This window comes from Echiichthys vipera (genome assembly GCF_963691815.1).
Source record: "Echiichthys vipera genome assembly, chromosome: 12".
In the NCBI taxonomy this organism is placed as follows: domain Eukaryota; kingdom Metazoa; phylum Chordata; class Actinopteri; order Perciformes; family Trachinidae; genus Echiichthys; species Echiichthys vipera.
In genome coordinates, this window is record NC_139837.1 from 9,007,668 (window position 1) to 9,079,756 (window position 72,089).

A 72,089-nucleotide genomic window follows, 5' to 3' on the forward strand; every position below is an offset into this window, starting at 1 on the left:
ATAGTGGATTTTAACCATTTTGGAAATGATGTACATACTGTATATCCACATTGCAGTGTCTAAAAATCTGTGCAATCCTTCCTACAGGGGGCACTACCGGCTGTTGCCATGCATCATATAACACAAAAACCACAATGTGTGGTAATTTTAGCGTTGTACATGTATTTATGTTGTGTGTATTCAAGGAATTAAAAGCAGGGGGCTTGTGCAGAGCTTTCCATACAATATCCTACCTGTTTACGAGAATAGGTACAGCAGTTAGCAACTACAGCAAATATTCTAATCTAGTTGTAACTGTTCCTTTAGTGTTGCTGTTGGATGTGCCATCCTTTTCCTCCTGATGTCTCCGCTCGTTAAGATAGATCACACATAAAGTACCAGTTCAATCTGGTCTACATTAAAGGGAATATATTATGCTAACTTTCAGGTCCATACTTGAATTTTTTTTCGTTTTTTACCCATTAAAGAAGAGGACATTCAGAGTCACACATGGTTTAAATACTCAAGGCGAGATGATTCTGAGTAATAAATATGATTCTGTCTTATATGCACCTTAACAACCTCCTCCTTTGCAGTAAAGGTTTTCTTCTCCCATTCCATTTCTTCCATTTTCTACTTTCCATGTGGTGCATGAATGTTTCTTTCATCTGGTGAAGATGAGACGCTTAGATGAAACGCGTAAAGGCTTTGGTCATATTAAGTCCTTGAAAGTAAATGATGTGGGATCCATTTAAACAACCATTTAACGCGCTTCATCTCAAGCACCTGAGGGTGATTTAGTTGTTACTTCCCTCTGTCATGGAATACACTTCAAAATGTAAAGAAAAACATATAAATAATGTCTTTTTTATGATGTTTAAAGAAAAAAGAATACACTGCAAAGTTTCTGCAAATGTCTAATCCAAATGTGTGAAGTTTTACAGCGTTACTCGCTGACAGTCCTGAAATGATGAATCGGCAAGCTATTTTCCTGCATAGCCTGAACTTCATGCCCTCAACCGGTAACTTTCCAGAGCCTGCCCCGAGGAAAACAAAATGTTGAGCCTCATTTGTTCCCTGCGCGGTCCATTTGCTTAATACAAAATGATGTTGCTAACTTGACACTTTGCACTTATTTAATAGGATGCTGTTCAAAAAACGGATCTCATTATTTTGCTTTGAGGTGATGTCGAGGTGATGTTTGCCTCACTCACTACACATTGACACAGACATTCCAACTAAATCACACACACACTCGCACACTTCCTGCGTCGCGTACATGCTGACACTCTCTTTCTCTCGTACACAAACAAATCACACTGACACACTCATTAAGCATTCCTTCTGGCTTGATGAGCAAAGAAAAAGGGGCAGAATAATTTCATTATTACGCGCGCGCACATGTTTGTGGCATTCTACTCCCTAGAATGATGCATTTATTTACATCATGTCTTTTATTCTAACCTCCCTTTCGATCCCTTTTAAAGTTTGATCCGACAGAAGTAAAGCAAAGACACTGATAAACACACACACACACACACACACACACGCACACACACACACACACACATAGAAGAATAATTAGTGTTCAGCTCATTATACAAGACATTCCCTTAAGGCAAAGCGGATTCAGAATGGAATAAAATAAAAATACCTGTCTCAGAACAATTTCTCAATGTTACTTCTAATTAGTTTAAGTCGCTTTTTCTTTCTAATATGTTATTAGGAAACAACAGGGCCTGAAAACAACAGAGCATTACCCACGCTTTCAAATTTGCTTTCAAATCCCCTCAGGAAGGTTAGACTGGCTTTTGAGCCTTGATAAATCTCCTGTAAATGTCCATACTCTGAGCCCGATCCACTGTTCACTTAACAGTTTGACAAGTTTCCTTGTTCTATTTTCACAGGTGAAGTTTGCCACAGAAAACCCCATTGTGAAAGAATACTTATTTTTCCAATTCCATTAAATTACATCTCTTGTGGGTAGAGCGTGGATACAGGCTGAGTCCTTTCTGCAGCAGCCTGGGTTTGACTCTGAAACACAGCCCCTTGCTGAATGTTGTTTCCTCTCTCTTTTCCCCCACTACCCTGTCGAATAACGGCAAAAATGCCCCCCCTAACCTTTTTTTAAAACTGAAATTCTAATAACATTCCTTCCCCGCAGTCTCAGCTGATGTATCAAGCCAAAAGTCATCTCTCAGCTCCTACCTGGAATTTGGCAATGAGGGATGCTGCTTAGTTTCAGTTCCTTTTCTTTTCCATGATTTCTTTTTTTCAAATGAAAATGATAAGATAACCAATGCCACTTTGGCCTTTACGGAAGCCCTGAAAGGCAAGGTGAATAGGAGATAGTATCTAGTACGTACAAGATGCTTTTACACATCATTTCGCTGTGTGTTCCTCACAAATTGAAGGCAGTTTGAGAGTCTCTTAAGATCTAAAGATATGATATGCTTTTAGTTTTTGGGCAGCAAGCACTGGTTGTCTCAACAGGGAGTAGATTCACAACACTGTTGCCAGTAGGTGTCACACACCAGAGAGCAGCCCAATGAGGTTGGAACACACAGTCTCCTCACAATAGGATTTTATCAGACCATATATATACATATATATGTATATATATATGTATATATACATATATATGTACTGTTTAACTCGAGTGGGCGCCTATACACAACAACTTTCAATTCCCTTTGTAAAGTGCACCAAGCACTTCAGTACAGCCTTTTCCTTACCTCAAAACAGCCTACTTGAGCCTTAAAGTTTATCTCCTACATATGAAATACTATCTTGTCGTGGGAGATACACTTAGGTTGAGCCAAAAATGCCCTAAAAAAGTTATTTTCACCTTGCCTTTCAGGGCTTCTGTAGGCCTTGGCTCTTTGCTTTGTGAATCCAGTGCCATTCAGGAGACAATTCATTCTTAAATGCAAATGTGGTGAGAAAGACAGTGACATGAGAAGTTGAGTAGCCATGGCAAAGAGAGTATTTCCGTAAGCATTCTTTTTGTCATAGTAGTACTGTTTGTCCTAAAGGCTTTTGATCAGACAATTTCTCATATTTCTTCATTTTGTTCCCCATGCTGTGGATGTTTTGTGCTGCATTTCCTTGAGATACGTTGTCAATCAAAGGCTTGGGATTGGACTGTGTCGCCTTGGCTTTTTCTCTGAGTTAGAGTTATGGTCATTGTCATTCTTGTCTTGTGTTCCCAGGTAATGAGACACATCACTTTTTGTGGGTTGGAGCTTTCTATTTTTCGGGGGCGGTCTTACCAAACAATGTATATTTAGAACAGCAACAAGTGTAAAGCTATCTTTAGCAGGATGACCAAGAAATTTGAAGAACAACAGGAATTTATTTATTCAGAAATTGCTGAGCCCACAGTTTGCACTATTCACTCCAGCTTAGCTTCTTCACTATCCTTAACCCTGTGAGGGGCATTTGGAAAATTACATACATCATTTGTAGCTATAGCTGCATGTTGCAGGTATATATATATATATATATATATATATATATATATATATTGTTGTAAGTGGCCTCAAATGATATTGTGGCGGGGAAATAAACACACATCTGCTTTGTGACGTGTTGAAATGAAAAGTTCCTGTATATGGCTGTTAAAATACTCATCCAAATCATTCAAATTAAAACATGACATGGTAAATTAGTTAGATGGCAGACATTGAGAAAGTCTAATACAATTTCTGCTTCACAGTTAGATCCAGGGACTTATGCTAAATGTTCTGTAATCATCTAATTAAAAGTAATTTAACAGTTATCACACTGTTTCCCCTGCCAAAGCACAGGCCTGGTGAGGTTTTCTATACCTGCTTTATATCAGCGATTTTTTATACATTCTGTAATAATATTTTGCTATGATATCTATATATATATCTATATATATATAGATTGTAAATATATTGTAAAGATCCTTGTGACGGCCGATAATGCTGTATTGTTCAATTTGGGATCCAGTGCCTTACTTTATTTTTTATTGTTCATTAATGTTTTCAATCTTAACTTGTGCATTAACTTTCTTCTCATAAACATAAAGTTGTTCTCATGGAACATAAAGCACTATACTGGTACTGGTAAGGCTAAACGCATTTTCGCTCAGAGCCAACGTGACTGTGGAAGACTGGAGAAGGAGCTGGAAATGGAAGGGTCAGGGGAGGGCTATTTAGTTGGTGGTAATCTCTAACTCAACATTAGATGATGCTAAATCCTAGTCATTGTTTTACTGCTAAACTCTAATTGAGCAGATAGAGGAGAGATGAGTAAATATTACGTGTAATTCAATTAAATTTTATTTATAGTGCCAAATCATAACAAAAGTTATCTCAGGACACTTTACAGAGTAGGTAGAGACCACACTCTATGACTTATTTATGATTTACATAGACCCAACAATTCCCCCGTAGTGGCAACAAAAACCTTCCCTATAACAGGCAGGAACGTCGGACAGACCCAGCTCTATGGAGGACGGACATCTGTAAAATACCATGCAAATTTTTCTTCCTCCCCAATTTTCACCAGCCTTCACTGCTGCAAACTATTCTTTGTGGAGCAGTTTTGTATCAGACGGATTGAGGCAAGTTAGATAAAAGTGGTTACACACCTTACAAATAAAGTTAAGTTAAGAGTTAATTAACATGTTCAAGTTCACCAGATAAACTTGGGGAAAAAAAATCATGCATTTGTTCCAGAGAGCACATCAACAGACTGCAACAACTCCATTGAAATTAATTGATTTCACCGTTGTAAATGCTGGTGTGTGACTGTTCCTTAACAGATGGTGACTTCTTCTGGAGCCAAAGACCAGCCAAGAGCAGATGGCCTGTTTCTCACCATTAGATGTCAGGCTTCACACATTCTCAGGTTTAAGCTTTTATTAACTCTTTAACACATTTCTGGATCACGTAGCAAAATCTTTAATTAGCAACATTAAAACTGGAGTTCTGTCAAAAGGCTCACTTCATTCTCGGGCAGTCCTACCAACAGTTTCTCACATTCGTGCAATAAACCGTTTCAGGTTTGGTCTCACTGAGGCACCCCTACCACCCACCACCTGCTTCCACCAGATGACTCAAGCTTCTGCTGGGGCTTCATCCGGTGGCTTCCATTTGAGCGCTCTGCCAGGTTCAACTCCCCAGTCATGGATCATGTGACTCTGAAGTCCTTAACAAAACTTACCAAATTCATTCTACCTGATTCAGAATGTGGCGGAGGGTTTATTAGTTGAAAGGCACTGTAAAGTATCACTCACTGCACAAAAGCTTCTGCTAAATATGCAGAAAATATAAAAATGACAGATGAGAGAAACTGAGAGATGGCAGGAGGGAGAAAGAAAGGGGGGTTGTAAGGGAGGGGAAATAAGGAAGAAGGATATAGAGAGGGATTGTCTCCTCCAAAGCCTCTTACCATTAAGCATTTGCAGCTTAAGACACACATTGGAAGGTCAGTGAAGGAGGCGTGATCCAGGACATTAGTGACACACTTTTAAAGAGAATGCAGATGTGTGAGCTCCCCTCTGCTGCTGTTATTGCACAGCTGTGCAGCAGAGGCATGAGCTTTTAACACAAATGAAAAAAGGACAATTGTTTCCCCTCTTATCCTATCGTATGACTCTCAAGCAGCTCCGGTACCTGTTTAAATATTCACCCGATGTCTGTCGGAGTCATCAACTATTGTAATTTAAAACCAGGGAGAGAACCTGAACGCGATAGGAGTGCGGCAGTGGGGCTAATATTGGTTTTAATCCCACAGGAGTTCGAGTTTGTATCTCACTCTCTTTAATGAAATAACTTTGTCAGGATTAGGCATTGCAGTTGTACTGACTTGATTATTAATACTTTAACCAAAAGGACTAACAGTGAGGGCCCACTACTGCAGAAAAAACCCCACTCAGAACTAAACACTCAGAAATGCTCAGTAATGTTTCACCATCAGTTCAGTCACTTCAATTGATTTCATGAAAACAGCAATGTCTGATGACTGAAGTGATAACATCTATTTGCAATTGCCTGTCAGAAGTGTTTAATGTCAAACAATTTCCAATTATTTAATTGCAAATTGAATCAATTTCCTAAATTGATGCTAACTGATAGTGACTTCACCCATACTGGTAATGCCCCCAGGTCGCCTTGCTACTGTAGGTCTTATTGGTCCGTCGGAACTTGAACATTTCCGACCTCCTACTAGAAAATGTACAATGGAACGCCACTCAGAGCTGAAGTTCCTACTTATGCATCTATCAGACTTCATGAAGAAGCGGCATAGACTTGGTCTGTTTAATTACAAAAATACAGTAAAACCTGTCATGGTGAATTGGGGTTTTATTTGGTTATGTTAAAGGCCCAGTTCGGTGCAGATGTGTGGCAGACATCTGTAGAACATGAACAATGGTATCCAACGGGAAAGCTGGTCCAGAACAAGGTAGTAGGTGTGAATCCCCATGTGGCCACCCTCATAATAAACCTCATGGACTTTGAATTGGGCTTAATGTAGACCGCAAGACATCTCCCCACAGGAACCATCACGAAGGTTTACCCTACAGTCTGGGTTTCTACACATTTTCCATTTCAAAATTTCATATTTTTCAGACTCAAATTTCCAGACTTCTCTGAGGATTTTTCGGTCAATATTAAACATCTGAATACCTACTGTTAAATGCTTATTATTTAAATAAATTGTTTTAAAATCTATTGTCTGTGTGAATGGGTGAATGTGACAAGTAGTGTGAAAGTGCCTTGAGTAGTCAGACAGGAAGGCGTAGTACATTTACCATTACCACTACCGTACATAACATTCCTGACAGCTTGTGGAAAGACACAGTTTCTGAATATGGGCTGGGTGCATTCCTCTGTGGATTGAGTATTTTGACACTTTAACAGTATTCATATAGCACCTCCAAATGTTTTGGTTGCACTTTTTCACAATATGGGACCTTTGGATGGCATGGGTAGCAGCTCTTGTGTTACAGCGAATGCATGTTGTATAAGAGAGTGAACGCATCAGCAACAGAGACAGGGTCCTGCCCCCTCTTATGTCTAGTCTCTATTCCACTTGCACAACTCTGTTACTCCGGACATTAACATTTTAAACAAAAAATGTGTACAGTAAGCACTCAACAAAGCTTTATCCCAAGGCCTCATGGGAGCACATGTGTGTGTGTGTGAGTGTCTAGGGTTTCTAGCAAAACGCTGATGCATTACACCAGAAAAAGATGAATGAAAATGTGACATTTTAAATGTTTTAATTAAAAACTACACACATCTGTTCTGATTTGCAGTGGGCAATTGGTTCCAGATGAAATGATGCAATAATGGAAAGAACAATTGTTGCCACAAACATTGCTGGATGTGAAACGGCCGTGACCTCCCTTTAATATTGTCTAGAAAGCAGCGATGTCAGCAGAGACGGATGCTAGAGACATAAGCTAAATGAGCAAAGATCAAGTGAAGAACATTTCATTAGAATTACAGGACCAAAGTCAAAAGGTTGGATACACTATCTCATACTTTTTACTGGTACTGTATATTTCTATCTTAAAGTGCCATCATATGGTTCCATAAAACACACCTCTCACATTTCCACTTTTCATTTTATCCCTTTTATTTTACACAACATAACAACACAGTACATGTTGTCTTTTTCTGTACAGAAGCTTTCCGGGAGCTTTCGACCAACACAGGCTATAGTATACCAATGTCAGTGAAAAGCTCACAGGGTTTTTATGTTCTTTTTTTTTCTTCTTCCTTTAAAAAATATCAATTTCATAAGACCTCCATTAAAGTCTTGGATGTTTGTTACTTGTTCTCTCAGTTTGTGTCTATATGTCAAGAAACATCTGTACTCCTCAGCAGGTAAGAAAGGCTATGTGTGAAATCTCTCTCTTCCTTTTTGTTTGTCCCCTCCGTCCTAATCCCTCGTTCAGGGAGCGTGGTGGAGTCCTAAATCCTGTTGTCTGGTCTGTCAGAGGGTCTGTTAGTGCAAAAGAAGGCACCGACTGCTATTCTCTTGCTGCGGTATGGACGCACACTTCCTGTGACCGCGTGAAGGTAAGAATGGTGTGCTTTGCAGTCTTTGTATTCTTGTATTGTTTTTTATTCCTCTTTTTTTCCTGTAATAATTCCCTTTTCGTGGTATTTTCAGATAAGGTGAGCGTGAATCGGGATATGACTTGGCGAGCCCATTGTCTTGTTTTATTTTGTGCTATAAAGTGGAACCAACGAGACAACTGGAGGACGCTACGAGACAAGAAGAGTTATCCACTCGCTGAATGGGCGACTGAAACACAGATAGGAAACTGTCAGAGTGAAAAAACTGTAAACTGAATACAAAGTTTGGAGAAAAAATTATGAAAATAAAAAAAAAAACAGGCCGAAAAAGAAAAAGTATGTTCACACTTTCACTCAGAAAACACACAAGCAACCTCACACATCTAGAAACAAAAGTTCTGACTTGAACGCGCACACACACTGTACACACAGAAAATGCACATCCTAAATGGCAAAAACAAAATACACACACACACACACACACACACACACACACACACACACACACACACACACACACACACACACACACACACACACACACACACACACACACACACACACACACACACACACACACACACACACATACAAAAGATAATCAACAATGGATAAACCAAATTTTATTTCATGGTTTCTGTCTCGTTCCAGTTCAAACCGTGCTTTCTAAGATCCAGTCCGAATCGCACCGCCCTTTGTCCGAATCTCCATCCCCGTCTTTCGGGAGTAGCATCCCGCTCATTGACTGGCTCCTTTTGTTCCGCAGTACGCGCCCTATTTTGGGTGCTCCTCCTGCTCCCTGATGGGACGAGTGAGTCTTTGAACCTCCTTCACTGAGCGAGTACCTCCTCCTCGCCCTGCTCCTCCCTACCTCCTCCACAGGGAGAGTCTGGTACTTGGCGGAGGAAGAGGTGGCTGCTCGAGGAGCCCTGCGCAGGATGGGCGTCTCTCTGAATCGGATGGAGGGCACAGGGCTCGGGGTGGCAAGCTGGCTGGAAAAAGAGGAAGGGGCGTAGGGAGGCGGGGTTTGGTTGAGAGAGGTGGAGTTGTTGCGGTTGGTGTTTAGGTTCTCTAGAGGGGTGGAGGGGAGGGGAGCAGAGGAAGCGGTGGAGAAGGAGGAAGGAGGGCGAGGGGATGGGAGGTTTTCAGGAGTGGCCGAGGTGTTGGAGCAAGCTGAGCCTGGTTTACTTGGAGCGGGCTTCCGCTTTGGCTTGGTAAGTGTACCGGCGGTTCCAGTGGGCGACGAGACACCAGCTTGACCTCTCTCTTCCCCCGCTTTCTCCCATTCCTCGCCTACAGCTGTTGGGCTTCTGGCTGCCCAAGGCTGGCTGAGAACTGATGTAGTCGTGGAGCAGTCAGGCAGGGAAGAGTCGGACGACTGAGTAATCGTATCCTTGCCCCCCACTCCTCCTCCTCCTCCGCCGCTCCTTTTCTTTGTGCCTCCTGAAAGGTCGTCTAATCCGATTGAGCCATGTTTAGAGGAGCTGGGAGTCACAGTGCATCCCTGTGACTGCTGCCCATTGGTCTGCGAGTGAACATTGGTCATTGACAATGAAACGCCTTTACCACCATCACCAGGGTTACACACCTGTGGGAAAAAACAGATGGAAACAATGAGGTGTTGATTCTTTTTTGCTTCATACTTGCATATGAACTCTATCACTTATGGCTTGGAATTGAAAAACAACCCCCCACAATTAAGTTAATCATGAAGCTTAAAATGTTTACGTACGTATGTCATTTGTCATAACATTGACCTTAAGTACGATTGGTTACAATTAGCTTTGTTTCTGTGATATTATTGGTTGCTCAACACAGTTAAGTATAAGTGTAAATTATTGACAGTTTCCTTTCCATCCAAACACGTCAGATTATGAACGTGAACGAACACATTATTTTAATTGCCTTTAGGGAAGAAAGCAGGCATAGATTGAACCCTTTCAGTGCATATTAATATGTTCATTATTTTCACGTTATGTTCATTATTTCAATGTTCATTTGTTTTATTTCTAGTTTATCTCTATTGTTTAGAGGATACTTGTTTTAATCTTAATATCCTGATTGTTAATGTTCATGCTTTGTGCCGTGGGGCCCCGTAGAAAACAGGACCGTGCATCTCAAGGGGTTTGTCCTCTAATTAAATATATGAAAGTCTGCGTTAAATCTTATTTAGTTTAAAAAAAACATCCTTTTTTTCTTACGTGTCCAATTAGTTTGGAATAAAAGCAATTCCCGAGAAGCTGAGAACATCTCAACCCCCCTCTGTCATTGTAAATTGATAATGAGACCGTGCAGAGGCTTTAACTTCTTTTAACTGACCATATTTTTACATTTACTCTTTACTATTGTTTCAGCAATCACTTTTTTTTTAGTATGAGATATCTCCTGAAACGTTTGTTGTATTATGTTAGAGGGTGTAGGAGCCCATCGCCACAGGAAAATAAATGAATTAATAAATGAATTAATCATTTTAAGGGTAAAGTATTCCTTTAAGAGAAGACACGGCAGAGAAAAAAAAGGTTTTAAAATGCATCGGTCAAAATTGTGATTTTGCGCTTTTTTGCTCCCTTAACATGTGTACTAGTGGAAAGAAAACCACCAAAACCACATTTAGGTGTTTATTTTACCACGCGCAATTCCCTCTGTAAAAACCTTTAACACGAAATGGATTCATACGATAACTCATTTTCACATTTATTAGAACATTTTGAAAAAACGTGTAATACCAAAAATAATGCTCTTAACGTAAGTAATCAGCTGGGGACGTTTCATCGTTACTTCTTCTTCTGTATTAGGTAAAAATGTTACCCTGACTCTCCCCTTATTCCACATATATATGTTGGAGATGGGCTTCCATAGAAAAATCAGTGAGACATTAAAATGATGTAGAAATAAATATACCCAATGGGATTCAGTTGCTTAAATGGTCTAACATGTCTTGTGAGTTCTTGTCACTTAACCAGAAGTAGACCAGGCTGACATGGGCCATCATGTGAATGCTAATCTTCCCACGTAATGAAAAACTCTCTCCTCTTTTTCTCTCTCCTTTCTGGCCAGAGTGGATTAAGCGAGGCAGACAGAGACCCACCTTGTACCGTATCATCAGGATGATGATGAAAACGAGCACCGAAGCCACTATTATCCCTCCGATGATGATGATCATAGTCCCGCCGAGGAACTGGGACTGCATAAAATGACACCTCATATACTCTGACTCGGTGCTGAACTGCACACAGCCGACGACACGTGTTGCTGTCAGAGATGTGATGACATCATCGTAGATGGCCAGCACGCAGAGGTCGTACTGGGTCCCTGCTGCCAGGTTGTTGACCAGGAAGTTCTTGCTTGATGGGGGGATCATTCTGGGTGGGGGGGGCAGAGAGGGAGGGATAGACAGGAAATACAAATATTTAATCTTTAAGAGCTTCAACAGATGCACTTTGAGGAAGAACAATGATGAGTAGAGGAATGCACTGCCTTACTCATTTATACAGTCTGACATAAGGCATTTCAGTAGAGCTGGTGTCAAGAATGTGCACTTGTGCCGGTCATTATGTTCTTGGAAATTTCCATGGTTTGACAAAGGTCCAAAGAAACTTCAGTGCCTGGAACAGCCAATGTGGTGTCCCTCAACAGATGTCTGACATCCTGCCTTCTCATTCACTGCAATTTGCCCTTTACAAATATTAAACCTGCAAAAACCTTTCTTTTGGCATCTTGGGGCTCAACACTGAAAGAGTATGACCTTTTCAGTTGATAGCAGCTGTTATGGTAAATGGTTGCTTATTCACACACCCAACTAGGATATGTAGCAATACATTAGAGACATGTTTGTATGTTTGTTTTCCCAATAAATGTAAGTCCAATATTCACTCGCCTTTTAGCTCTGTTTTGGTCTCCACCAACTCCTGAGGGAAATATCTAGCTTATTAGCTGGATTCTCCAAAGTTACACAGTAGCACAAACAAATTAAATGATCGACGCAGCGGTAGACCAACAACTCCCCTGTTCTGCGAGGTAAAATTACTGGTTTTGTCAAAGGAATCTGGTGGCTTTGAGGAGAGCATAGAGCAGTTCCCTGTTGGACAGGGCTGTCTAATAACAAGGTAAAGGTAAAGCTGGTAATATATTCTAAATATAGCATAAACTGATATTAACTGCATTGCTCTGTCCACACCTCCATAGTTGGGCCACCCAGGAGGTCGAAGGTAACATTAAATGTTCCCATTCATTTCCATTTTGTATCAGGTTTTAGCTAGCTAACTTTGTTAGACTACCAGTTTGTTAGTCTTAGACTTCATAGACATTGTATGTGGTTATAATATGATGGCTATTAACCAATCACATTGCTTGATTTGAGCTACCCGTTTTAGAATAGCAACCATTTATGCTTTCTGAATGTTTTTCTGTACAACCTACATAATAATTGCACCCTGCTTTGTTTCTAAAGGCCTATAACAACTCCCTCCAGAAAAACATAAGGCTACAGTATATTGTTGAAAGAAAATTAATGCAGAAAAAAAAAATAACATAGTCAACAGGGAAGGAAGAATGGAAATGATAGATTTAATGCTCTCAGCTCCACTGTGTATAGCGAGGTGCTGAATCCTCAAAAAAGGAAAACCCAAAAGTCATCAGCAGAACAGGAGACCAATTACATGATTTATTATTGCACGGATCGGCAGAGATGACCTTCCTTTCCAAAATCTTTCATCCCAAAGTTTTACAGTAAAACAAGGGAAATAGTTTTCAGCTTACAGCGGACAAATCCAGACACTCTTTTTGACAAATACAAAGGTACTTTATCACTTTGGGTGAAGTTGGTAATTCTTCACTGGACACTTGTCACATTGACTAGAGGATTTGCACATTTGTCCTTCAGTTTCCCTTAAAGGCCTTGTCAGCTTTCCTGGATTTCCTCATTAAAATGCTAATGAAATTCCTCATTAAAACCAAAGAGGGTGGCTAGTTCACAGCTCACGGCCTTGTGGGCACTGAAAGAAGCAAAGGGCTGTTTCGGCCAGGTTAAGCATCTGGTTTTAAGCTCCAGTTAAGTGAAGGCTAGGAGACATGGTGAGGTTTAATGGTTAGTATTAAGAGCTAGGGAACGAATGCAGTGGTAGGTCATTAGTGTGCCCTCAGTGGAATAACAGCACAAGGCTGTGTGTGTGTGTGTGAGCATCTATATGACCCGATGAATACTAATAGGACCATCTGAGCACTGGCTGACCGTGAGTGTTCTCCTCTTTGCGTCTCTTGATGTGTTCATCTCTGGGGTGGTGAACCTTGCCACCCCCACACACACACACCCCCAAAACACACACACGCTCAGATTCATAATTCCATTAGTTCTGTGTTGGGACACATAAAGTGACATTGAAGTGCGCAGGTTAATGATAGGAGCGAATGTCGCTGGCACCTACAAGCTCAGATACAAGCGGATAAATTTGTATACATACATACACAGACAGAGATTAATTTCCCTATTATGACTGTGGCCTTGGGCTTCATTTGTGTGTATACATGTGCGTTTGTTTGGTTGCGTTTCACAACCAGCAAAGCATTGCTATCTTTGTGTAAAATAATGTGTTTGTTTTATAACTCTGCGTGGCCTGCATGTTCTAGGTTCTTCTTTTTTCTTGCATGCTTAAACACTGCGGCGTTCTCTAAAACAGAGAACACTGTTTAAAAGCTCATAAATACTGTATGTCTCTGAAATATGTATTTATATATGTGCGAAGAACAGAGAGAGTAAACAGTTATAAATATTTAGTGGATATCTGGAACATTTCTTGACCCTGAGTACCTGGACCTTTTGGATCTTAGTGATTTTGACAGTTTTGGAGTGAGATCTAAGCCACTAAACACACTCATGCACTAGGACTAGGGAAAATTCATATAACACATATAGGATCGAATATATTCTAATATCGATTTTGGTGCTTTATGTCCATAAGATAGCAAACTAATACAATGGGTGAGATAACTACTTGCATACTTTAGTAGTATTTAGTATTTATTTCAACATAAACATGGTCTGTTTAATTTCCCATACCTTAAAATTAATTTAAAGGCCGCAAACATCTCTCCCTGCACTGTAGTTGGGGTGAAAACCTAGCTTCAACCGTACAAAGCTAGCTACTGTGGAAGAAAACATGATTGAGAAACTGAATAACAGGACGAGGTCACCGTGTACTGGGGACATAGGCCTGATAAGCACACATTCTGTTTAGAAAATAATAGAACTGTATTTGGGCATGATGACGTCTGGACACAAAGTAGACCCTACTGATTGTAAATGTATGAGTGTGTATTGGGAAGACATGGTGGGGCATGTAAACGTTGTCAGCACACGGACATCAGTATAAGACGGGAAGCTCTGTTAAGAGAGACTTGTAATTTAGGATTTGGGATTGAGGATCTTGGAACTCTGTGATGAGTTTGTTAAAACTTGATTCAATAAATTCCCTTCGATGGCTGTGAGACTTCTCTGCTGACTCCTTCTTGTAGACCTTTCTATTTTTATACTACATTGTTCTACCATACTACATATACAATATACAGTATATGTATATACATTACATAATAATGACATATAATATATATTTTTTTACTTAACATTACAAAACAGGCATTTCTGCTGTCTGCAAGTGTGTCTACCGCAGTTGCTTCATTGTTCCACGCATCAGCCTTCTCATGGTATCAATTCTCAGTGTTTTAACATTAATTCATTTTTATCTGTGCCCAGACTTTGCTGTGTTGGACTCCTTGGATTAAGGGAATTAGTAAATTTAAAAAAATTAAAAATGAAATATATTCTTGGAGAAAATAAATTCAAGCATTCTCAATGATCCATGTCTATTTTCAAAAAAACGTTTTTCTCTCAAATTCACAAACTCTTGATGTTGGGGCTCATTATTACTTTCTTTTAAATAATACTAATTTTATTATAATACATATAAACCAGCTTGATTGCGATTGAAAAGTGGTCTTGTTCAAGAGGAAACATGCAGTAAATTCCAGGTAAAAAGCTTTTTTTTTCTGGGTGAAAAATGTAAATTTGGACAACAAGATGCAGTCTCTCCGCAGCAACACATTGTTTCACACAAAGCTATATATAAGAGCTATACAAAATTGTTGTTGACAAAGATGTGGAAAGCAACACAGATGTAAAGTGGCAGTACTGTTGCCACGGTGCTGGATGTCCTGATGTCTGTGTCTAAGGCAATCCTGTTATTAATTCTCTGTCTACTCTGTCCATATTTGACTGCTGCAGTCGCACCTTTGACAAACATTTAGCAGACAATTCTCTCCTCACTATCTGGAGAGCCTCTGTGGCTGCACCGATATGAAACAAATATCATTAAGTTACTGTCACAACAAAACATATTATTTACTGCTATTGAAAACTGAGAAGCATCGTAACATCATCTCCAAAACATCAACTTTTTATGAGCTTAGAAAAAACAAAAAACAAATCTCTTCAGCTCTGTGACAATGCCTCACTCAATGCTAACCCGATGGGTTTTTAAATGTGGCTTATTCTTAAAAGGTAGAATCATTTTCATCTCATCACATCTTTAACTGCTTATCCGGGGTCGGGTCACGGGGGCAGCAGCTTTAGCAGGGAACCCCAAACTTCCCTTTCCCGGGCCACATTAACCAGCTCTAACTGGGGGAACCCGAGACGTTCCCAGGCCAGTGTGGAGATATAATCTCTCCACCTGGTCCTGGGTCTTCCCCGAGGCCTCCTCCCAGCTGGACGTGCCTGGAACACCTCCCTAGGGATGCGCCCAGGGGCCATCCTTACTAGATGCCCGAACCACCTCAACTGGCTCCTTTCAACGTGAAATCAAAATTGCTTGGAAATAAAAAAAATGTTTATACAGTAATGATAACCTACCCTAATATTATAACATGTTTTAAATATCACACTGAAATACGTACGTTAAGTAAGTAAGTTAAATATATTAATGCCATACATATATTTGGCACACCAACAACAAATGACATGTTTAGGCTTGTGTTTTGTGTGAAAAGCTTGATAACATGAGATCACAAGAATGTATAGTCTACTGAAGGAGTGGGACATCATTCCTCCAAAGAATATTCCTTCAGTTGATGTTTTGTTGACTGAGGGTGCCGTCTAACATGTCTTTACTTTCTCTATATTGCAAAGAAACATACAGTTCATGGAAATATAACTATGCTGTATTGGTAAGGAAACAAACTACTCCTCCCAGATCATTGAAATAACATATATTGTCTTATGATCAATATGTAGCTCCATAAGTGGAATGATACATTATATGGATATCCAATAGTGTGTTTTGTTTCCAATATAGGCTGCCAACTGTGATTTAAAACACTTACAAGGCAACTAAAGAATTGTTGCGACAGTGTTGAATTTCAAAAACAGTGAAGGTCTTTTTGTTAAAAATGTATGACTGGGCAAGTAATTACATGCCTTGCTCGAGGGTTTGTTTGCTGCTTCACCATGTACCCACATGAGTACATGACATTCTCTCTTGTCTCCACCTGAGAAACCTTCACTTCCAAGAACCCATTAGCTACATGACTCCTCCTGGACAACGGCCCAAATGAGCTTCTAGACAAAATCCATCCCATCGGACACTCAGGCCGATGACACTCACATTTCACGCTTGCATTTTCATTGTAGATGTGTAAGCTGAGCTGTCATCATTTATAATTCATAGATACACGGGAACAATAGAGATATTGATAATGCGGGACCCTGTTCCGCTGCATGCTGAGTTCACAAAATACATTTTCATGCAAATCGGTGGATTTTCTTTTTGTCTTGCATGCAATTATTTCTTGACTGTGTGAGCCGTTAGCATTGTGAACTCATCCAAACTGACTCATTCATTGTGGCTAATTTCTTTGTGTCTGAGCTGGATCTTGCTGCCAGTATCTGAAGCCCTACAGTGGGCAGATGATTGCCTTGGCCGAGACTATTACACTAATCTATCTACTCTGCTCTGCCAAGCCCTCAGCCCAGAGCGCCTGTGTATGTATGTGTGTGTGTGTGTGTGTGTTTCTGGGTTTCATTACGCTTTCATTACATGAAAAAAAGTGTCTGCGTGCATGCTCCTCTATGAGTATGCATTTGTGTACTTATGTCTACATGTCTGCGGTATATATTTATATATATATGTGTGTGTCTGTGTGTGTGTGTGTCTGTGTGTGTGTACATGCATGTATGTGAGTTCCATTACAGTAATCTTCTCCTCCCGGTGCAGCCTCTTCTTCCCAGTGGCTGTCACTGTGTCTGGCTCTCTGCCAACATTCGTCACTGATACAGCGCTACATGCTGGCAAACCTTACCGTCTATGCACGAGCACAGATGTCAGCGTGCATGTGTTTGTGCATGGGTTAATCAACTTACTATTTTCTCACTCCAGCCGGGACAAAGCCATGAGGACAATACGATCTCCATTAGTCGCTCTCATCTTTTTGACTCAAGACAAATGATTGCCTCCATGCACAGAACAGTGGACTATGATACCAGATTGTTATTTTACAGGCCGCTTCACTTGATTAAATACTGGACAAAGCCTACAGGCCACAAACTTGCATTATTCCAGGAGGGGGGGTAAAAGAAGGCATTCAAAGCAATGATTAAACACACAAGATGAGGGCTTTCACTTCGAGCTGGAGCCGCGCGATAAGGAGCCAGGGCTTCTAATAACTCAGCTGCAGTCAGTGGCTCCCTTGGCAGCACAGCCCAGTCAGACCATGTGTGACAGCAACTTCCAATGTTTTTCAATGATATTCAGTGCTCTGGGCAAGCTCATTAATGGTTTCATTTAGCTGCAGGGGGGTATTGTTTTTGCATTTCAAAAGGGTTGGGTGATGTCCAGTTTTGAAGGAAAATGTTGGTGATTTGACTTTAATGACGACTGTGTAACTAGTATTACATTTGGCGTCCCTTGTGAACTTTGTGTCCTGTCCAAGATTTACCGTAGATTCACAGTCTGCTTTTGACTGACTTAACGGAATAGTTCATGATCGTGGGAATCACCTGTATCTGCTTTCTTGCAGAGTAAGCTGAGAGGATCTATACCTCTCATGTCAAAGCAGTAAAAATGAAGCTTGGTAGGTTAGGTTAGCTTAGCATAAAGACTAAACACAAGGGAAAACAGCTAGCCTGGCTCGGTTGCCGGGTAACAAAATACACCTTATAACTGACACTGTATATCTCATTTGTTGTAAAACATTTTTATCTGGAGAAATGTCCCAGACTATTTCTTGGCTTGGCAGATTTAGTTTCTAGATTCTAAATCCAGGCTATGCTAAGATAAGCATTGTTAAGAGTTAGACAAGTGTTATCTCCTGACGGGATAGCAAATACATGTATTTTCCAAAATCTCAAACTATTCTAAGTTAAAACAAAGCAACAATAAAATATTGTCCGTGATGAAGTTGTTTAGTTGTGCGACTGAAACTGGGCTTTTTATTGGGAAATGCTCCTTATGTTTGGATCCTTCCTGGTAATGTCGCACACGCACGCACGCGCGCGCGCGCGCACACACACACACACACACACACACACACACACACACACACACACACACACACACACACACACACACACACACACACACACACACACACACACACTCCTTTCGTTGCTTTAAGTTAAGATATTTAGTTGGATTACATGTTGTGTGTTTTACTTGTGACTTTGTAAATGAAGGCTTTTGAAGATATATGTCGCCTATTTAATGTCGTAAAAGAGTGACTGATGCTGCCAACCTCAAGTATGTCAAAACAAACAAATCCATCAAACTTTATTACCTAACAAAATGCATTTGGTTGTAGTTAAATAACTTAATTATTAACCATAGTTCATAATAGTTTAGTATGTTTTTAAGACTAAGCTCATTGGCTGAATTTTTACCAGTGCCCGGAAATATATGATTTAATGTTATTTAAATCACATACATTATAATCATAACTTCAATGATCCACAATGCCATGGCAGCTAGACAAACTCCAATGGAGATCATGTGATGTGACCGAACAGCTGTTCATTTGTGGTGAGATTGTTTTGTCAACTGCTGTTTACAAGATTGAGACTGAGCTTCCAACTTTAGCTTTTAAGCCAACATAGATGAGAAATCCCTAACATGCTCAGAAAAAAAAGAAATTTAAACATCTTCATTTTCATGACAACTGAGCAACTCATGTGGTGTGGCTGAAAGCAAGAGAGCAGCTTTAAAATGTTGGTGAGATCCCCCCCCCCCCCCCCAAATAAAATTGTAGAAAAGGTTTAACATTAGCAATTTCCTTATATTCTAACATTTGCTAATGTTATAAAACAACACCAAACCCCTGCCAATAACACTGCTCCAGCTGTTAAATGTTCTTGGTTAAAAGTAAAAGAGGAAAGTAAAAGGGTGCAAATATCAGTGGGCTCCTGTAAGATTTTTAAAAAGGGAAATAAAGTCAGCACACCAGAAGCTGCTCCTTGACAAATTTATTATAAGTGACGTTTCGTTTCTTTGGAAAAGGTTTTTCACTTTAAGTCTAAGGAAGGGCAGGTGCCCGTAACGTCAGTTATAATAAATTTGTCAAGGAGCAGCTTCTGGTGTGCTGACTTTATTTCCCTTTCATACTTACCTTTCGGTCCAGCACCCAGCTTTATTTTTTGGGCTTTGCATGCTTTTCTTACCCGTCTTTGCATGAACTCCTATAATATTTTACCACTACCACTCTCATTAGGTATGTATGAACAAAAAACGATGGTAAGATTCTCCAAACAGGGATGGAACCAAAATGTGGGTCACATATATCTAAAAGTAGGCTGTTCAATTATTTCAGAAAATGGTATTCAATGCTTCTGGCTAAAGCCTCCCATGCTACTGCAATGCAAGCTGGTCTAAATTAAATAGCCTGAAACTTGGAAAACTTTTGCAGATAAGCCAACAAAATAGCATGCAGAAGCAGTTATGGGTTTTAAAAAACTTTTCTTTGCACTACACTTTAAACACCCGCTATACTCTCATATGCTTCTTTTCATCTCATTATTTGTAGCATAATAGTTTCGTATGATGTACTCCTCGTCACTAATGGCACAATATAAAGATTGACTGGCACATATTTATTTAACTATCTTATATAGGTAAAAAAATGGGTACTATCTAATTGTAGTACTGAATGCAGCACATTAACACATTTGTTCAGCCCGTCTTTGCACCCTGCGGTCCACTTCCCCCCACTAAGAGACTGGGAGTAGAGCGGCAGGTCGCTCCAGACACAGAGCTTCACTTCAGCAGCTGTAGCAACTTGAACCAGAACCAGCAGTAACAGGATGTTTGCTAATCTGACAGAGAATTTAGGTGGTGAAGGATCAGGCCCCTGGCTGATTCTGAGATGCTACAGATGCTAACTGAAGGTATGTGTCCCCCCCTTGTAAGCTACCACCACAAATATGATCTCATTCTTTTGTGAGCAGTACTGAGTGCTGTAAAAACCATCTGACCACCACAGTGTAGCTGCTGACAGTAGCCAAATTTAATTCATTTTTTAGAACACCAACTAGCACTAGAACTATGTGAACCGCAGGGACTAATATATATTGATTTAGTTGCTATTAAACATTTTTTCCCATGTTGATTTTCTCAATGGAAACAAAAAATCACACACTTTAATCAACATGCGTACAGTCAAACCAGTTAAGAATAACTGGTTTCTAAGCACAAAGAGAAGAGGATTAATGGTAGTTTAACTCCTGCCCCATTACTGTTGACCTCAAAGCTAATGTGGCTTACACAGCAGATGGCATACTGCCATGCTAATAGGTCTGAGTCTCTCAGGCAGACAGAAACATTGCAGAAGATAGCTTCTTATCTCTGTTTTACCATGCATAATGCCCCTGATGCCAGAGCTCATAGTTAACAAGCACCCACCCAGCTTGTAGTGAGGTGGAACAGGGGGTTTTGAGCCCAGGCCAGGTAGGCTTTGCTAACACCTCCCCGTCCATTTTTATTCATTAAACCCTGTTCAGAGTCAGACTCAGAACAGTTCAATCTTAGCCATCTAGGTGGTGATCTAGCAATAATTCCACAGTTTTATTAATGCAGCAATGGGGTGGAACAGTTCACTGGTGGCAACAATTTACTCAAGATGAATACAATAGTTCCTCACCAATTAAGAGTTAAAGGAATTCATATTTGAATTAGTCATAATATTACAGCTCCCAATCCAATGCACTTTATTTCAGTGCCAAAGTGGAGAAAAATAATCTAAAGACAATAATTATCACTATTCTGTAATTTGCTATCCTGATAACTTTTAATCACACTAAATTAACTGAGAAGGAGCTTGAAAGCCTAGCTCCTTTATGTGGAGATATTATAACAATATTGTGAGCATACTAGATGGCAGGGATTTTTGTTTTCCATTATCAGTTCATATTTGCGTCATATAGGTGCAAAACAAATAATGAGCCTGAAACTAGTTCAAAGAATATATCAATTAAAATACCAAATGCAAAGAGAATTTTTAGAAAATCGTGCCTGGCAATGCAAAATCCACACCTCCGCGCAAGCTAGAATTTTTCAACTCAGGTGAGAAATTCACATGCTGTGAAAGCCTGTCAGTGTTGAGATTGCCCTGCATAACCCTGATCGATCCAAATTCCATTTCATTCAATTCAATTCAATTCAATTTTATTTATAGTGCCAAATCATAACAAAAGTTATCTCAGGACACTTTACAAACTAGGTAAAGACCACACTCTATAACTTATATATGATAAACATAGACCCAATTTAGACAACAAGCGTTTTAAAAGTTGTCTGCGGCCAGCCCTGACGAAGCATTAATTCTGATTTTTTTTCAAATTAGCATCATGATGTGGTGTGTCATAATTTCCATCCATTTATTGCAATCGGCAAACTCAATTTATTTTATGCTCATACTGCTGTATTAGTAGCTACAACTGGGCACAGTTCCAGGAAAAAGGCGGTGAAATTCCTTGAACTGTGTGCCCACCTGGTGTTATGAATCCTGACATGAAAGCACCCCCCCCCCCCCCCCCCCCCGACATATCTGGGACTTCCACCAAGCAGCAATCGTGTATATTTTGGAAAGACATGTCGGAAAGACATTAGGTTGGTATTTACACCGATGCGTTTCATTGCAAGTAACACAAATGAATACAAATAAACCTGCGGTCAAACCTGTACGAGTAATGCACAGTTACTAAGTAACGAGTAACGCTCACTTTGCACTGTGATTTTCTCCTGAATAAACACAACCAGCTTTTCACCTTTGCCAGTTCCTAATTCTCATCACTGACAATGTCACCGCGCCGTGCAACGTCAGCTTGTTCCAGATGTGGGCAAGATGTTTCAGCACCATCTGTACCTCGGCTCCAATACTCCAGTTTAGCTGAGTCATCTACATTTCTATTTAATGCTTTAGGTGGCTCCTTCCACACTTTCTTTCCCATACTGCCTTTTCTTCCCTTGTCTGTTCTTACTTAGTTTAAAGTCTGTTGTTTTTAATCACATACATTATTGTTATTATTCCACCGTGCTCTCTTCTACTGGCATTGGGCCATCATATTTTGTCCTGTCATTCTCTCTCTTTATATTACCATTATTCTGTCTCCAAAACTTTCTGCACACTATCTTATGTCCCTTTTACTCCTCTGCTCCATTCTTTCTTCCTTTCTTGAGACGTATTTTTCCTCCTTTTGCTTATTATCCATTAAATCTCCTCCTTTGGTTCTTTTTCCAGTACTTCCAAGCCAGTGGCATTATTCCCTTTATCCCTTCTTCTTTCTGCTATATGTTCTTCCCTTGTTTTCCACTTTTTGTCATCCCGTCCTCTTCGTCCCTTCTTTCCCTTCATTACACATCTCCATTCTTTCACTTTCCGTCATCTGATTGGACAGTCCCAAATCTTTTTTATGTTGTGTTTGTCTTTCCTTCATTGGCTACCCTTTACCGTTCAACCTTCACTTCAGAATCCCCCTTACTGCTGTGGTACTTTTCTCTATCCTACTTGTCCCTGTTTAAAAGCCTTCAGACTACTTACAACAATAACACTGTTACGTTCGGCCTGCAATATGTTTATGGTGCTATAAAATCAGAATTGGAACATTACGGCAGGATAAAGGCGGATGTTTTTTTCACGCCTTAAGCACAGCTGAGCAAGGTGTTATACCTGGGCCTCAGGGACCATGGGCAAGGATAAACTACCTCATACTAGTGAGAGGGGAGAGTATGCCTTTTTAAAAGCCTGGATTCATCCCCACTCCCCTGTTGTGTAGCCTCATAAAAAAAAGCTTGCCACACAATTTGCTTGATATGTAGTTTTCTTGGCAAATGGCAACCAGCCCCTAGCTCGATGGATCTGTTGAAGTGGAAAACAACCGTTGAATGAACATAACATAAAAAAAAAAAAAACAACAGGCAGAGTAGATGAGGTCTAGGATAGAGGGAGAATGGGTTTTGTGTGTGTGTGTTCTTAAGTCACTTACATAGTGACTTAGGGAGTGAATGTCAAAGTGGAGTTTTTGTCCTATAAAAGACTATACAGCCGGAGTTTTGGCAGACATTTTGAGGCTTCTATGTCTGCAGGCTTGGAGTGGATAAGCTATAGTCTACTTAAACTTTAAATTAACTATTGGTCTAAGACTTGTGTTCATGAATGGCAAACCACATTTTTAACGATTCATTTTCAAAGCTCAGCCCACTTTAGCTCCTAGCAATGCTGCCAACTTTCTCATTTCTTATAAAAGTCTGCTCCCTGAGGTCCTCATCTCTACACTTTTAGTTGCGTAGAGGTGGAAGATGACCTCCAAAGTTGTTTTTTCCATTGTCACCTGGGCTGATCCCAAGACCAAGAGACAACAGGGAGCAGGGTTTGGTGGATAGGCTGGCTGGTGTGGGATGGTGTGAAAACTCATTAGAACTCCGGTGCAGACCAAACAACCAAACCTGGTCTGCCTGAAAACGTGGGTCTCTGTTTGCTTTCAATTGCAATTGAGTTTGAGCCAAGTCAGGTTTATTTATATAGAACATTTCATATGACATGTGTACCCTCAATGTGCTTCAAAATCAAAATTGAAAAAGGGCACAGATCAAACATGACGAGACATGAATTGTATGTAGTATTTCTGAGACCGTGAAGTGCCGTGGAATTTGATATTTGTCCGATAGATGCACATTTTGCATCCATTTTGGCGTTTAGGGTTAGGTATGAAAACAACTTGGTAAGGATTAGAAAAAGTTTGTGGTTTGGCTAAGTACTTCAGGGACATGAACAGCCCGACTGGCCTCGCTATGCAGAGTCTAGCATTCATTACATTATTTCACACAAAAAGTCTGCTTTCCTCTTGTGATATACAGTACTGTATAGTTCTACCTCCCCTGGTAAAAGTATCTGAGAAGCGAACATGACTCTTCAATTGAACTGCCAACTCACAGGCAGCCTGTGATAAGGTATCACATGGCTACTGGTTTGTTTGTAGGTGTCAAAACAATACATTTTTTTATTTGAGACCACAAAGTCTGTATAGTATAATTCTTTATATCGTTATTTCTCTTTTCGAGGCATATATCTTTAACAACCTTAACCATCTATTCATCAACTAAACAATACAGCTATTGTTCCTATTGTTTGTGACTTAATTCCTTACATAATCCCAATGGCTTGCATTCATCCAAAATTAAGTGCAATAATTGGCTCTACATCTGAATAGGAGCACATTATACTTTGTGACAGTTTTATGGTTATCATTGTTGATGGTGGCTGTGAGTCTTATAATCAGCTGTGATGTGTTCAATAAAACTAGCGAGGTGTAAAGACAGTAGACTGTATGTTGAGCTGCTGCCGTGATAGGTCATGTGTGAAAGGTCAACACATTAACATCAGCCTTCCCATGACCTGATCCTGAAATAAGGGGCTAACAGCTGAGGCTTATATAAATGTCGTGTGGATGACTTGATTTAGTTCCTTAGTGTTTGCATTCAAGAAGGAAAAGAAAAAAGACAAAAAGACACCCAAGGTTTTAAAATTGCTCCGTTGACAGATGAGGTGCCAAAAAAAACATGTTTCTTTTGGGTGCCAAAGCCTATTGGTCCCTTCAATGTAAGGTAGAATGAATACAAAATTAAAGTGCTCTGGATTAGTGCCTTGAGGACAATACAAACAAACAAAAAATGCTAATTTAACTCAAATATGGCTTGACGGAAAGGTTATCTTGAGTCCCCAGAACAAAAGTCTTGAAACTGAAATTAAACCTTTCCTTTGACCACTGAATTCTGTGAAAGAAAGATAAAAACTAATTTCATATTTCCCTTGTTAAAATATCATCAACATGATGGAGAAAAACTAACACTATAACTTAGCCTAAGGATCGGCTGAATATTTTAGTGAACCCGGAGTTTATATGGTGAGTTTCATTTTTTTCCTCCACCAAATAGATTATGTTTGTTGGTGTGTTTGTTTATCAGCAGGATTATAGAAAAAAATACAACCCTGATCTCCATAAAACTCGGGGGGTGTAGCATGGGCCAAAGAAGAACCCATTACATTTTGGAGCAGATTTGATCACTTGTTGATCAGAAGCATCGCTGTGAGTTTGGGAAAAGGTGTTGCCTAGTTTCCGACTGGGCACTAGGCCTGCTTCCAGAATGAACATACAATACTTAAGCAGGATTACTGGCGTTAAAACACCAGTACTGTATCAGTAAACAGCTGCTTGTCTCAAGTGTCCTTGAGCAAGACACTGAATCCCTATCAGCTCCAGGAGTGCTGTTCTGCAGCTGACCCTGACCTCCCAGAGGAAGGCGTTGTGGGTGGGGTTTCCCTGCAGGGATCAATACAGAAGTGTTCCAACTATTAGATTTCGGATGGGCAGCATAACCAGGAGGTTAACATTACAGGGCAGATGTGCCTTTGAAAGCTTTACAATATCACTCACTTATTCATCCGTTTAAAGCAGAGAGATGAACTCACAGCATGAAGGAAACATAAAGCTACACCCAAAAGCATAATGTGGATCAGGTGGGGAGTAAAGCGCAGAAATGTCAATGTGTGGCATATCAATAAGCTGTGAGAAGTTAGTGTCCTGTCTGTGACAACAGGACCAGTCTTTGGCTGGTCCATTAACACTCAACATCTCTTCCTTATGTCATTCCCCTATGGTTTTCATTCCTATTTCCCCATTTTCCCTCTTTTGCATTCTCTTTCTCCCTCTCTATCTTTCTTCTCTGTGTTTGGGTAAGGAAAAAAACAGAATCAATGGTTCACTGCTTTGTGCCAGCAGAGGTGTTGAATGGAAATCAATCTGCTATCTAAAGACAAGAGAGCTGCAAAACAACACAGAGAAACACAAATGGCTTCAGCGCTTAATATTGGAGAAAGGGAGAGACCGAGGAAGAGGGGAGGATGGAAAGATAGAAAGAAAGACTGAGTGATGTGACAGAGTGAGGCAGAGCGAGGCCGGATCGAGGTGGGCGGTGAAAGGCTGTCTTAACACTCCTCCTCCGAGCCTCCACAGGAAGCTGTTTGTTTTTGTGGCCATCATGCTCTCTAAACGTAACACTTTCAAACAAGTATTAGTAAGAGTCACAGGCTGAAAGTATAAATGCAGCCTTTTGTCAGATGACAGCCCAACAAATGCACAAAGGCTTTTGCTGATCTGTTGAGAATAAAAGAGACAGGAGCAGAGAAAGAGATAGAGAGGAAAAGCAGCCATCTTGATGTGAAAAGCGATGACGCTATCTTTGCAAAACAGACGGCTATAAATCCCAGCCGTCTCCCGATGATGCATTCTCTGAATGGGGTTAAGTGCTGATGAATTCTGTACAGAGATTAGGAATAATATGCAAGGCAGATAATACCAGAATTCTTCTGTGAATGATCTGTGTTTGTTGATCATATATCGGTGTAGACACAGAGATAAAGACTGTAAGAGATCAAGGATCACAAATTCATAGCTCATGGTAAAAAAAATACAATTTTAATCACAATTTAGAGTCATCATCCTGACCCAGGCGGTCAATCTGAGTTCTAGCCCGGCTCTTGAGGCTGCTGTGTACTGCTGAAGTATGACTAAGGATTAGTAGTGATATGAAAAGCTGATAATACTGTCAGATTTCCCTACAAAAGCTTTAGGTATTTGTTAATTCCCTCTCCCCCATTTCACAAGAGTAAATATTTAGCTCAAATAACAATCATTGCCAGCGAGATTGATCTAATCTGTGTAATCCTGAGCAAACGGCAAAAGTCAAGAAGGACTAGCAGAGCTCTCCCTGCCAAGGCCGTGCTGGTGAGTCAGCAGCGTAGAGCGAGCGGCATAATTTCACTGAGGATCATGAACTTTCTCACGTTGCTGTTTGGCTTGCATCTTTGCTGTCCATTCCTGTTTCATCTCCGTGTTGGTCTAACGCGCCCTGATATGAACTATCTGTCTGGGCTGTTATTTAATAAAACATGGCAAATAGTCTGTGCATATGCTCTGATGAAAACCATTCTCATTTTGGACATTACCACAATTTCTGTTTTTGACAAGCATGTATTATGTTTATGAAGTTAAAACAATGTTGATTGATCACATGACCCACTAATGAAAGCACTTGCCTCTTAGCTGAGTATTCCGATCTGTGTGTTTGTGGTGACATTCCCTCCCTAAATGGAAATGCTCAACCATGTCACAGCCAGTTAAGCTGTATTTACTAGTACTCGGAAACCCGTGAACTTCCAACTTCTGAGTAAGGCTTGCAGTAAGGGCAGAAGTGTAATAGGAACATGTGTGTGTGTGTGTGTGTGTGTGTGTGTGTGTGTGTGTGTGTGTGTGTGTGTGTGTGTGTGTGTGTGTGTGTGTGTGTGTGTGTGTGTGTGTGTGTGTGCGTGCGTGCGTGCGTGCGTGCGTGCGTGCGTGTGTGTGTGTGTGTATGGATTTAAGAGGATAACATATAGAGGACGGACTGGAATTAGAGAGGTGAGGGGGTCAATAAAGTTCACAAAATAAAAAAAAAATGCATAGCGACCGTGAACGTGACAAAACGGAGGGCTCTGAAAGAACAGGCTAACCCGCAGTTACATCTCACCACCAAAGAGGCCGCTAGAAACAAGGTATCTCTAATCTTACGGATTGCAGGTTTAACTGAGGCTGAATAATTCACACATTTGATCATTTAGTTGCCTTTTATACGTTTTTATCTGCCATCTATTTCTGGTAGCTTTCAAACGTGAGACATTTTGGTTGAGGAACAAAGACCAAGCCTGGAACACATCCCATTTCCTCACAAAAGTATTTGTGCACACCTGATCTGTTCCTTTCTGGTGGAACTCAGTTTTCACATCCATCTCCCCAAACCCCTTTTTTCTTTTCCCCCTCCCTTTTCTCTCTTATGATCGAATAATGGAACCACTGAGAGAACAGTCCAAATCCGAGTACATGAATTCTCGGCTCTCCTGGTTCCCTCCTGTTTTCCCTTCCCCTCATTTCTTCATCCCTTCCACCCTAAATACATCCCTCCTACATCATCCTCACTCTCCTTCATCCTCAATACGCCATAAAGTATTCTAAATCCATATCTTTATTGGCATGGTCTTTGTTAGTGAAGCTCTACCTATTTGTAGACAAAATCGTATGAGCGTCAGTCAACTAAAAATGTACTCAATCAAGGATAACCCTAATTATTTGTAGCCCCTTTAATTTATAGAATCAAATCACTGTAGTGCCCTTTGTAGCATCCTGGTAGTGTTCTCGTAGGGCCCAGCAGGATCCAAACAGGATCATTAAAGTTGCATCTAAACTACTATTATCTAATCTATACAGCTCAGCCTTGGGTAATTGTCTTCCTTCACATTAGCCATATCATGGTTCAGTTTCTATTGCGTGAACCATCTGACTCTACTGTGATGGATATCATTGTTGTGTAATGATTCTTACCTGTAAACCAGCGAGTCATCTTGGCTGCCATTGTACTGTATCTGGAACATCCTAATTCCCGGAATTGTCCTCTGGAAGTTAAACTTGATCAGCGCTGTTGATGATGTGGCCTCGGCCGTCACCACCCTCTTGTCCACCCCGCCCTTCACGTCACCCGTCACGTTGCTCCCATTGGCTCCGCCTCGGGTTGACGTGGAAATGTCTGACGATCCCGGGTCGGGCTCCTGTATGTTGTTGGTGTTGTTGGAGATGTGGGGGAGTTTTATAATAACCAGGTCTATTGTTTGGTGGGCTTCACCGGCAGGGTTGGAGGAGATGCAGCTGAAGGAACCGGTGTCTTTCACTGTACTGATGAGGATGTCCAGAGTCCCGTTGGTGTAGACCAAGGTTCTGGAGGAGTTAGATACAAGTTTGCCCTCAGGTGAGATCCAGTGGATGGCTGGCTCTGGGTCACCTCTTGCCTTACACCTTAAGGAGAGAAATCCAGTAGAGTTGAACAAATTAGAAACAAGACAGAATGGGACCAACTGTAGAAGCAGAGCATTGCTTTATGGTGGTTTCTGGATTCCCTCCATTTTCCGTCTGGGAATTAAGTTAAAGAGTGTGAACATCATGTTAACATCATACTGTGTCGGCAGAGCACATTCATTTAAGTGAGAATGCCATTTACATAACAGCATGTAAGTACCGGTACCTATTTGGATAAAGGAGTAGGTACAAGGAGATAAGGCAAGAGGTTAGGGAATAATGGGGGCGCATTCTTTCACTGGAGAAGGATGTAAAAAAAAAAATACAGGTTTATCTATTAAATGATTACAGAGTACATTTATATGCAGTTTAGTTTATGAATGAGTAATTATGAATTAAAATACTGATCTGTAGAATATCAGAAACAAGCTGTTTACACAAGTTTTGTGGTAGAATTTTCTAATGTCATAAATGGCAAATAAAAACAGTAAATGTTGACATTTTTTGGCATTGCTATATATATTGCTAGCAAAAATGAAATGGGGGAGCAAAAATAAAATAGTTGCCTATTTTTTTGTTGTTGACTGACAGGTCTAAATGCGTTATTATGCAACTACTATAAACCGTAGAACTACATGAGTGGCTCATTCATAAATGTTCAATAGGTTTGGTTGTGAAGCAGACATGCACATAAAGAACAGGAAACAGTCTAATAACAGTATTCAAGGCCTTGGATTGTGGAAAAAAGGAACCAAATCAGGAAAATATTGAGGAACTATTATATTCATTCTCGTAGATTTGTTATCTTTTGTACAGGTGCATGACTGAAGTATAATGGATGCCATAAAAAAGTACTTTTACGTCATCAGAAATTTAAGCAATCAAAAGAAATGGCATGGTCATTGTGACATTCTTTCATTTACTGTTATTCAAGTACTTTATAAAATGATAGAATAAGAGCTAAGGGAAGTGTAGGAGTAATTTAAAGGACACTGCTGCGGGGTCACACTGTGTGCATTCATCCAACATGGGTGAAAATGTCTGTTATGAAGTTAAGTGAGCTCCAAATTGAATAAAATTGCCATTACTGTGGAAGTTAAAGGGTCAAACGCGATCACCCCAAAAGCTGCATTTACATTGAACACTTGCTGTATAGTACCTTTAGAACTGTATGTACTGTATGTACCTAAGCACCAGATCTGTTTTATATTTCTACTGCAGACTGCACTGTTAAATATAGCAGCGTCAACCATGTAAATTGCATGTTATCTTTAGATTTTACATTTCCTCCTGCATTGCGCTGATATGCGATGGAAGCTGTGTGACAGACATGTGCTGAGAAATCAGCTAAAAAACCTTTTTATTATTCACTGTTAAACCGATTTTCACTGCGTTTACCCTTCACCAATGATTCAGAATAGAGTTTACACCAATCGCAGACTACATTGTTTCTAGCTCCGCATTTTTAATCTGACTCCTCCAGATGGATTAATTCTCATTGGCTCAGCATATCCATCTGTGAACTCTCGTTGGGAGATCCTTTGGGAAGGGACAAAAATACTGGTTGCTGATTGGATACACCCTCTGTCTATCACCAACAAATGGGCCAAATCAACCAATCAGATCAACAAAGCTTATGATGTACTAACAGTGTCGAGGCTCAGAAAGTAAACAACATGTCGGTAAAGGATATTTGCTGCAATTTTTTACAGAAAAAAGGCACAATTTCAGGTGCCCGGTCCATATTTCAACAGAAGGATCCAAAAGAAAAAAGCGTTAGCAAGGTTTGCTCGACAGTTGCGCTCATCTCATCCGTAGAAGCCGCCATGTTGTTTACAATGAACAGTCGCTTCTCATTGCGTCACATTTAAATCCGCCTCAAAACAAACACTGATTGGACGCTTGCTTGGCAAACAGCTCCAGATTTTCTCCGTTACACGTTACTAGACTGATCTGCGAGTAAAATGCAATTGAGCTCGTGAGATCAGGATGGTCTCACATGGCTACCGTATTTTAGCATTGGATCAGTGTGCCTGCCCAAAAAACAGGAAGGAATGGAACCATTTTATTTGTACCATCCATAACTTTTGACAGTGGAAATACAAAAATAAATGTTGTAATGTGTAACAAACCGAACTGAACCATACCGGACTGAACTAAACTGGACTGGACCGCCCTGTTATTCATGCATTTCAGAAGTTTTATCTAGTTACTCGATTATGAAATGGTAAAATCAATAAACTGCAACGTATCCTAAACACCTAACCATGTACCACTACATTTTTTTTGTCCTTCCTTTTTCGGTGGCTTTTTGCAGTTGAATGCATTAAAATGGACGCTGCACAATATGAGGATTGTTAGGTGGGTTGACGCTCTCATAATCTCAATGTATACCTTATATATAGTGAGGACAAGACCCAATAAAGGATACAGAATAATAGCATCTCATTGATTTCCTCTGCCCGCCTTTTCTCCCTATAATTCCATATCTGAAAACATAACATCTATCATGATTGCAAGCGTGTGACCAATATATATGCAAATGAAGTAATCATCATCTCTCAGACCTGTTCTTGATTCAGTTTCATCTTCCTTAAAATGTTAGTGTGATGTCCCTGTCTTGTGATTCATTGAACAGTTGGTCATTTCATTCTTGAGCGGCTCGTACACATAATGCACAACTAAATGAATTAAAACAGACAGTGTATATGTCTATGTGTTTGTGTGTTAGTCAATTGGGCAAGATAACGAGGAAACCTTGTTTATCTTTACCTTTTTGCATGTATTCATATTATTTTGTATGTATCTCAGTTAAAATCTACCTGAGTGTAACTCTCTGCCCTTCAAGCACCCTCATCTCATGGGAGTATCTGGTGATGAGTGGAGGTTCGCACAGAAACTCCTCCTCAGGGACGGACCAGAAGTATCGACCAGAGAGATGCTGGGGCGACGCGCACGTTTCCAGGTCGTCCTCTCTGTTCAGCCTTCGCAGCCACAGTAACTCACAGTTACAGTGAAGAGGGTTCCCACCGAATGACAGTGCAAAAGAAGTGGAAGTCATGAGCCCTGATGTGGCCAGGACCTGGTAGTGAGAAACAATGATTTTACTTTTTTTAAAAACAGCAAAAACATTATTATTCATATTCCCTATCTTCATGGGAAGGCTGTCATTCAGTGATTGTATGAATCAGAGGTTATCTAGAGGGAGAGAGAGAGAACACTTTCACCAGCAAAAGTTTGTTTGGGATCAAACGATGAATGAGCTCTACTCATTGGATGCATTAATACTTATTGATTTCTTGACAGATCTTTTTTTTACTTTTTTTCCAGACAAGACAAGAATTATTTGACCCCCCTCATGTCCCTTAGAATAATTTGATGTAGCATATTTTTTACACTTCCATACTCTTAGTCAGGTGGAAGAACAACCCAAGAGGAATGTATTATATTATTATTATTATTATATTATATATATATATATATTAGATATTAAACATTTTGGCTAAACGATATAGAATTTTTAGATTGCAACATCATCTATCAACTATTATACAAAATAATACTAAATACTTATAAGTAGAACTATGAAGCCTTTTTGTGATTTATTTTTTTTAATTATTAAAATTAATTTCATATCATGATCATTTAAACAAATTCATCCGTATTTTTTCACGGATCCCCTGGGACCCCACTTTGAGAATCACTGGTATAAATCATCAGGGCCAGAAAACATGAAGTAAGACTCACATTTTAAGAAAAGGTTGGATTTTTAAAAAAAAAATAGATTTCCAGTGATTTTATTGTCACTAATATGAAAATTATCGCCATGATTCCAAACAGTAAATTTTCAAAATTTCTTTTCTGTAAGCAGAGCATCAAATCACACTATTTTCTACTATGTTAATGGAGTGACCTGGAGAATTTATATAAGTTATACCAAGGGACATTAACTGTAAATGTGACTTTATTAGGAGATATGAAAAGATGAGAAAAAAAATCATCATGTATCAGTTGTTCACACACTTGTGCCTCAATAATTTAGTTTGAAAGCAGTTAATCTACACACAAAACATTAAAGGTGAAATGAAGTGCCTGGTTGTGTTTAAGAGGCTTTTTTGTTAGGTTAGGCTTTTATGTGGTGGGAATTAAGCCCCTGAGAATACCTGTGCTCGTTGAAAAAGTGGGTCCGGCGGCAGCTTCAGGAGCTTATTAGAGGTGACGTCCAGCCGATTGAGTTTTTGTAGCAGAGAAAATGTTCCCTCTGGAATGTAGTCCAACATGTTGTGGTCTAAACTCAACGTATGGAGGCTAATCATTTTCTGCAGGAATTACAGAGAAGAATGTTATTAGTTTTGAATCTTTCTTTGGTAATAGAAAGCTTGAAATTGAATTAGTGTTAACATTTCTATGCTGAAAACATAAAGTTGAACTGAAAACAACAAAGCCATCATATGGTTAATCATTATAGAAACACAATCACCTAATGCAGCACCTAGTTATCAAACTTGACTATAACTACTTGCAAAACATTTTAGTAAGCTGATCCACAGAGGACCTGATTTATATTACCGTATTTTCCGCACTATAAGGCGCACCACATTCTAAGGCGTACCTTCCATGAATGGCTTATTTTGAAACTTTTTTCATATATAAGGCGCACCGCATTATAAGGCGCATAGAATAGACGCTACAGTCGAGGCTGGGGTTACGTTATGCATCCATTAGATGAAGCTACGCTAAAGGGAATGTCAACAACACAGTCAGATGGTTGTTGCTTCCTCCACTTCCGCACCATTGATTGGTTCATGTTAAACTCTCTGGCTGCTGCTCTATTCCCGTGTTCTACTGCCTGACTAATCGCCTTGAGTTTAAACTCTGCGTCGTAAGCGTGTGTCTTAATAGGAGCCATTTTGGGCTCTTTACACAAACACACACATGGAAATGAAATGGCACGCTTCGCCCAGTCATATATCGCAACATGCACCGCGCGTTACTTCTTCTACAGGGGGGAAATAGAGTCGGCGGCTGCTTACCGTAGTTGCGAGACCTGTTGTGGCTCAATATTGGTCCATATATAAGGCGCACAGGATTATAAGGCGCACTGTCGGCTTTTGAGAAATTTGAAGGTTTTAAGGTGCGTTTAAGAGTTTAAGAGCACCTGCAAAATGGAAACTGTTGGCACACAAAATGCTTATAAATTAAGTTTTAGTGAAGCTTAATAAATAGTCCACATAATGGCCTTTGTTCAATCCAAAACCCCTTAAGATCTCTTTATTTTATTTCAAATCAATCGCCAAAAAGGTTTCATGGCCATTTTATTGTGCTTGGGATTGGATTTTTCCAAGGGCCTCCAGCCAGACATGTTGAAAAGGCTGCTGCAGTTCAAAGAGATCCTGACCTGGATGGCCTCCCACGGTATTGAGTCCAGGTTATTGTAACTCAGGTCCAATTCTTCCAGTGCCAGCAGGTCGTTGAATGCTCCCTGGTGGATCAGCATCAGTTGGTTGTTGTTCAGAATCAGGTGGTGAAGCTTCGACATTCCGCTGAATGTATCATTACCTATCCTTGTCAGCCGGTTACTGTGCGAGAGCAAGAGAGAGGTTAATGAAATGAAAAAAAAACAGTACATTCAACACTTCACATTTATCAAGAGGATTTTATGCAAAATCCACAATATCACTGGAACATATCAGTCTGCATCTGTATCCATACCTGTTGAGGTGTAGCGCTCTGAGGTTTTCCAGATCATTAAAGGCATGAGGAGTGATGTAGGAGATGGTGTTTCTGGATAATGTTAGGTCCACCAACCGTGTCATGTTTGCAAAATCTTTCCTCTTCACACTTTGGACACATAAGCACAGTTCAATGAGGCAAGAGACAGATATAATCTATGATACGTCCTTTTGTATGCCAGGTTATTGGTTCAATGAAACAGTCTTGATTGACACAAGTCAGTCATTCTTAATATGAGAGTATTTTTCAATCTTTCAATAGTGTTAAAAGTGATATTTTAAAGGAAAACTATTTTGATAGTGAAACAAAATCCACATGTGGTATTCCTTTTATCCAGTGCAGCTCATTTAATATTTGTGAGCATGAAAAAATTCTCTAAAGTCTACAAACCCGAGAACTGAGAGGCTCTAAACTGCAATGCTATCAAGAGACAGCCTTGAGCTGCTCCATTGACTCTCAACCTACTATGACTTACTCTGGGGCCACAAAGAATGTGCTTTTTCACACCTAAATGAGTTTTATTTCATTGTTGTGCTGGCGGGTAATGTTCTTGTATCATAAAAGGCACCCTGGGCGATGCCGCTCTGTCCAAAAATTCAGCCACTTATTCTTCTTCTCCAGGCTTTTTCTCCTGATGACATCATCGATCAGTGTCTCGATTCCAGCTTTGAGGAAAAATGATTCATTCTCACAGATTAAGACTGAACTTTCTAAGGACTGGTATATCTGGTTTATTCTCTTTTATGTATTGGTTCTTAATAATTAAATGTCAGTAAATTAGTTATATCATATTGAAGAAAGATGATACAGTTTTATCTTCCAGTTGACATTGGGGTTTTACTTCAAAAAAAAAAAAAAGTGTTATAATGTTTAGTTGTTTGAGTATTATTCACACATTTCGGTATCCAGTAAGCACATTTTGAAAAGACAAGAAGCAATCACGTCAAGTTTCAGAAAATTAGATCCTAACAATTGTTCCAGACAGTTGTAATAATAGCAGTCTTAGTGTAGAACTGAGCGTTGCAGTTGTAACTATTGCTGCTTTTTACAAGTAGCGGTAGTTTTAGTTATAGAAGAGTTTTTTTTTTTTTTTAATTCTTAGACCTTTTAGTATTGTACTAGCAGGACTAGCGGTATTAGCAGAAGCAGTATTTGGTAGCACTAGCATTAGCAGAACGTTTTAATGGTTACAGTATTAGTAATAGAAATAGCCCTCCCAACAGAGGCAACTATCATACTAGCAGTAGTACTAGGCGTTTTAGAAGTGATACAGTAGTAGCTACTAGTGACACAGTGTGTTCTGTTCAAGTAGCCTACAGTAAAACAACCATGAGATAAGATAAAACTAAATCTTATAGCAAAAAATACCCTAAAATTTACCAAATCTATAAACACGTAGTATATATATATATATATATATATATATATATATATATATATATATATATATATACATACACATAGAAATAACAGAAGCAGTGTCTGCAGCATTAGCGGTATAAAGTACCAGTTCTCTTGGTGGTAGTATGATGTGACTGTTACCTTGTGACAAAGTTGTCAGCCAGCCGTAGCTCCACTGTATGTCTATCAATGTTCGGCGGTACAAATAGTAGACCTTTCTTGGCACAGAGGGTTGCCAGATTGGGTGACAGGATCTGACATACGCAGCGCTTTGGGCAGATCTGTGCCCGCACTGCCATGGCAACTGCCAGCATCACACACAGCAAAAGCCTCTCCATGATTATCACCCCACCTGGACGTGACACCTGAGACAGATGGAGATAAAAGAGAGAGGAAATTGGAGACATTAATGACATTGGATTCTTTTTTTTCTTTCAACATGTATATATTGTATAGGCCTTAGTGGAATTAAAAAGTAAAAAATGGAAAGACAATGGCATTTCTACACCCAATCAAATTCTTGATGATAATCGCCCATTTATCAAGTCTTTTAATATATTCCCAATGTTTCTTCGAAGTCTTCAGTAACCAGTGCAAACAAAAACCTGTGTCCTTCACACTTCTACAGTGTTCACTCTATAGAGTATCATTTCCACATGTTTCACTTGACTAGTAGACTATTTATCATCCACTGCATTTCCATGTATATAACGAAATTACATTCCACTTTGAATGCTGAGAGCTATATCAAAAGTTAAGTGTATACATTTCTGACAGGATGATAAGTGCAGTATGGACAAGGATTTGCACTCTACAAGTTGTTGTTATTATAGGCCTACTATGTTAGTAGAATACTCAAGGTGGAAACTTCCATGGGAATTAAAGGAAATGTATGGAGAATGTACGGCATATAATGGGAATGAAATGGAAATATCTGCTCAAGCTGTTTCAAATGCAGATATAACCCTACTTTGTGCCATATCATCAGAAGACAATACCCATTAATTTACCAGATGAATCCATCAATGTGTAAAACAGATACAGTGTGAATTGTGCTCTGTCAAGCTACCTCCCACATGGTAACAGCTACCTAAAGAAAAAATAGCATGAAGTGTTAACAAGTTATAAAATGTGTACTCTGCTTTAGGTTATTTGCTGATTAACTGAAATATCATAAAAATATAAAATATATTAGCTTCATTAATATGATCAATCAAATAGTCTTTGGCTCAGACAGTGCAGTAGTGTTAGCAGTAGAGTGGCATGCCCATGTGATGGGAGAATATACTGTGTACGTAGAGAGCTGATTTCTATGTAATGGGATGCTGGCAAATGCTCTGTACATGTGATGGAAGAATTACATTTCAGTTAATTGAGCATATCTATAACCAAAATATGCCATGACATCTACAGTATAGTATTGCTTTTTAAATTTCCTTTTAAAATGGATGACATTTATATTATAATTTTAAAAAATCCCTAAATTCTAAATTAACTCCCCTAGGAAATTGTCTGAGGATTTACCGGATATTTCTGACCCTTTGCAACCCACATCTGTGCACATCAGTAACTCGTTTGAACTTGGCAACTGGAGTGTATCAGATTCTGCGGAAGTTAAAGATCTTGACATGACTGGATGAACCCACAGGCTTCAAAGAATTGAATCACCACCAACTTTTAGGCACTGCTAATCAAACCGGAGGAGATGCTTATTAGAGTCATTTATTGTGTTGCTATGCGTGCACACACATACATATTCAGTCATCATTAGTAAGCAGCAGTGTTTGTAGTTAATTAGAAAAGGTTTAGAGACAGGGAGGGAGAGAACAAGCAGGGCGAGGCAGAGAGAGAGAAAACGCTCATTAATGACAACCTTGATTGGGGTTTGAAGGACATGGGAGAATCAGGATTAAAGGGATCACAGTGCAAACACACACACTCACACACACACACACACACACACACACACACACACACACACACACACACACACACACACACACACACACACACACACACACACACACACACACACACACACACACACACACACACACACACACACACACACACACACACACACTCACACACACACACACACACACACACACACACACACACACACACACACATAAAGGCTTAGCGAGGGTGAAAGCAGTTCAGGTTTTGCTAATGTCCCCTACACATGATATGCGGTAAAAATAATTTGCAGCTGCCGTTCCAGTCATTTCCTATGAAGGAGGCGGTTGCGGCGCGCACCGCTCAGATTTGCCTCTCTGTGGTCGAAGTTCAAAAAATCAGTTGAACTTTGATCTAGTTGCCGGTGAACTTTCAAAAGTGCAACCAATGAGATAGAAGCTTTGAGTGTGACCTCTCCGTTTCCTAGGCAACCAGAGAGCAACATCAAGCCGGTTAGAAAGATGGAGGAAAAACTAACTGTTTGTGTGTCCGAGTTTTCCCAACTATTTAATGTCACATTAAAAAGACGTAATGCTTGGAGCAGTCACACCAGGTTTCTGAATAGGGGGTTGAACGGTTGTTTTAACCCTAACGTTGATTTAGCTGTTAACTAGGTCTCTGCTCCCAACCTTGTGGTGAGCCCAGCGCAAAAAGCGTATCATGTGAAGGCTCATTAAGTGAACCTTTCTCACATTATCATAAGAAAAAAGTTAATGTGTTTTCTTTCGGTTTTGTCTTAATTTTCTCAGTAGTGTAAAAAAGTGTATTTCAACATTTTTCAGTGAGATACCACTGTAGTCAAAATAAGTAACTAATGGCTTTATTAATCATAACAAACATTTATCAATGTTTTATAGATCAGCTTAAAGCCATTAATAAGAACAACTTTTATTTGACAAGTCATGAAGAATCGCTTTTCCTGGTGTATATCCTCCTCTAGCATTAAGTCACAATCTCAATTTTCAAGATGGATTATTGTAAAAGAACAATCCTTTTTTACCAATTCTAGTACCCTTATAGTGATACTGATACCAATGGAGTACTTCATCACTGCCTTTTTTTCTACTTCAGTCGATTCCCATCATGCAGATGGAAGCGTCTTTGCAGCTGAACTGCCAACTCCATCAAAGAGTACCTGCTTGACTTCCACAAACCACGCACTGTATGGACTGTAGCTGCTGTGGTAGTCACGCATTGCATTAAGTCGAAGAATGCTCCCAGGACCTGGCTCCAACCAAAACCATACAGTAGTCATTTTTTTCTAATTTTTTCTAAATGTAAGTACAAAAATGATCCAATGCAGATATCACTCGACTGGAGAAGTTTCAATACAACTTGGTCCTGAGTTATTTTGTTCGATAACTTATAGGTATTGGTATTCTTAAAAAAAATACAAAAAAAGGGTGGGTTCGAATTGTCTCCACGCAACTCTCACCGCAATACGTGAAATAATAACTTCTGATAATAACTTCTAATAACTTCTAATTCCTATGAAAGTTGCTCAGTGGCGCCAAAAAAGTTAAACTTTTGCTAACTTCTTCTATATCATTAGACGTAAATGACTTGATATTACTTGTTTATTTTATCATATGGCGTCATTTTAAAATGTTCTTACCGTCATTAAATGTATAAAATAGGACTATGATATATTTGGCATTATTTTGGTCTAATTTAAATCTTGTATTAACATGTAATCTGGACACATTATAATTACACCTGTTCTATGCACCTTTGCACGCATCTGGTTTATTATGCTCTGTACATGTGGCCACCCATTAATACACAAATGAGTGCAAATTAGTTTTGTGGCAGCAGGAAAGTCCGTGTGGAATTGACTCAAAACAAACTACAGAGGTCATGTTAAGTGTAGAACATGTCATCAACTGCAATGCTGGTGATCATTCGTTAGTTTTTAATAGATCTGGGACCACAATTAAGATCTCTGGCACAGAGGAATAAACTGCATCATACTTCTATAATAATAAATGTATTGTCGGTTGTGGTATTTCATGTGATTTTTAACATATATAAAATTCCCCATCCTTTCCTTTAATGCTTGTCCTGAAACTACACACAAGCAACGTTGAATGGCTGCTGGAAGGACAACAACAGAGAAGGGTTTGGAGTTCGATTTAGTATCTGTTTCAGTAATTGACACCTTTCCTGTGGCTATCTGAATGAAGTCAGTGAGATGAAAGTCTACTGTAGGTTGATTGAATGCTGCATAATTATATTATATCAAATCCAGTCACAACAAAGGTCAGTTCTGAAGTCCTTCACCTTCCTCCAGTCTAGTTGTGTGGTTCACTCTTCTTTCTTTCTTTCTTTTTTCGGTGTAATTACTGAGCTGAAATCTGCAGCGACGTCAGAAGTCATACAATCCCTGTTTCTCGTACCCTCTCCATTTCAGGGCAGAGTAAGAAGAGCAGAGAGTGGCAGCTAAACAAAGCGTCGGATGACTCATATGTTACAGAGAAAGAGAGAGAAACAGAGAGAGAGAGAGAGAGAGAGAGAGAGAGAGAGAGAGAGAGAGAGAGAGAGAGAGAGAGAGAGAGAGAGGGAGGGAGGAAGTGCATGACCCCTATGACACGAAAGCAGATATTAGCTCATTAATTACTCTGAGAAATGACTGTAATGAGAGCGAAAGAGTGAGAGGGACAGAGAAATGCAGAAGGAAACGAGGGAGAATTATCAGAGAGGGAGAGGAAAAAAGAGAGATCAGAGAGCGAGCTAATTAAAATGAGTGCTGAGCTGTGAAGGGGGGGGGGGGGGCGGAATTTCATTTAGCGAGAAGAGACGAGGTGTGATAGATGACACGGCACTGTCAAACTTATAGACGTGCCACGCAAACCATATACATTCACTGTATGGGAAAGGACGCACATGCCAAATGTCTGTCATACACATACAGAAAAAAAGTAACACTAGAATTGAGTTGAATTTCACGCAGTGAACATATTCACAAGATACCCATACTGTGTAGCTTGAGGTGACATGTAGGACCAGTGCGATAAAATGGAACGGTGAGTTAACCAAAGGGATTATGGGTAAGGAGGACAAATTAGGGTCTGTTTATAGTGGTGTGTAAAATAAGATTTTGTTCCACACGTGTGAATGCAGCTTGCTTCTTTGAAAGCCTTCCACACTGACACCCCGGTTCCCTAAAGGGTTTCCACAGAGCCAGTTTCACCCCTGGCTTGCTCACTGATGAACAACTTGCTTCCCGGACAGCTCAAATGGATTCTCCACACGCTCCATATACTGAAACTGATCTTAGGCTACATTCAAATCTCACGGGGATAACCAGCAGAACGACTTGGCAGTTAAAAGCGACGACTTGGAAGTATTCACACATTCAAACTCCTTTGAAGCTGCAAAGAAGCTATGACTGAAGATTTCTCGAGACTTGTGTTGTTCTTTATGAGCTTTTTCACGCATAATGCACAATTAGCTAGTGATGCATCTGAAGCCATATGTCTTAGAGCAAACCGTATATGGCAGTGACAAATGAGTTCAGCTCATTTTGTTTTCTTGTGTTCAAACCCTCATTTAAACTGTATTATTTAAACAGCACTGAAGGAAACTATCCACATCTAATGGGGGATTATAGTGTTACTCTGCCTTTAGCTTAGCTGCAGTTTAAAGGGCCCATAATGTAAAAACTGAGAAGTACATGTATTTTTTGATTGTAAAGCAGGTTGAGGTGCTATATAAATACTGTTAAAAGTATCAAAATGCCCAAACCACAGCAAAATGAACACACACACACACACACGCACTCACACACACACACACACACACACACACACACACACACACACACACACACACACACACACACACACACACACACACACACACACACACACACACACACACACACACACACACACACACACACACACACACACACACACACACACACACACACACAATAATAGCCTTTAAATCTGCTGTCAGGACTTTTGTACAGTTGTGATGTCACAACTATACTGCCCTACAAAGCCTAAGTGCAATCACTAAACAAATCACTAATAACATGATTTATGCACAATTTGGGGTTTGAAAGTATGGAGGTTAGGATTGATTTGGATCAAAAAAAATATTCAATGGCAAATTAGTAAACCATAATCCATCATCAGTGTGCCAAATATTCATTTGTTGGGGCAGTAAACAAACTTTAAAGCCTTATTTTTTACTGCACTTTGGCTTTGTAGGGCAGTATATACATGTAAAAAGTGTTGCTACAGCGTTATTTACAGTCATTCCCCGGTGGCAATGAGGAAGCTGAGATGCAGAGAGCGCAGATGCTTCTGACCTGGAAATGGGGGATAACTGGATGTTGAGGTGTCAGCTAGGTGACAACAGAGAGGAAGTATTTCATGGTAATATTTGCAATGAAGAGGTGAACAGTAGCTTTTACGCCTGACTTAAGCAAACTACATTGTTAAGTCAAGAGCTCATCATCTTTGCCACATGATGCTGATGTGGCTTTAGAAGTAGGAAACTACTCTGACATCCTAAAGTGTCATCCAGCGGTTTGCAGGGTTCTTTGTTGAGGAGTGTCAGGTAGTTTACTATGGTACTTGTGTTGCTAAAATAGATTATTCATGTCAGAGTTAGGAAAACACTTCATATGTTGAAGGGTTCTCCAACAGTCTCAGAGTGCCGGGCTCTTAGTAAGAAGAGAGACGTTGTTTACTGCAACATACTATTCCAATAGCTCCACAATCCAAACTGGCCTAATATATTTAAGTGACAGAAAATTACATGATTACAGACAAGATTTGATAAAATCACTTTTTTTTAGATTAATGTACAGATATTAGAATGGGGATGCATATACAGAACCTTTTCCTTTAGAGTTCTCCTTATTTTGCCAGATTCTTGCAGGCTGCAGCATATTATTCTAATATGATATTAATCTAATGCTTATCTCAGTCATGCATTTGATGCATTCGCTCAGTTGTATTTCACTCAACTATTATGGAATATAGCATACACTGATAAGGATAACGTATAGCCTCTCATTTTATTCATCATACAAACCCACGCATTGCTTCTCAGCATGCATTTACTTAAGAGTCAGTTAACCTGAATTACACAAAAAGCCTGTTTGACAATAACATACAGTGATGCAAATGATTGTAACCACTTATTATTGAATAAAGAGTCTGTAAGGAAACAAGCAGCTACTATAGATACCAGAGTTCTCAGAAGAAAATGGAAATTTAACTACATAACGAGGCAAACTCATGTGATATGATTGAAAGCACCAAAACAGCTACTAAATGGTTCTTCTTGTCTGACTTTATCTCATCTGCTGTTTCAAAAATCAAGAGGCAACTTTGAACCTCTGACTCAAAGGTTGCGTATACAAACTAATATAACAGGAGAACTTAGTCGTAACTGATCACTGTTTCCTGACATGGTAATTACATTCATAAAGTATGTAATGCATAAGATCAAATTAAGTGCGAAGCATTTGGGACACTAGTACGGGTCCCATAGTATAAAGAGTTATAGAGAGTTCTGAATTTTTGATTGTAAAGCAGGTTGAATGTAACCTGACTCCGCCAGATGGATTGATTCGCATTTGCTCAGCATATCTATCTGGTAACTCTCGTTTGAATCAAATCGACAAATCGTGTGACGTAACAACAGAGCGTTGAGGCACAGCTCAGAAAGTAAATGGTAAATTTCGGTAAGGGATATCTGCCGTTTGGGTAACGCAAACTTACTGATAAAAGGCACAATATCAGGTGCCTGGTCCATATTCCAACAGAGGGATCCGAGAGAAAAAAGCATTAGCAAGCGGCTAACAGAATTAGGGCTACCACTGTTTGAAAATGTTTCTAGATCAGGTCAGATTTGCATACGTTGCTTCCGCTTGCTTGGTAGATGGAGGAGTTCGCCATTGGCCTCACCTCACACGCTTCAAAACCAACACTGTTTGGACGTTCACTTGGCAAATGGCTCCAAATTGTCTCCATCGCACGTTACCAGACTGATCTGCGAGTACAATACAATGGAGCTTGCAAGGTCAGGATGGTCTCAGGAGGCTAGGTCAAATAGTATCAAAACGCCAAATCCACAGAGAAATGCACACAACCCTTATTCAGAAACTGTCTTTAAACGAGCCGTCAGGACTTATATGTCAAGTTGTGATGTCACAACTATACTATATAGAGGTAGATAGAAAAATAATGTGTTTTCAGAACATACCCAAAATACAAATATGAGCCTGAAAAAGAGCATAATATGGGAATATGGGAGCATAACAAGTAAAATGAATGCTGGCATTTCTATCATTAATTCACATTAATATTGACAGGAGATGCACTAGAAATAACACACAAAAGGAATGCGTTGAGACGATCATAACAACGCTGGGAGTACATTTAATCCTGATGTTTTGTACAATAGCCACACAGAAATTAATTCAAAGCATGGAGGAGATCTTAAAACATTGCTGTTGCCATTGGAAAACCTCTTAGCTGCTGTTTTTTTCATTTTCTCCAGTGAATTAATAGTTTACATGGTCTTCTGTGCCTCCGAGCATGTACCTTGGTTGTTTGTACCAGCATCTAATGCATAACAAAGAAGCACCAATGCCCAAGTCACTTAACTAACCCGCTGTATTCCTGTTCTCTTGCTTCCACACTTTGGCTTTGTTTTTCTGTGTCCACTGGAGTAAACCTTATGCTCCAGCTAATGGCTTTACCCACTTGAACAACAGGGGTCAGCAGCTGCCTAAATACATCACAATTACTCTTTATTCAATTAGTGCACTTTGAGAATGCTGCACTGAGCAAGGCCAACACACGCACATACAAATGCACACACACAACCACACACACACACACACACACACACACACACACGCTCTAGAAATTCTGAACATGCCTATATGCTATTGTTTATGCACATAAACAACCAACCACACAGGCGCACAAGTAAAATGAATCCCATACACACAAGGGCTCGACTCTCTCTATGCATGGGTGCTTTCCATTAAAAGCACAATCCAAATACATTCAGTGTGTGCACATACGTAAGAGAAACACACACACAAGCAGGGATTCTGGAAAATGATTCAAAAGCACTGGAGTATGGTCATCTGGCTATCGTTCTAGGGTTGGGGGAAAAAAAACCTCTGGCTTATTTACATTTCTTAAAACCTATTGTCTTGGGCTGAATTGTCTTAGATGGTGTTAAGCTCTGGATGCAGCGACAGTGTGCTTGCAAAATAGATAGCAGAAAAAGCTGAAAAACGTCAGGCTTTATCCCAGCAATGTACATCCAGTAAGCCAGGATACAATTACATCCAGGAAGAAAATCCAATGCGTTTGCCAGCTTTTAACATTACAAATGTAAGGCTTTTGGAACAAGGACTAGCTAGCAAATGTAAAGCTATGTAGTGTAACGTTAGCTTCTCTTGCTGTGTGCTGTGTAAACCACTTGAGCGTAAACCTCCCCAAATGCAGGAGAATACAATGGTGATGTGAGCGGGTGTGACCAATGCAATTCATTGTGGGAATTTCAGGCAGAGAGCTACGATGGAATAGTAGTTTAAAATAGCAATTAAGCCAATAGCTGATGTTTTTGCTTTTGATTTACTTTTCTTCAGGGGAAACTGAAATCCTAATAGATTGAATTGCTTTAAATCCATTCAACATTTCCTTACACTATCATTTAAGGAGCAAAAATCAAATCAAGTCAACAACTTTTAATATAAACTTTCACATTAAAAAGACTTTTTTTTAAAAACAAACTGATTCAAAAGCCTTTTCAACCTTTTAACGCAACATTTAGCCAGCACAAAATTTATGCGACAAGATGAACATCAGTGCCCTGCGATAGACTGGCGTCCTGTACAGGGTGTACCCCGCCTCACGCTCAATGTCAGCTGGGATAAATTGGTGCATCCCTAGCTATAGGAGCTCAGCTGGGAGCTCCAAGGAGACAGACTGCCTTTCACTTCCTGTGCCTGCTAATCGGGCAATTGCTGTCCAGGGGGAGGGGTTTAGCGAACAGTCAATTCCAATCCATTCACTTTGCTCGTATTGACGTGCACATCATTTTGCACATGCATGTTTTATTGCATCAAGGCTGAGAGACGGTTGACCTGCCTCCTCCCCTCCATCACTATCTCCTCTCTGTGACTGAATTGTACGTAATGGATGAAATCAAACCAATCAAAGGAAGAAACAGTCAGCTAAGTGATTCATAGGAATACACAAGCTGCCAGGAAGATGAGACGATCACCGCCAAGGTCAGTCTGATAGCGGTGGAATGAGAGACACACTTGCTTAAAACCATACACACAAATGCATGTTTCATGCACACATCGAGACATACACCAGACGCAAGCAGATACCACTTGAGTATTGATTTTAAATCCAGCTATAAACACACTCATATGCATTATGGGTATGACTGTGAAAGAAAGAGGAGCAGTGAAAAAAGAATGAGGGAGGAATATTTGTAATCGGAGATCTTGGCAGTAAAAGTCAAACAGCGGTGCTTTAAGTGCCTGATTCATGGTGGTACTGTGTAATATCTGGACTACAGCGCTATTTCCGTATTACATCACGATACTTTTTTTCCAAAACACATCGGAGTGCACCCATCGCTGCCTATCCGGTGATATTGTGTTCCCAAGACAGTTTCTATGCTATAACATTACCACTATCCCTCAAAATGCATATAAGTGCATTCATCCGTGATGCTGCCAAGGATCTGATGTGAAATGGTTTCTAAGCTCGTTGTTTTATGAAATACAATACCAATCATATGGAATGTAAAGCAGTCCATACATCAATGGCAGGATAACATTTAGAACATGAAGCTATTTTAACTGTAAACCGTGTAAGCTATATTTAAATGCAGATAACATAGTCTGTCGTAGAGTAGAGCAGGAGTTATAAATAAGGCAAAAGGCTTTTTTTTTGCCAGGCTAGCAGCATGGCTCTAGCAATCTCAGTCGCTTGCTCCACCACTTTTATGCAGTGGAATGTCTCAAGCAATATTGGATGGATTGCGATGACTTATTGTTCAGGCATTCTTGGTCCATAGAGGATGGATCCTACTGACAGGGGGTACGTTCATTCATCCTGCTGCTGCTGTACTTCATGGCTGTTTTACAGACCTTACAAATGTTTGTCGAGTTTTCCTTCCGTCTTATGGTATCCAAATTTCTTCCAAACTTTAGATTTCAGATTTGGTGAGTCTAGCGTCAATCTTTCACCTTTTACAAGAGTGGAGTTGAGCGGAGACGTTTCATGGTACATTTTGACCTGACCACGGATCTGTGTTTCGATGTCACATCTTTAAAGCCTCTGGACACCCACACAGGTGTTTTCAGTTAACCTGGTTGATTAAACATCTTCTGAGGACTGTGTCGGTATGTATATTGATAATATACTGTGATTGATTGACATCTTCCTGGGTCTCCTGTTAGCTTGGATTCACCTCTTAAGAGATGTAGATGGATGTTTATGACCTCATAAATTCCCACCGAAGCTATGCCCAAAGCAAAGGTCTAATCAGCCAGAATAACTGAAAACACCCGTGTGGGTGCTAAGAGGCTTTAACATTAAAATTGGCATCGGTGAATCTTTACACCCATAACTTCCACCCCTCTGGAAATGAAGCAGCATCTCCACAGGATGCTGTTCAGACTACACATATGTTGTAAACTAACAAATGGTGTCAATAAACCCCCTTAAGTCTTTTTTTTTTTTTTTTTTTACCGCAATTGTGGTATGTGCCTTAACCATGAAAACCTTGATGGATATATTTATGCAGCTCCTTCAGCAGCCCAAGACCCTTGCTTGCTAATTATTCGCACATTAATTTCTGTGCTTCCCTGTTTACTTCAGACTACACCGTAGTAAACAAATATAGACACATGATAAAAAAAATACCTGGATAAATACATAAAGTGAAACTGATTTAGATCAATTTTCTCCTGGTAGACCGGGTAGATCAATACACCCAGTAAAATCTCATGCTGTTATCCTCTATGTACGGTCACGGTACTTAAATGCACACAGCTGGAGCAGGTTTAATGTATAGCAGATAAAAAATGCACACTGTTTGCAGCCATGAGTGCAGCTTTAGCGCAGTGCAGTGAACCTCTGCAACACTTTCATAAGGTTAACAGGCTTTGTGTCTGCCGGGCATCTAAAAATGTGTTGCATAAAAGAAACATTTGTCGCAGGTCTGGCTTTTGCTGCAGTATAGTAGTGATGTCCAAATGGAGCTTCATGAAAGATTTTCTTTATGAGTCCACTAGATGGGGCTCTCTGTTCAACAAAGGGTTGAAAACACACATAATTACGATTCATTGAGCCCTTTTCTTTAAACCTGGAGCTCCATCTTGTGGGCTCAACAAATACAACCAATGGTTCATGAGACTTCATTTGGACATAACGACAGTTTAGCACAGGACTGCTGAATCCCTCTTGAACTGCGGCACTCCTGATAAAAAAGGCTGTTAACCCGGAATTTGTGTCAGCTTAAATAACTTTGAATAACTATTAATTAACAATTTGAGTTCTGTTGCATTACTTAAGCAGTCTAAGTATGTTGTACTTTTGTGATATAGTCACTTGGTGTACAAACTGTTTTAAGTCATGAAAAATGAAAAGTCGAACAAACTGAAAACATCATTTTTTTTACCTGAACGTCTAACTATGAACTTCAGCAAGTCAAAATCTCATTGGCTAATCCACTCAAAACTAGTCCGGGCCTGTTTGATGGAGATGGTTGCCTTTGGCTTGTTTTCACAGAGTAAGATTTTGTGTTTTCTTCATTTTGCTCAAAATATCGTCTCTTTGGACACAAAGTCTGGACTAGCCTTGGACTTATCTGCACATGTTAAAAGAAACAAAACATTGTATCTCAGTTTCTCAAGTAAATTGACGATTGACTGCAGGAAGATGGTATTTTCCATGTCCATTGTTTTTTCTCATTCTGGAAATGTTTGAGTTATTTTTCATGTTAAATTGATGGCAAGAATATATTTTAATGTCTATGAAGCTTAAGTTAAGTTAGAAAAATGGAATGTGTTTATTTTGGTGTGTAGCCTGCATTTGTACTATGATAATTGGCATTATCACTGTATTATAATGTTAACTGTTAACTTGGCCATTTTCAACTTTTGCCGTTGCACACCATTTGGCAGCGGTACAGTAGTTAACAATACAAGTGACTAGCTAATGTCTGCTTCTGTTTGTCATGTGAGCTGATAGAGACCTCCCTTTAAACAGAATATTTTTTTTATCTGCAGACTATTCACTTAAAAGTAACCACACCGCAAAGTCAATTGTGCATATAAACCGAGACTGTCAGAAAAGTGTATACTCAAATTGTAACTGACATGAATATATTTTTGTCTGTTTGTATCTCAAACTCGGTAAGGTCTTTATGATGCAGACTCCTTGGACATCAGTCAGTATCATCTGCTTTGAGGTTAGCCAGCACCCCCTCAACTGACACCCTCAAGAGTACAACACGATGTCTTCAACTGCAAATCTGTCACAAAATAGTCCATCAACTGTGAAATAAATAAAAACTCTTCACAGATCATTTACTGAAGTTGCAACATTGTGTTTTTTAAACATTGAATAACATTTACAAAAAAATTAGCTGTAATTTGTGGTGATTCGTTTAGTTTATATATATTTTATGAATACAAGTTAAACATTTTGGTGGGGAATTTATTTTTTAAGTTTTAACAAAAAATTTTACTTTGATGAATGACAAATTCAACTGAATGTTATTGGAAAAATTAGTCATTGCAACTTAAAATGCTGAGTTAAATGATTGGAAAGTAGAATGGATTTTACAAGAGATTTTAAGTAAAAATGATTTTTCCTCTTAGTGTGTTCACATAAATAGTTAGGTCCACGCCTTTTAGTCTTTATGTTGAGTCTACTTAAACAAACTAAGTATCTCTAGTATTGATTTCTTAACTAATTTACATGAAAGTAAAGTCAACTTATCTCGGCTTACAGTGCACAAATTAGAAATAACTAGGACTACAAGCCTGAAGGTGCTTTCAGATAGCAAGCGAAGCAAAACACAGAGGTGCTTTGAATGCATATAAGGCCCTGTGTGTGTGTGTGTGTGTGTGTGTGTGTGTGTGTGTGTGTGTGTGTGTGTGTGTGTGTGTGTGTGTGTGTGTGTGTGTGTGTGTGTGTGTGTGTGTGTGTGTGTGTGTGTGTGTGTGAGTTTGTGTGTGTGCTAACTTTTGAAAAACAGTGGAAAAACAGTGAAAAAACAGTCAGTCCTATTTGTGTCACACATAGACATAAGGGTTGCACTGAATGCCAGTATTTTTTTTTTTTTTACATTCAAAGCTTCTGTTGAGGTTTTGTGATGGAGCTTTGAATGTCTGTCATTATATACATCTGACATCATCATCTTTGAAGAAATCCTTAAACAAAATCCCCAGTTAGGTTATATATGTCTATGTAATGTAGATGCTGTTACATTACTGTTAAACTGCCCCGTTAATACAGGCACGTGCTTCACTTTGCCTCCCTTAACATGGACGGATTATGAAACAATGGGCGCCTGGGCCCCCCACTCCGCCTACATGGAACAAGACACCCTAACTATTCTAGTGGTCTAGTACTAACTAGTCATTTTGAATCTTTTTGGGGTAATTTTGAGTCTCTTTGTGGTTATTTTGTGGGTCTTATGGTTGTTTTCTGGCTCTTCATAGTCATTTTGGGGCATTTGTAATCATTTTCTTTTCATTGAGGTCTTTGTAGTAGCTTTGGTCTCTTTTTGGTTATTTTGCTTCTCCTTGTAGTACAATTGCATCTACTTTTAGCAGTTTTGCATGTATTTGTGGTTGTGTTGTGTCTCTTTACATCTTTTAAGATTGTTTTTAGTTGTGTATGTTTTTGATCATTTTGTGTCTTCCAGCTAAATCTTTACTTTGTGTCACTATATAGTACTTTTTGCACCATTTGTTTTGTGGTTGTGGTCATTTAGCATCTTTTTGTGACCATTCTGAGTTTTTTTTTTTCATGAGTCCGGGCCACTTGGTCTTTACCTGGTAGGCCTGTTCAGCAATCCACTAAAAAGTGTAAATACCAACAAATAGTATACTACTAACAATATTGTGGACAGATCTTTATTTGCAACTGTTCAGAACAGAATGAAAACAAAACATGAGCACAAACACACGCACACACGCACGCACACACGCACACACACACACACACACACACACACACACACACACACACACACACACACACACACACACACACACACACACACACACACACACACACACACACACACACACACACACACACACACACACACACACACACACACACACACACACACGTAAGTTTGCCTTGTTAAAACAATCATCTGTCCTGTCAGAGGAACATGTCCACTGGCTGCTAAAAACACATACAGCAAACACTTCAGTGGTTAAGAGAAGAGATCAGACCTCACAGCCAAACATATATTGTGCATAATCAACTTTTAAAACACATAAGGAGAAGGAATATTTGGATTTACAGGTGGTATTAATTGCTATAACAAAATCAGGGAGTTTGTCATTAACTGATCATTCACACCTTATTTAACTCAGTGTTTGCTGATGCTGAAACTCTCAATCCTAAAAAGCTTCAGGGTTTGTTTACTGTCACACCAGCCTCTCATCTCTGTGATCACTGTGATCACAGAGCTCTCATACACCCAGACAAACCACTCCAGGGTTAAAATGACTGCTGCAAAGCAAATGGGTGTGAAAATGCCTTAAGGGTGGTGTTGGTTGCACAGCACAACAACGTATTTGATTGTACACTCTGTAAGCCAATACTTTCTTTTTCTTCATCACATCTACCACATGATGCAGCAAGCTTTTAATACGATCATGAGGGCTGATTTTCTTCAATGTAGTAGGTTTTTATTCTCTAGGAAGCAAAGAAGTGTTTGATGTTGATAAAATTACACCATTTATTTCACCCTGTCATCTCAACTACCACAGTGCATGGATACATTTCCCTGCCAGAAGCTTAAAGAAGAGGGTGAGATGCAGCTAAAAGGAATCACATTAATCTAGCCTGTCATTACAAATACACTTTATTCTCCCGGACATTTACACGCAGGGAAGCACTTTGAATTGGTGTTTTTAATATACTCATGCATACAGATAGAAACACGTACAGGCACCTATTTTGATTTTAAACAATCAGATCTGGGTCCCTACTGAGACAGAGTCTGCCAGATATACTCTACTTCACAATGTTGTGCCCTATCTGCTTCATTCAAACACACACAGGCAGATATCCACATGTGCCCACGCATTCACACCCTCACAAAATCTCAAGATATTTGAACTTGGGTAGTATCACGGCAAATTCTGGAGAGGATTGCTTGCGTGTGTTTGTATGCGGTTTCATTATTATTCTACAATTACAAAGTCTGAGTTTTGAGATCATTACTACACATTCTGTTTGCATTACATTCCACCAGTTTTCAGATATTACTTTCTGTACAGATTGCTGCAGGGATTATATATTTTTTAGGCCCATCCAGAAGGTATCATCGCCTTGGGTTCCATCGCCGAAAAGTCAATGGGATTTTTCCATTGGATTTTGGATTACTGCAGAACATAAGATCTGTGGTGAACAGAGGTTATGATACTTACATATTTTGTTCTTAACAAATGAACACCACATTTATGATTAGGGATGCTCGATATTGGCTTTTCTGCCGATATCCGATATTCCGATATTGTCCAACCCTTAATTTCCGATACCGATATCACCCGATACCGATATATGCAGCCTTTTTACACCAAAATTCATCACATATCACCTATTATGGAATTAACACATTATGCCTAATTTTATTGTGATGCCCCACTGGATCCATACATAAATGCAACACGGCTTTTCAAATGTAAACACAGTCTGTACAAAATAAGTTATTGAAAAAAGTGCCATTCATTTATTTGTTTGTGTTTTTAGAGAGAATATTTTGCCTCAAACAACACTACAGACAACATCACAACAAGGAAGATGCATCTCTTCAGTCCAGAGTAGTAAACAAACATAGTTCTCTTTTTCCAGACTGAGTAACCGGCCGTAACTTGACAAATAATACAATCAATAAATTAGCAGTTAAGCTCAACATGCTAACCTGTATTGGATCTAATGGATACAGAACCAGAAATTACCTTCTCGACGTGACTGTAAACAATGCTGTACAGTTCGGGTAAGCACTGGTCTGAGAAATACTTACGACTGGGCATGACATAACGTGGCTCCACAAGTTTGGTGAATCCGGCATCTTGAACGATAGAAAAAGTTTGTTTCTCGGTGTCGGCTGTTGCTTCTTTTCATCACTGTGCTGCACAGATTCTTCTTGAGGTGGATGATCAAATGTGATGTATTAAAGGAAGACGCCTTGTTTCCTCCTCTCATAACCAAAACGCCTTGCAGTCATTGCAAAGCGCACATTCACTGTTAGTAGATGACACTTGGAAATACTTCCAAACCACGGACATCTCATGCACCGGGAGAGCTGAAGCTTGCTAGCCACGGTTAGCAACCTACGAGTGAAGCGTGTTGTTGTTGTTATACATCATCAAGCACGCGCCTGTAAACGGCCCGTGTTGCATTCAGGTACACTCGGAAATGCTGAAGCCTACAGAACTAACATCGGTTGTAAAAACCTGATACGATAATTCCCGATATTAAATTTTTTACTCAATATCGGCCGATAATATCGGTGGGCCGATATTATCGGACATCCCTATTTATGATTTCTGAAACGTAAATACAATCACCAGAAAAAGCTAACATATGAACAACCTACACCACCCACTAGCTTTTCACTGATTTTGTTTGTACGGCATGATGTTCGTAGTCTCATTTAGCCATTTGGTAGCAACCACATTTTTAAAGATGCATACAATTTCCAAAATTCACAAGAGGGGTACTGACTGATGTATTTTCCTTGCTGGAACAAAACATTAAAATCACCTAAGTCTGTGTTAATTACAGACCTTATTTAAAGAATCTCACAAAAAACCCAATGACTTTGAGACAAGGGATGCGTAATTTTAAAGGTGCTAACTCATTCTGGGTTATTAGGACACATTCCTGCAGCACTGCAGGGGTTTAGGTCAATGGATGGGTCAAACAAACCCTGTTTGCGTTCTGTTTAAAACCAAAGGTCAATGTTGATTTACTTAACTTATGTCAAAAGTTAATTAGTGAGTTAAGTTTCATAAATAAGACATGTAGTGACGTATGTGATGGAACTACTTCATGTACTGTACATACCTTTGCAAGTTAAGATATTAACAGTAAAAAACCTACTCATCTTTTCCTAAAACCTCTTTTCATAAACCTATCCAAGTAGTTTTGATGCCTAAACCTAACCAAACTACAACCATTAACTACATGTTTAAAAATTCACTCTGGTCGCATAAGGGGATAGGGACAATGGTCTGTGTAATGTTTGGATTGGAGGACTTGTTGGTAATTCATCAAAGTAAACATGGTACTGTTTCCTTTAGAAAATGGTAAACACAATTTGTAGTTATGACTATGATCCTTAACAATTTGTTGAACAATTAATTACTTCAAACAGTAACATACTCTTTTCTTTGGACTTCCGTATGTTAGGCATTTGCTAGAAATGCTGTGTTAAATGTAGATGTTCATACAATTTTAATCTGTTTTAAGTCCATGTGGGAACAAAGAGACTGTACACTTATCTACAACAACCTATGAAAAAATCAGTATGTACTGTAGCGTTGCTATCAAGCAAAGACACTGAAGATAAGAAAAGGGGAAATGTGTAAGTCATGAGAATGAGGAAGATGAAGTAAAATACATTTACGTGAACGAAAAGAGAAATCAGAAAAAACACAAAAAGACGAGTAGGGTATAAGATACTCAGAAAGGATTTATTTTCATAATGGTCTCTCTAGGGTGAAAAGAAGTATTAATCATGAATTGGGAAGGGCCAATGAATATTTTATTCAAACAGTCTAAATTGGGTCAGGCTGTTTTATATCAGAATATATGCGAGACAGACAGTGGCAGTAATGGAGTGAAATACAGTAGTAGGCAAAGCAAGATCACATTAACGCCGATGGAGACAGACAAAGACATGCGAACAAGAGAAGACACGGTTTCCATTCGAGTGTCCAGAGCATTCGAAGCAAACTTATGACATAGAAATACATTATTATTAGTTGCTAATAAAAGAAGGTCTTGGCACCAAGCTCCTGTAAAGCATAGGCAATAACAAACAGTCACTGTTTAAAGATTGATAGCCACAGATTTTTGATTCATCAAACAGCATTAGAATGAATTGGTTTCTTTAGGGTAGTGGCCTAAGTGGCGAACACATCATGTAAGAGGTCGACTGATGGGTTTATCAATGGCGTTATTTAGAGAGCAGGATGGCAGATGGCGTTATTTAGAGAGCAGGATGGCCGATGGCAGATGTGTAAAGCTGATAGCATGCTGTTTTTCTTGCATCTAACAATGCAATACATCAAACATCTATAATTTCTTAATAATAACACGTGACAATAATCCTGTAATAACATGACATAATACGATTGTCTTGTTTACTTGTAGGCTATAACTTGCAGCATACTTTTGAAAGTGCAAAGGAAAACATCAAAACATTCCCTGGTTGTGTGGTCGTCCCCTCAAAGGCTTTACAGTTACAATTGCTTACCATGCCAGAACCATCCCAAAAGAACAATCTGATAAACATTTGTACTTATTATAGCAGCTGGGAAAACCCAAACCATAGTTTTTCAATTTCTGCAAGCTAGTTTAGCTGGTTGAAGGCTTGCTACCGTTACAGATGCCAACTAAAGTTATTCACATATTTACTAAGCAGTGAAAGCTAGGATTTCAGTCTTAAGCTACCCTGACAAGACTACCTGTAGATGGTTGTGTATATAAATATTTTTTTGTAACGCGCAGACATCGGCAGATGCCTATTATCTCAAAATTGCATTAATTGGTCTACCACTACATTACATGACATAGCCTCACCTTTGTAGCAGAATATCAAGTTGATATGGGCTGGTTATCAAATGCTGCTGACATAAACAGCAGTCAGAAAAACATTAGCACGGAGTAAAACTTGAAAACACCCAAATCGGCACCATGGTCTAAAGAAAAAGTAGTCTTTCCAGGTTTGAGTGCACCTATCAAGCTTACATAAATCTTGCTTTGTGATACAATACATTTCTCTGGCAATCTACCCCAATAAAGCAGTGTGTCTTTGCTGTACTTCTGTTTTTCTACAGTGTCTGCTGTTGTAAAAAAAATACCATTGACCTCCTCTTCTGTGATTGGTCAATTTGGGAAAAGTGACAGTGAAATGCTTACAAGTTGCTGCAAGTTGCTCAGCACCGTCAGAAGTGCGCCTAATGGACACCCTGAGTTGATAAAGGTTGACTTTTAACTGAGTGGGGCTATTACCTCATCCATACTGAAAACAGCTGGAAGCATCATAATATGGGACATTAATATTATGTTGGATTCATGCAAGAGTATTATCTGAGAACAGACTGCTAATTTCAATGAGCAATAAAGCGATATTATACACAATCACGTTTTTACTTTTTGGGACATTTTTATCCTTTTTTTATGAGCAATAACATGTATTAATAGACTGTTGTACTTTTTACACACACAGTAGTTTCGACAACTCATATCCTCATTGATTCACTCACTGCTAGCTGTTTGCAGGCATTGCAGTGTCTGACTGACAGATAGTAGGATCATTCACTCGCCTTCTGTGTGGGGAACCTCACTTCTGACGTGTCATACTGTGTAACAAACCTGCAGCGCACATTATTGTTGACATGCATTTGAAATTCTTAATTAGCTATTTGTGTTTGTAGGAAATGACTCTGTTGTGCCAAAAAAACACATTTGAGAGAGAGAGAGAAAGGGGGAGAGAGAGAGAGTGAGAGAGAGAGATGGAGAGAGAGAAAAAGACAGAGAGAGAGAGAGAGAGAGAGAGAGAGAGAGAGAGAGAGAGAGAGAGAGGTGGGAGGATGACAAACAGTTTCCATCATCATCCTCGAGGCAAGAGGAGGCTGCATGCTTACATAAGAATACACAAAGCACAGCACACATATGCTTCTCCATACACTCAAAAGACCTTGTTTTTGTTTGTATATGCAGATTATTAAATGGGGTTGGCCTGTGGAGCAAAGCATTGTGGGAGGGCAAGGCAAACATATTATGACATAGCTTGTAATGAGACATTGTTGGTTTACTGTATCTGCCCATTTGTGTGTGTTGTCTGAAAACAGCCTGTGTGTCTCTCTCATCTCAATGCCTGTCTATCGCTCATCTTATTTACACCTTTGACGGCAGCTATTGTAGGAGCGAGAGTGACTGCCATTAATATGATTACCCAGAAGCAGCCTTGTTTCATTTTCCAAACAACAATTAAGAATAAAACTGTTAAATTCTCATTGGGAAACTAAAGCGTGGCAAGTCTCACTTAGACGTTATTTCTCTCAGGCGGAGCAGCTTCTTCTTCCCCTCACATGTCAACTATTGACTTTTTTCTGCGTTGGTGCAGAAGCAATCAAACAGCTAGAGTCTCTAACAAGCATACGAGACAATCCCCAACAGCCCCTTTAGTTCTGAACGTTACCTTGAATGTGAATTACTTGAATGTTCTATTTTTGTCTAACTAGATCTGAACAGACTTTGAATTTGCACAGACGAGGGCAACAATCCGGCTATTTGAGACTTTACCGATTCATATTTCATTCTAAATAGATCCGAAGGAAACCAATTTAACTGTAATCATACTGAGATAGATTCCAAAATATGTGATGAGTTAACTTTCCCCCCCAAGCAGTGCAGATACATCTGTGAGCACCTGTGCCGCTAATGTTGCACCATGTTGCATTACATTATCTTCTAGATCACCATCTAAGCTGGAAAGCACTGTTATGTCCCTGCTAATGGCACCTATTAGAAATCTCTGCTGGAGATGTTAGATGCAATTAGAAAAAAAACATCCTTTAGCCAATCAGAACAAGATAATTCCTCTATTCAAACAGCACAATTATTCTCTCCATACTAGAGTCTCATAGATGACAATTAACAAGCAAGTTAGTAACATGGTGCCTTCCAGATCTTTAGATTGTTCTTTTATAGCAAAGAACTAATGGTAATGAGAATTTACCAGCTAATTAACAATTCAGTTTTAATGATTTTGCACCACCACTATATACACAAACATATAAGGCTGTTATGTTTGTTCTGTTATTGTTTTTTTGTGATAGATGTCAGAGTTTCGTTTCTACTGGCAACGACACAAATACTGACATTGCTTTATGTATGAGACATTTGCTTTAACCAGTTACTTGGAGGAAGCCTAAACGTTGACCAGTAAATCATCTTTATCAGATTAAAGACAACTACCAATAGGTTAAGACGGCTGTTATCTTTTCCCGTGGTAACGGTTACCATTGGGACCATTTGGCGTGTCAAAACAGACGTTACTTTGTCAGGTTTAGGCAATAAAACTACTTGGATAGATTTAGGCAAATAATCTACTTGGTCCGATTAAGGAGAAGATTGTGGTTTGGGTTAAAAGACTAAACAACTTAATGTAACAAAGTTAACTTAAAATAAGCAACTGATAGCGCAGATGCAATCGTCTGACAAGTGTTGAATTGGCTGCTAAATGATGTCTTGATGTTTGTAATGTGGCATTATCTTGAAATCCAATGCTGTATGGATCAAATGTAGATCTGGGCGATATTACGATATGTATTTGTGAAATTATAAAAATGTTTAAAGTATAACTTTGATTTTTCGATATCGTTTCTATCAGGATGTCAATAAAACAGCAGCAGAATTGACGATATTTATGTCATTTGGGTTCTGATCCTATCACGTAATGTTCATTTTGCACTAAAGCTCTTATTAAAATGAGAAAATACTCAGTACTTTTCATGTGTCAAGTATTGATATTACCCAGGCGTTAAAGCATAGACTATCCAAGTATTAGTAATAGAAATTACTAATAGTACCAGAAAGCATGCAATGGTGTGACACGTCATTCTCAAGATATGAACCTACTGTTAACTTGATTGAAGGTTTTTGCCATGTAGCCCAAACCTGGAGCCAAATGTTTGGCATGTTCCAGAAATCAAATTAGACTTGTTTTATGCTCAATCAGAAGTTTGTTGGATGTGTTGTCTGACCGTGTTGGGAATCAGTGACGAGCAGTTCTGATCGAGTATACTGGCCCCTTAAATGATTAACTTCTTCTGACCTGTGTTTTCAGCCTTCTCCCAACACATGTTGCAGTGTTTCCCTTTAAACGTTAAATAAAGAAAATGCACATCTTCATAAGTTTCAAAAACATAATTTTTACATTTACTCATTATAGTCCCATCATTGATGATAACTGTGTATTTACATAATGCATTGTTCTCTTAACAGAAACAAGGTGCCTTCTTCTCATATGCACATGACTTAATAATGACCACCATTATTTCTTAATTTATAGTCATTACTTTGTAATTAACTCGCTGTAATGTACCTAAAACCCCTGAGGGGAGTCAGTCTGAACACAATATTGGCAGCTCCATCAGTAGTCAGAGCTCACCATTGACAGCCGTCAAGAAGAAGGCTGATTACAAATTAAGTTTTGTAAGAAGTATTTCCCTTCACTCTTAGAGGTCAATATGTCCTCTACTCTCTCCACACTACATTACTCTAAAACGTACTAGCTTTTATGAAAGCTTTATGTTTTTACTCTGACATTTACGTTTTACAGAAGGAATACTGTGAAGTCCATGATGCTCTGGCCCTCACACTCCTTAGAATTACAGTAGATGCTTGTAATGTTGGTGACCAGGGGACTTAATCTTTACCCCAATCAAACCTCCAGTTGTTTTTAGAACGCATGTTTTGACTTTGAGAATATGAGGCCATTGCCAGTGCTCTTCGTAATAATGTGGGGATGGATTTTAAAATCTAGTAGCCAGCAGTTCCTTATGTAGACATTGTGCACATATTCCCCAATCCATTCATCTAAAACCATATTTTGGTTCTTCTTTCAATATGTAACAGAGAGTGAAATCAGATGTTTTAACCTTGTGGGAATGAATGACGAAAAAAGTCCAAAATACTCGTTGGGCAATGTGACTTTACCTCCAACGAGGAGATAATTGTTTGTTTGTCTGTTTGTCTGCAGGATTACAGAAAAACAGCCGGCCCAATTTCCATGGAACTTGGTGGCAGGGATTAGCATGGGCTAAGAAATAACCCATACAATTTTGAGACAGGGCATGAGCTTTGTGGAGGTCTGCGCGCTTAGGGTGCACTTCTAGATAAACTGAATGCAAAGAGCACTGCTAAAATGATTATACATTCCATCTCAAGGACTTTAAGATTAGGATTAGGTCTTTCCAAAAAGCATTGTAACTGAAGACTTTTTCATATGATTGTAGATAAACAAGTACCTTATTCCCTCCTTATTCACCTAGACTTTATAACTATTAAGAGTGTTTTAAAAGGCTGTGGTTTTATTGACATTTGTATTATTTTTGGTTAATTTCTTAGGTCCATACTACTTGTGATATTCTTTCCCCAATTTTTCACACTCTCATCTTTTTATTTATCAATTTATTTAACTATTTTATTTATTTATTAAGTAAATGTCATTTGACACATGCTTACACACAGCATATATCTAATATGTAAATGATGATAGACTAATATCCGCAATTGAAGTCTGGCCCCTATATGGAGCAGCATCTACATCAATCCAAGTTTACATTCTTGAACTTCCCTCTGCCCAGCAACATATATCATGCAGGGCAAAGAGCTTAAAGCCATATAATAAATGTGTCAAGTTACTTTAAAGTGTATTTAGCATTCTCATGAGCACCATGAAAAGACTACATTGCACTCTCTCTCAAAAGCTACTTTGGAAAATGCTTAAAAATGTGTGTTGAGTGTTCATGGGAATGTCTTTTGAAACACTCTTTACTTCTAGGGTGGATTGTTATCTGGAAGCAGAGCCTAACTCTGTGGTTGGTATGAAAGAAAATAAAAGAAATGTTGCCCAGCATACTAAAATATAAATGAAAAGCGTATCCAAAATACAAAGCACAGACCCAGAGTCTGTGCTTGAATAAAAGGTGGACTCCTCCATGGGACCTGCTCCTAATGTATCCTCCACGCTGTTATCAAAGTTACTAAATAAAGACGTTTCATATCCCTTTCCCTCCTGTGACTCCAGCTGGAGGATGTACTTTAGACTTGGTCAAGTTTGAAACAGACTATGAAACTGCTGGTCCCAAGCCATCCCACTGAGATGTTTACTTCTCGAGTAAAGCTGTCTTGACCTTGTCATTTCCAACCGAGGTACTCAATAAGAAATGAGACACGGAGAGTGAGAGAGGAGAGGAAGGGATGGACAGAAAGAGACAGGTAGAACTCTTAAGCGCAAGCAGAATGTCGCAGGGGGTGTATTTGTTTGCGTGTGGGCTTGGTTAAATCATTTATACCGATCCAAACATGAGCACACTCTTTCATTATTCAAAAGCAGCACATTTAACACACAATCACACACACACAAATGCCACATTTAATGCATCTGGGATTGAAAAAAGGGGGTTGAAAATAATTACCATACCTTTTTTAAGAAATGTCGTCATAGACAGAGATACAAAGAGGAGGGCAAGAGAGAAAAGGTGAATCAAGACAACAGACAGAGAGAGTAAGAGAGAGCGGCTATGTGGGGGAATTATTAAACTTTCATAAACCTTTTTTCTCAATGTTTACCTTGCTCCTTGCTGTCCCGTCGTGTCATAGCAATAAAAATAGTCAAAGTACTTCGAAGTGAACAGAAGGGAGTTGTGGTCAGGTCAACTGTTTTCCACTTCTTTCTTCCCTTAAAGGCGCACTTTCCATGGGCAACAGCTTTTTGACTAAACAGTATTTCCACATGCTAGTGAACACACTCTTCTCTGTCCCAAGGTATAGCCGAGGTGCCCTTGAGCAAGACTATTGAGCTGCCCTGCCTGCTCCACTGAAGCTGCTTAGTAGCTAAAAGTAGCAGAATGAGGTTGTGCAGTCAGAGACAGCTCACAAGTGTTTGCCCAACTGTATGATTGTAAAGCAGATTTCTGGGAAAGGGAATTTAAACATTTATTTGTAATTAAAATAATCTTTATTCATGTAGCACGTCCTCAAAGTGCAATACTGCAGAAATAGAGATTAAATCAACTGAAAGAGCAATGGAAGCAAGGATATTTGGTGTGATTGGCAAGTTGATTTGAAGTGCAAAAAAAGAAAAACATAACTAGGTATTGGTTTTTAAAATAAAATTACCTTTTGTTTTATATGTGGGTTAGTATATTTAAAATCTAAATTAAATATGTTTGTTGTCTGACATACGTGTAAGTGCATAGACTACAAAACTGGTTGATAATATTTAACAAACTGTAAATAAAATACAACAAGGTGAGACGGGACTGGGCAATAATTCTATATGATCGTTTATTATGGAATTATATCATGACAAAATCGGGAGGGCGGCACAGTCGAGTAGTGTATAGCACTTTTGCTAGTTCGAATCCCAGCTGGGGCCCCTCTGTGTGGAGTTTGCATGCTCTCCCCGTGTCAGCGTGGGTTCTCTCCGGGCTCACCGGCTTCCTCCCACAGTCCAAAGACGTGCACGTGTTAGGTAAATTGATGACCCTAAATTGCCCGTAGGTGTGAATGGTTGTCTGTCTCTGTTCGTCTCTATGTGCCCTGTGATAGAATGGCGTTCTGTCCAGGGTATACTCCGCCTCACTCCCGATTTCAGCTGGGATCGGCTACATATGCTCAGGCATGCCCTGATGACATAAAAGAGCCTAGAGCCTTTTATTCCCCGGCCAAATTTACCCCTCGAATAATGGCCTTGGGTGTGGTCGGCACAAACAAATAAAGGCCAAGAAAAAAAAAAGGGTGAGTAAAGTCGTAGTTTATTAATGCCAACTAAGTATAATGTATATTTGCATCTCATTAATTTAATGAATTCAGGAATATAATCCTGCTATTTACAACACCTTGTTGTTCTGAAGTGCTCTTAAGTATTTTAATTTGAAATGGATACAGGAAGTATTAAGTTTGTATTAACAGCATAATGAAGTAAGATTAACAGGGCAAACAGGAGACGATCAAAAGTAGGCTTCCTACTAAAATAGGACCAATTATATTTATCAAAGAGAAATAAAGGTATGTCTCTAATACCTACTGCTTTCTTTTCTAGTGGAGGTAAATAAAGGCCCCAGTCACATTTTGAAGAATTACAGTAGTCTGAATCCAGTCACACGGCTGATTATGGATTTGTCTAACTACAGTCTGGGGTATATCAGATCCAAAAATGCAAAATTAAAGTGGAATGCAACTGATTTTGAGAAGCGACATGTATTATTCATTGCAGGCCGTGTAAGTCGAACTTGAAAGTGGAGGAACGATTCAAAATCCGCAGTTTCACTTTATATCAGGTTAAAGCCTAATGCTGCTGAGAATTAATGGTTTTTGTAAACACTGGTGGAGGTTTTTGTTTTTTTTGTACATACAAATAGGATATTTTGCTTCATAATAGAATGTTTGATTTTGAACTGAGTGAAAACTGCATCCTCTTTGCTATGATTGATGTATCCACTCCGTCAGTGGGGATGGATATCATTTTCATTTTAGTTAAATTTGTCCGTGTTTGTTTCTATGTCAGGACGTGTGTTTCTCACTTTAATTACTTTTGGGTCAGGTGGCAGATCTGTGAGGTTTGCATCATTAAGAGGAAACTGATATAAATGAGTGTATTCGGTAATTAGGATGCACTCGCATACCTCAATCTGATGCAGTGGCTGTCACACATATGGGAAGGTAATACCAAATGTGTTTCAACCAGGTCTTATGTCATCCTCAGTAAGTGTGTGCATGTGCCAAGTTGCTTTTAATGTGTCAGAGAATTATCAATAGCCACTGGCTAATCACCACAGTATCTAGGTTAAATACAGATCACCACTGTGTGTTTGCATTTGTACACATACAAACATACATAAATAACCACCACAATAACTAGGCTAAATACAGCTTGTGTATGTGTGCCTGGGAATTGGCCCTGTATAGAAATACCTGCATGACACTGTGTATGAGTGCTTCATAATACCTGTAAATTCCATCAAAAGCTACACAGTCATAGGATCATTCATTGGCTGTGCGTGTGTGTGTGTGTGTGTGTGTGTGTGTGTGTGTGTGTGTGTGTGTGTGTGTGTGTGTGTGTGTGCGCATGTGCCTACGTGCGTGTGCGAGAAGCTGCAGAATTGGAGTCGCCCCGTGTTTTCTGTGAAATGTCATGGTTTATCTAAGAAAACTCTCATTTGAACTTGTCACAAATATCCTTCGAATGTGAAAAATGAACCATCTCATTCATCAACAGACATCCTCTAATTAGGAAGGGGAGGTTTTCAACACTGTTGGCACTGTGGAACAATGTTTACTTCAAACTGTGTGTGTTTACATTGAATTTACTTGAATGAAGCAAAAAAAAAAAAACAGAATAGGAAATAAATAGCAGCTCTTCTACTAAATAGAACTATGTAACACAGTTGTGTGCTTTTCTTCGAAAATATGTGAAATCAAACCCCATTAGCTGGGATTTAAAAGGGATTTTTTTCTTTTGTTCGAAAACAATGACACCGTTAGTATTCATTTTGTTTTGGTTCAACACTGCAGTCAGATGTTAACATCAGCTGTACTGACATGAGGTTGGTCCCCAAGAGAGCAGAGAGAGAGGATCAAGTTTCAATTACCAATGGATTGTAGATGAATGCTGTGTGTAGCTCCCTCCACAACTGGGGCAACAAACTCAATCTGTTGACCTCAAAGGGCTGCAACTGCTGATACATTGTATGTCTGAAAGCTGGTAACTGAATTCACCGGCTCTATAGAGGAGCTAAAACACTCTGTAGTGCTCAATAAAATGGTGTAAAGTCATTGAATACTTATTTTGTCCTACCGTTTAAGTTTAACATAGCTGCTATATAGTGTTACAACAGCCATGCTATGCAAACAAGCTGAGTTTCTATTCTAAATCTGAGATCCGTCTGCCACAGGACTGAAGCTGAACAGACGGCTGAGACTATTTAGTAGCAGGGAAGAGCTCTCCATGGTGCCGAACACACAGCTATGGCTTAGCACCGAGATGTCGAACAACTGAATGTGCCATTGCAACCCGGACCAAAGCTTGAAGATTACATGCGAAACTGGAAGCCATAATTTTAGCCAACAAAAGGTGACGGTGAGGGTTAGGCATGAAAAACACTCGGTTAGGAACAGAAAATAAAATACTTCACTGACCGGAAGTCGGCTGCAAAAAATCGCCAACAAAAAAACAATTATTGTAGCCAACAAAACAACACATTTATCCAACACAGGGTGAAGGTTAGGGTTATGCATGAAAAACACTTGGTTATGATTAGAAAAAAAGGCCACAGATTGGTGTAGTACAGATGGGATTTGAAGTATTGTGTTTGGGGGGCCAGCCACCACCCCGATTCCATTCAGACGAATACAGAGGCTGTTCTCTTCTAATGCGGGGCCATCAACCTATGATGTTTAACAGTCCATATATGCAGGGAGTGAACCTAGGCAAACTACCCAGTTGTAGCATATAAAAGCACATTTTCCTAAAGTCACAAGAGTATGTTGACATAAGAAACAGGATGTATGGTGATGATATCTGGGTGAGAGGACAGTAATTACCATTAATGTAAGAGATAGGTTTTAAAAGTTTATTCTAATCTAATTTCCATCTTATCTCTTGGCTTTGTGACATGAATGTGGTGGAAGGTGTCTACTATTTGCTGAGAATGCCCTGGAGCAGTGACCTATCTATTTCCACTATTTTGTTTTTTAGAAAAGGTGCATCGGAACTAAGTGACAAGCAGGCTAGCAGGCTACTCTCACTTATTTAACAATGATGATATTCTTATTAAATATCTAAAACTACAATTTTGCACAATGTTGCCCAGGTTTAGAGTCATCTGCAAGAGAGCATGTCATAATAAGTGTAATGGGTATTTATAAAAATACAGATCTCAGAAAGGTAAGGTTTTGTCCGTTAAAGTGTGTTATGTATTCTATGTTCTCATAGATATAGATAAGCACAAACCGCACCCGGGCTTGTGAGCTAGGTCTCTGTCGGCGCCATCTTGCTCCGGGGTTCTGACCCGTTCTGATCAAAGAAAGATCCAAAGAAAATTCCAGACTTCTGTGCTGCTTTCGGATAAATCAATGAAAGAAAAGCTAAAACTAAGCAACAGCGAATAAAACTAAAAGTTGTTTTACAATATTAATAATTGAATTTGATATCACATCAGTGCAGTATCTTGTATATATAGATATATATGTTTACGCTTTTCAAACCTTTATCTGTCTCATGGTTGTGGTCCTGTCTCCCCCTGGAATTGGGAAATAGAACGGAGTCCGGATGTTGAATTACGTAGACCACTGGCTGTGGCTATGTTCACTTAGGTCCAGTGCCATCTTTCTTTGGAACTACTGAAGCGCTTAGATGCAACAGGAGTAGGCTGGAGACAGTTCCTGGGCGTAGTGGTGGATTCCTTGACTGAGCTGCTGATGTATAACAAATACGAGGCACAGGACACTCAGGGCACGCTCTCATGATTCAGACTGGTGGTCAAGATCCCACTTAAGCTGTGTTTCTGTCTCCAAGGTCTCACGGTGTCATCAGTTCTGGCTGTTATAGTGGATCTACGGAAAAGTGCCTGGTGCAAAGGTGCCTCTGGCATCTAAGACTGAGCTTGAGCAGCCCCCTACGGACCATTGTGGTTGCCTTCAGGCGGCTATGGTTAGCCTTATCCATGTGGGAGAGCCAAGAGAAAATTGGCAGAAGAAGAGCAATGGAGCCAGGGATGCATATTCAATTGGTGGTGGCAGGTCCCTCCTGACAGGGTAAATACAGTCTGTAACCCACCATTTCAGTGTTCTGGAGCTACAGGAAATAATTCCATACTTTTGCCATTTACTTACTACCATACCATATTTACTACCAAACCTTTAGTTTATTTCAGTTGCCATCACTTGGAAAGAACAAGAACAAGTTTATTTACTTTAACAAAACAAAATAAAGCTAATAGTAGAGCCAGTGGGTACAGGTAATATTTGATCTGTCAGATTGTCTGGTAAACAATCCTTAACACCTACACTGGTTCCTAGACAGTAAACAGTTGTGACATTTTATTCCCCCCTCATTATTCCTGGGCACCATATGGAGCTTTGCTGTGTCAAAACAAAATAGTGTGATATTAATCTAATCGGCAATAAAAACTTGACATGTCTTGGCTCTCACCACCCACTACATCAGTTCAGCTTGTTTACCAGATGAGATAGTCATCCTGTAAACAGAATGTCAGAAAATGTTTTTGGAATTAATAGGTCAGTCGACACACAGCAGCAAAGCTGCTGCTCTGCGATGGATACCGATGTAAAGAGTGACATGTTGAGCAAAATGATGGAGAAGAACAGAAACACACACACACACACACACACACACACACACACACACACACACACACACACACACACACACACACAGTCATTAGGAAAGCGTAGGCAGCACATTTCCTGTTGAGGGACTTGACAGCATATTTCTCCAATGAGTACAGTCATCTCGGTCCATATTTGGACAACCACAGTGCACTTCCTGTCTCAATGTTCCACATACATCAGCATTTAACAAAGGCATGATCATAGATGGATAAGGAGAAAAAAAGACAGAGGGAGAATGAGGACGAATCAGGGATATAGTGGAGCAAAAATCCACCTAATCCCATTTTTTAAACGTATATTAATTATCTTATTTTCAATACCTATAGTATGCTTCACATTGCCAATACCTTAACGATCCCTTTCCTCCCTTTGTGCCATTTCACTAGTCGACACCTGGTAAACAAGGCAATGTATCTTACACCCAACCAAAGTCTTTAAATGCTAAGTATCATTTTTTTTTGACAGCCCCATGCACATTGCTTCAACCAACATATCCTCATACAGCTGTTTGAAACGTATCTTAAGAAAAGTTATGCACAATTTGTTTTCCATAATCTGACAAAAGTCCAGCAACAGTGATCAATGCATGTGCCCACGCCCCGGCAGTGCAAAACTATGTGATTAGGTTTAGGCTTCTGGACATGGGCACAGATACAGACATTATCTACTCAGCTCAGGCCTACATTTCACACATCGGCGATGTAGAAAAGCCTCTGGAATGGCTTTTCAGCCATTATGGGGCGCTTCAGCTAAAAACGAAAATTATAAACAAAATGTAATGGCATTTTTAAAGTAAAATGCAGCTTTAATTAGAGCAGAATTACCACACAGTGAACTCAGAAAACACAAGTGTCATTCTTTAATCTCCACAAACGAACAACACCGCCACTAATGATGTGAAAACACTGCACTACAGAAAGCATCTGTTCGGAAATCTGAATGTGCTGGAGTATCTATTTTTACCCCTGGATAGACTGGGAGGAGAAAATACACAAAGAGGTATAGAAACAGAGGGGAAGGTACACAGACTCACAAAAACCCAAGACATAAAACGCAGAGATAGAAAAAGATGAAAAAGAAAAGGAATAAATCCTTGTAATATTAAAACATGGTATTCAATAAAGAATAAGGTAGAAGAAAGACAAAGGGGGAGATGAAGAATGGAGCCGTCTGAGGGAAAACAAAAAGACATAAGATCTACTCAGCAGGAACAAGAGGAAAGGAAATCTGCACAACAGAGACCGAAGGTATGAAAAAGCGGCAGACATGTTGGTGGAGATGCACTTTGCTTGAGGGAAGGAGGGATAACATCTGCAAGCTGTCTGACTGAACACAGCAGTTCTAAAAGGGAAATGGGGGCAGCTGACGGAACACAAATGTGGAGTGTTTGACGCGCATTAATGAAACAGCTTAGTTGAAAAGCACTACAAGGAATACATCCAACACATTTTAAACAATTCATACAAATTCAAATTCCAAATTCCCCCAAAGTATAGTCCGAAATAACATGCCTTTATAGCAGATACATCCAGTTATCAGTTTACAATCTTTTGACAGCAGAAGATTGTGAGCTGATGTAAGATGTGAGGTTATCTTTACATTTGCATAACATAATGCATGATGAATTCCCTTCATCAAACCTCATACTGTTTTTCCAAATAATATAATTTTTCAATTGTGTATTAACATTTCAAGAAGCAACCATTTCAGGTTCATACCAGTATGGTACAGTTAAGAGGCTTGGAACTTTACTGATTGACCATCCGGTTTTAGAAAAAAAAACCTAGAGCTTGCTTGTTTTGCAAAAACTAACCGCGCCTGTATCATCCTGTCCACTCAGGGCAGGGCTGTGTTAGAGCTGACTCTCAGGCACAGTTCGTGCACACGCCACAGATACTCCTCCCCCCTCTTGCATGTTTAAATATCAATATAAAACACGGCTAAGCTAGGCATACGCTAAATAACGTTAGCAATTGCTATCTATGAGTAATGTTGCGCTCACACCAAACGTATGACTCGAATACAAATGCTTCAGACGCTTGTATTGCGCCACTTGCTCACATTTGTCACATTTTTTATCATCATTATTGCATCTATCGCATGTAGCAGCCTAACTGAAGCTAACCAGCCTACTCTGCTCTTGTGCTAAATGGGAAGTTATGCTAGTGCTAACAGGGATCTGAATGCTTTTAAAAGAGACTTTACCGATCCCCAAACTCACAGGCGGTCACACTTTACAGTAGCCTGGCGCAGCAGCTCCAGCTGGGCCAAGGCCGTTTAAGCAGCCTAGCTCTGCTGGCCATTGAGAGGACACTGGTCAAGTCCCTGGAAAAGACGCCTATTTGGTACGACAAGGTCACAGATCATTTTCTTGAAAAGGAACGAAGGGTAGAATTTACATATAAATAAACAAACACATTCATGATGTAGGCCGGAAAACTGAGCTTCCACTCCTTGAAAGACCAGCAGCCGCCACTGATATACAGTATACTGTAGATGTACTCACGTCACCAGCAGCACATTGTCAGACAGGTGAAGACAACAGAGAAGACAAGGTGATGGATATGATGCTGAGAGAAGCAGAGGGAACTAAAGTTTGAATGATGGAGACGGAAATAGAAAAAGAGGCAGAGTTGGAAGGAAAAGAGGTGACTGGGGAGACACACTTTGACAACGTCCTTCTTTGAAATGTGCTTGAACCTAGACAGTGAGGAGATTGACACATAATCTCTATACACCTCACTGTGTGTTATTGTGTGTTTGTGTGCGTGCATGCGTGTGTGTGTGTGTGTGTGTGTGTGTGTGTGTGTGTGTGTGTGTGTGTGTGTGTGTGTGTGTGTGTGTGCGGGGGGGGGGGGGTGCATTCTAAACACAGTAACATATTTAACTACACTGGAGATCAAAATTAGAGAATTAATTATAAATACTTGATTTAATCTGAAATGAAAAAAAAAAAAAACAACTTGCTCTTTAATTTTGATCTTTAATTTTGATCTCCAGTGTTTATTTGAGCTCTGTTTGTAAAATACACACAAATACTGTGTTTATGTTATGCATTTTTGCGGAGGCAATGATAAGCCATAATAGGTGAAATAAATTTTATTAGCAGCTGAATAATTAATTGCAAAATGCAATCCTTATAGTGATGACATTTTAAAAATACAGAACTTATATCACTGAAATAATTCACTGTCTGGATTTATGTGGTTAAGAATTCTCTCTTTGAATTTTCAAGTTGTGCAATCTAAAAAAATCAGTTACCAGTTATCTTTTTTGAATCATATAACTGACAGAATGAGCAAAAATAACACCCTTAAAATCACGTTTTTGAAACTGCATAATCAAAAAGTACCTACAAGAAACCGGACCTACTGGATCCAATTGGAAATGTTATGCCAAATGAACTCAGACACGGTGAGATAGCCTTCTGTGCATTCAGTTTCAGGATTTCACAATTCAGCTGATTAATATGTTGCCTTTCTTGGCTTCCATATAATTCTGATCGAATTATTGCCATAAATCAATGGTTTTATTTGGTCGTCTGATGAACATCAGCTGTACTTGTAAGTCACTCATTCAAATTAAACTTAAAACATGCATCTGCTGAGAGTAATTGTGTCTTTTTTTATTAACTTATCTGTATCTACACCTACTGAACATGTTTGCTATGCCTTTATATTATAATGCTCCCTTTCATTTTTTTTGGCAGTACCAGAGTCATTTCATCAACATTGTCTATCCAAATGTCACTAAAAGAAGAAAACACACAGAGTGAACACCAAACCAGCCTCTGTGTGTGTCCCTAACCTTATGGTCTCTGTCCATTTTTGTCACCCATCTGTGGTTTCTAGTCAGGCTTTGGGCTCTTAGTAAAAAATAAACAAGTATGGCTACCCTCACATC

General features: G+C 39.4%; 1 protein-coding gene across 1 annotated transcript; it reads right to left on the minus strand.

Annotated features, from left to right (window-relative positions):
• Window positions 1–8,694: 8,694 nt before the first annotated feature.
• Window positions 8,695–36,938, minus strand: lrfn5a (leucine rich repeat and fibronectin type III domain containing 5a; the record flags this gene model as incomplete). The annotated part of the gene is made up of 8 exons (XM_083924635.1): window positions 36,730–36,938; window positions 35,167–35,295; window positions 34,853–35,033; window positions 33,618–33,773; window positions 32,277–32,536; window positions 28,987–29,454; window positions 11,131–11,404; window positions 8,695–9,630 (listed from the first exon to the last, which is right to left on the minus strand). Exons 1-8 carry the CDS (start codon window positions 36,924–36,926, stop codon window positions 8,695–8,697), a joined length of 2,601 nt encoding a protein of 866 aa, XP_083780761.1. The 5' UTR covers window positions 36,927–36,938.
• Window positions 36,939–72,089: the final 35,151 nt, after the last annotated feature.